Source organism: Anopheles moucheti, chromosome 2 (assembly GCF_943734755.1).
Source record: "Anopheles moucheti chromosome 2, idAnoMoucSN_F20_07, whole genome shotgun sequence".
NCBI classification, from domain to species: Eukaryota; Metazoa; Arthropoda; class Insecta; order Diptera; family Culicidae; genus Anopheles; species Anopheles moucheti.
In genome coordinates, this window is record NC_069140.1 from 44389775 (window position 1) to 44460909 (window position 71135).

General features: G+C 45.6%; 4 protein-coding genes and 3 non-coding genes across 7 annotated transcripts; 5 read left to right on the forward strand and 2 right to left on the reverse strand.

Annotated features, from left to right (window-relative positions):
* Positions 1–21728: 21728 nt before the first annotated feature.
* On the forward strand, positions 21729–36640 carry LOC128299021 (uncharacterized). Its single transcript, XM_053034855.1, has 14 exons — positions 21729–21911; positions 22005–22164; positions 25216–25249; positions 28692–28839; positions 29259–29729; positions 29784–30343; positions 30419–30519; positions 30585–30834; positions 30906–31032; positions 31109–31355; positions 31429–31888; positions 32154–32367; positions 32404–32546; positions 32694–36640. Exons 1-14 carry the CDS (start codon positions 21729–21731, stop codon positions 34891–34893), a joined length of 5298 nt encoding a protein of 1765 aa, XP_052890815.1. The 3' UTR covers positions 34894–36640.
* Positions 36641–36894: 254 nt separating this feature from the next.
* On the forward strand, positions 36895–38845 carry LOC128299022 (male-specific lethal 3 homolog). Its single transcript, XM_053034856.1, has 4 exons — positions 36895–37113; positions 37210–37388; positions 37477–37646; positions 37712–38845. The coding sequence occupies exons 1-4, from the start codon at positions 37006–37008 to the stop codon at positions 38764–38766; spliced, it is 1512 nt and encodes a 503-aa protein (XP_052890816.1). The 5' UTR covers positions 36895–37005; the 3' UTR covers positions 38767–38845.
* A 144-nt stretch (positions 38846–38989) lies between these two features.
* Positions 38990–43398, forward strand: LOC128299023 (microfibrillar-associated protein 1). The gene is made up of 5 exons (XM_053034857.1): positions 38990–39123; positions 39214–39367; positions 39441–40199; positions 40268–40672; positions 42999–43398. Exons 1-5 carry the CDS (start codon positions 39054–39056, stop codon positions 43102–43104), a joined length of 1494 nt encoding a protein of 497 aa, XP_052890817.1. The 5' UTR covers positions 38990–39053; the 3' UTR covers positions 43105–43398.
* Positions 43399–44491: 1093 nt separating this feature from the next.
* On the reverse strand, positions 44492–44563 carry Trnad-guc (transfer RNA aspartic acid (anticodon GUC)). Its single transcript has one exon. It is a non-coding gene; the product is annotated as a tRNA-Asp (tRNA).
* Positions 44564–45164: 601 nt separating this feature from the next.
* Trnad-guc (transfer RNA aspartic acid (anticodon GUC)) lies at positions 45165–45236 on the reverse strand. The gene has a single exon. It is a non-coding gene; the product is annotated as a tRNA-Asp (tRNA).
* Positions 45237–45377: 141 nt separating this feature from the next.
* Trnad-guc (transfer RNA aspartic acid (anticodon GUC)) lies at positions 45378–45449 on the forward strand. Its single transcript has one exon. It is a non-coding gene; the product is annotated as a tRNA-Asp (tRNA).
* Positions 45450–48286: 2837 nt separating this feature from the next.
* Positions 48287–51348, forward strand: LOC128310166 (putative sodium-coupled neutral amino acid transporter 10). Its single transcript, XM_053046739.1, has 4 exons — positions 48287–48422; positions 48495–48612; positions 48692–49094; positions 49158–51348. Exons 1-4 carry the CDS (start codon positions 48336–48338, stop codon positions 51016–51018), a joined length of 2469 nt encoding a protein of 822 aa, XP_052902699.1. The 5' UTR covers positions 48287–48335; the 3' UTR covers positions 51019–51348.
* The last annotated feature ends 19787 nt before the right edge of the window (positions 51349–71135 follow it).

Consider the following 71135-nt stretch of genomic DNA (forward strand, 5'->3'; position numbering starts at 1 on the left):
TTGGGCACAATGTGTGGGTAAAGGAATCGCACAAAACGCAAGAAATTGATTCCGTTGCACTGTGCCCGTGCGCGGGCTTCACAGCAACGCAGCCCTTTTCACACCCAATAAAACCCATTCATCATTTCGGGGCGTCCTTCGAGGCGCTGACCTTTCCGCTGGGTCGCTGCCTGCTGCAGAGAGAGAGAGAGAGAGCCCCATATGTGTAGCAAATTGGTCACACCTTATGGGTGGTGTGTCCACCCATCACAAAACCCGCCCGATGCTGTAGGTTCCCCGAGCGCACACGGGTGCATGATAAAGGTTACACTGCCGCAGAGAATTGGAGGAATGTGTCGCACGAATTGGCCCATCCTGCTGGCGCCTTAAAGGTAAGGTTGTCACGCTCGCAAAACGCACCGCGCAACATGAGCGCATAAATTACACGCGTAGCGAATAAATTAAGCTATTTCCATGTGCCTGCGTACCGATTGGTTCCGTTTCGCGGTGGAGTAAGGGTTTTCGCGCACAAAGCATCATGCTGCAGTTTTGGGGTGGCTAGCGAGAAAACCAGAGTGCAACCGAAAGCAATGGCACCCATACGCGTGGTAAAAGACAAGGGACGGGCACCACCATCGCCGAAGGGTTGCTGATGCATTTTATTTCCTTGGCATGTCGCACAACAATGCAGTGCACTGGGGCTAATCTGCACGCGATCGTACTACCGAAACAATGGTACGCTGGTCGAGGGATTGGCTGTAATGGACATTCCTGCATCATCCGCCCGTTCGGTTGCGTTGGTGACCGATGCATTACAGTGAGATACGGCGCTGGCAGTAGGTGCAACGCTGATTGAAAAATAAATCACCAGAAACACGCGAACATCGGCGTTAACGGTGTGCACTGATGGGTAAAACATGAGTAGGAAATTAAAATGAATTATTCTGCTCAAAAAAATGGTTGAAAAAGACGGATATTTTTTTATGAAAAAGGTGCCAATATTATAAAAAGAATATTTTGATCAACGTACATTTATACATTTTTTAGAGTATTCGACAAGCTTTAAACTGTTTGCAACATTCTAAACCTTTCCCTTATCGTCTAAAGAATCATTCCGTATGGTTGTAACCCTTGAAACTGCAGCGTTGCAATTGCCAGGCGCCACCCAAACGCCTCCGTCATTGCAACAGGTGCGGGAGCGACGTTTTCTAGCACCGCATAATCGCGATGCACATCGTGGCTGGTTGTGCGGGACACAATTGAATGGTCCATAATTGTTGCTCCATGCCGAATCACTCCCGTTTTTACTCCCGGGATGCCGCGCCCCGGCAATAGCTTGGCGGGCGATGGCTGCTTCGCTCGATCACGGTTTTGTTCTCACCGTGCGGGCAAGGAGTCACAGGCGGCCGTGGAGTCCCTCGCATGGGGAAGCAACACGTAAAGATCGGTCGCAAGATTGAAGGTTTTCTGCTTTTTCTGTCCCGCGTCCCAAAACGGCGGGCTGGCTCCATTACTGTATCATTAACCCGATCGGAACCAATTTGAAGTCGTTACGATCGATAGGTTAAGCTTAATGTAAAATTGCGTGTTTGGGTAAAATATTCGCCGGGACGATGCGCGATTTACAACATCACGCTGACGGTTTGCCGGGGCTCCGGCCAAGGGGTAGATAAATTGTGCTCGATCAAGATTAAAACATTAATATCAAAAAAATTAAATGAGCAATAATACTTAACACGGTTGCCTGACGTGACGCAGTGTTGTTTCTTGCAAGAAGTTTCGCACAGGAACATTATCGTTATTGTTAAATTGCAATTGTTTCACGGTGCAGTGGGTGTTTTTCTTTTAAAATCAAAAACCATTTAAGCGCAAAGTATGTTCTTACACGCATATTCATACATGTACATAAATTTAAATAATAATAATTTTGTTTTTAATACATGTAATAAATTTAATTTAATTAATTCATACATGTATGTAAGAATTTAAGCATTTACAAACATAGCAATTAATTCGTTGCTTAATATCGATTATACTATATATTTATATACGCTGTTTTGCTTTAAGTTGTTGGATCGAAACTGTGGCTTCATGCCACATCGGTTGGTCGAATACACTGACAATCGTGGATCAAATCCCATCTGAATCGATCTCCTATAGAAGGGGGATACTTTCGACAGTGACTGTCCGATTATATGGAAACCCAAAATGCAAAAGACAGCCGGACGGACTAACATTGTCAATTTACGCTACAGAGTTCAAGAGTGCACGTGTTTTTAAGGCATTTGTACTGCATTATGGTCAGCAATTTTATCTTATATGACTTTAAAAAGATTTTAACTAATTTTACAATTACGTTTTATTAACATTCAGACGATTTTTCAACATTTTGCAAGTTTTAGCCCACCTTCGGGGGCATTGCTATTGTTGATGTTGGTACCTTGGGCAGCATATTGGTTGTCACACCTTCACCAAGAAGAAGAAGAAGAAGCTCACGTAAACAACATGAGAGAAGCCGCTGCAGAAACGAACGAGTTTTATCTGCATTTATATGAAATGCAGTTGTTTACATGTTGAAAATAACAGTGAGGAGTCTTCTGCATCTTCTGCCATTGCGAATAAAGCCTTATTTGCTTCTTTATCACCGTCATGTTCGTGCAACCGGTACCACCGTCATGATCATGCTGCCGGCAGAACCAAAGGAATGAAAGAAATGAATGTGCTTTTTTACCATGATACAGGTCCATCTTGTACTAGAAGAGGGTCCTTAACCTTTAGATGATCCTTTTACATCGCACAACAGCTCCAGTGCCATCTCGCAGTGGTTAAAATAGGTTACAATTTTCATCACCGCATCCGACCTATGAATGTGCATGTGATATTCTTCGTCGTGAAAGTTAAATTATTATCGCACGTTTGGTTGCAAGCAGAGCTCTTGTTACATTATATTTGCCCCTCTGATGTATTCACAATAGTTTACGCTACGATCACACGAAAACAAGACGAGACAAACTCATGACGGTTTGATGACGGTAATGATGATGCTGTTCCACTGGAATCAGTATCCGAAAATGCATGTAAAATAGAGACTATTTATACCTCCACTCAATTCAGGAAACACTTTTCGCTGAGGCCGAGGCTTCAACGAAACCAAAATACATACCGACCTTTAACTGCACCATCAATTTGGTGCATCTAGCGCAAATTCATGACGAAGACATACACAGCAGTGCATATTTCGCTTGACTCCATCATGGGTGCTTTTATAGCCCTATATTAGCCCCCAATTCAACACAGACGTAAAAGACAAATACATAACATACTGAAGATTGAGACACACGCAATACGAGTTCGATTCTAAATATAGACGGTAAAATGATTGAGGGATGCATAGAAGAAAAAAAGAACCAAGAGGGAAGGGTGAGAGGGGAAGGGGGGATGAAGCTGAAAATTTTGTTTTTGGCAGCGTTGCCAATTTTTTGGCTGCGGCAAATGCCAAATCGGTCTAAACCCTCGTTAAAAAGACGTCTTTCGGCGGTCTAACGGCGGGCGGTAAGACCGCCAAAAGACGTCTTTTCAGTGACATTTGCGATCTGGGAAGTATCAGTTTAGTAAGCTTTTGCCCTTAGCAGTTCTACTAGGTTTAAGGAAGTTAAGTGTAGAAAACAAAGAAATGCTTCTAAACCTTATAAATTCTTAAAACCACATAAAGAGATATTATTAAACCCAACGCAAGATTTTGAATGTTTCGCAATGAATCATCAACCATATACATTTGTTTTGGGTATTGTAATGCTATAGACCGTAGTAATTTGTCGTATTCATATTTGCATAATAGTTGTTTCCACAACTTTACTTCCCCTTGCAGCGCAATCAATTTTATCCGAAACGAACAAAATTCACATAATTATCAAAGGACATCTCCTGAATGGTATCCGTGTTTGTTCCAAAAATGGACCGTGAAGGAAGTGTTTTTGGTTTATGAGAGATGCATGCCACCATTACCTTCACCCTGCCCATCAATTCACCCCCTCCCCGAATCGAAGAGGCATGCTCACACGGTGGTGAAGCATACCTTCCGCAATTCCACGGTGACCACAATACGGTCCACCATGCCTTGACCGCAAAACTCAGCCCCCCCATGCCACCATGTTCGGCGGGCAATATGTGAACACGCTTTTACAGCACACTGGGGTATGGGTATGCTCTCCTTTTTTTACCCTATCGACTCGGTGAGAGGAATGACACGAGCGGCGGACAGTGCTGTTAAGCCCCGTTTTGGGGGTTCCACTGACCCAGGGCCGTAGTACACGCGCGCTCAGCCGTTTCGTCGGGCTAATCATCGGTTCGCGATCGCGATCTCCAACACCCAGGCTCATATTCATATCTTTTCTTCTTCGTCCTTCCCGTATGGCGCCGGCAATAAATCCGCATAAACGCGTGTGCGACAAATAAACAAAACCGACCCGTTGCCGCGGCCGGCTAACCTTCAACCGTCGGAGTCGGCGAAGAAGGTGGCGAACGAGCGGCGATGCTAAAAGGGGCATGAGGAAAATCCGATCTTCCGGCGTTAATCGTGCGTCTAGCGCACTGGAGACTGTACAACCTGCGCCACCAAGTCCAAGTTCGCAAACACAAACTACGATGGAGCGTTGCGGGCCGCGCGAGCGCACACGGGTTTGTGGGGAAAAAATCATTCCTTTTAGGGAAAATTCAAGATTTTTAGTGGTTATGCGCAGCCTGACGCGGTTCACAAGCCCATTGGTGGGAGGGGTGCTGGTAAGGGTGGGGACGCAGCAGGGAGGGAATCCTTGTACCACAATCGTTCTCCCGCGATGAAGGTGATGAGCGGCAGCATGGCCCCGAACTCCACGTACACGTACGTACGTACCAATAGGTTGCCTTTTGGGTTGGTATGTTTTTGTTGTCGGTGTTTCCTGTTTTTCCACTCATGCAAACATTTCGCGGTCACTGGACCAACTGAGCACGGTTTGGCGATTGAGTGTCGCCAGGGGATGGAGATAACAGGCACAACGTACAACAACAAAATGTGTACAAAATAATGTTTTTGGTTTCATTTTTTGGACTGCAGGGGCACAACGATGATGATGTGGAGAGCATGATTGCATGATCCGATGAATAATGCGGGAGAGTTTATTTTTTAAAGCATATTTTGCAAAAAAACAAATCCATATTAAGAAACAATGTTGTTAACTATCTTGATAAATGATACAATTTTTCTTTGTTTGCTTGCTCCACCAGCTGTGCGCGCAATAATCCATTTCAATTCTTCCCTTTAGTGCAGGAAAGAAGTGTTTGCTAAATCGTTTAACGTACGCATGTGGCCAAGAACCTGAACTGCAAGCTCATGTGTCAATTTACGAACTGTAGAAATGTTCGCAAAGATCCTTCCCCGAGAAATACTTCCATACTGGCGCTGAGGGGCAAACAAGAAAAAAACATCCCGCATTCAAACGCGGCTCATCTTACTTTTGAATCATCTGACAGGAAAGCAACCACCGTTTCCTTGCTGGTGGTACTTCATTACCAATCGCCTCGGTACAAAATTACCATCGAACCATCTTCATCTTGGGCCAACCAGCGAGAACGTTGGAGGGAAAATGGGAAGCATCCATTCTGTCCGTCGTTGGTGTCAGGCTTACGAAATATGATACAGGGAAGGGCAAACGGAAGGTTGCTCATAAATTATGCAGTGTGAAGATGTTGCCGTGTCCTCCCCTCCCTTCTCCTCCGTCATCATCAGCTCACCTTCAGCGGGGGCTGTGAGATGTTGATAATATAATTCCGCTGCATTTCATCCACTTGGTAGCCTTTTTTTTATTGTTGTTTTGTTTTACATCCATACCCCCAGTTCATACGTGCTGAAGATGAATGTTCATCTGCTTGAAATGCACGGGGTTAGGTTTCTTGGATGGTACCCGCTGCCGGTACTACAACATTTCAATTTTGGACCACCCGAATAAGCGGGTGAATTATTAATTTTGTTGGCAATGAACGAATGGGCTGTAATATATTCGTACCCAATTAGCGACCGTACGTTCCGTTTGGGGAGATGGGTTGTAAAAATTTTAATTATTTTCGACTTCCCAATACGATGTCTGTGAAATGTGGATAATAATTTATTTTCCATTCCGCTGACAGTAATCCTTCGAAAGGATACTTATCGGCAGTTATGAAACTGCAAGGATTTGTGCGAAATTGATAGTGGGGAATTAGGTATGAGTTTCCGCTCATTTATTCCCAGACATAATCGTAAAAGATTAATTAGATATTCGTAAACGTCCTTTGCCATTTACGTTGTGAATGAGTTGACTGCAAAGGAGATTCTCTCGAAGGTTTGGAATTTTAATTGCTACTCATTATCCGATAGCGTCTGTAATAACTTTATCCATATTCATTAATACACACGCTCTTTCCAATCAATGATAAAGATATTTTTAATAGGCCCGTTTTACTCACAACCATTCCCTTTGAATGGGACTTACCTCACCATCGAAACTATTTGCCACCTAGCGACAACTCACCCGCTGCAGGCCATTTCTAATGAACAGAAAAAGAAGTCATTAGACGATGCCTCACTGACAGCTGTTAAGTGTTTTTTTTGCCGTGCACCACCGCACCGCTGGAAGGAATGCATCTGATCGCACCCATCTAACCGCGACTCATAACGTGTCCCGGAGCGCAACGCAGATGCGTTTAGCAAGTGTGAGTTCGGTGCGAATTTTTTCTCTCTCTCGCTGTTGCTTCCGATTGATCACACCGATTGTGAAGGCAGAAGCCCTGTGCTGTCTGTCGATTTCCGTCACCGGCGCGCGGCGTTGCTGGTCATTTATCTGTCAACCGATCATTGGATGAACAAATTGCGGCAAGGACACGTTGAATGCTGGGGGCTATTGGCAGGCTGTTGTTGCGGAAAGGGTTGGGTTTTAGGGCGGCCCTATTTGTGTGATCGCGTTGAAGTTGAATTGCAAATCGAAACGGTTTGCGCGCTTGGTAACACATCGAGCGGTGTGCGCAACAACAACAAAACAACCGTCAAAGTATCTCGTCAATCTGCCCAGGAAGGCAGGAGGAATGAGTGAGTGGTTGAAAAGATATGCCACATTTGCCAATGCCATGGCTATCTGTCGCCGGAGATCGTTTCATTGCTACGACCGGCGATCGTTTCAGTTTCATCGCGTTTTTTTTTTCTGCGTAATAATAATCATGCCTTCCTTTATGAAAACACAACTACATTGGATCGAATCTAGTTCCTTCGCGTCGAATGTGCCCGTCGAACAGCTGAGAATCGGCGCGATCGTCTGGGCAGGGTTCACTCTCACCTGATGCACCTGTTCTAATGAAACCCAATTTCGCAGCCTTCCGATGACCCTTGCTGTCCGTGCTTGATCTCAACTTCAAGTGCCGGATGTAAATCGCGTTTTGAGAACACCCACCAAAAGCTGCGGCAGGAGAAAGTAAAGGAAAAGTCGTCCCATAACCAATGTGACGCTAGAACAACGCCTGTGCAAACACGTTTTGCACGGCACAGCCGATCGGCTGTGTACCGTGTGTGAGTGTATGCGTTTTTAGCGTTCGCGATGCTGCGTAAAGCAGTTTTTAGAATGTAGCAACACGAAAGAAAGAGATGGAGCAGGCAAAGAGAAAAAAAGAGAGATGGAGGAACATTACGATCGATTATTGCGTGAGAAGAAGGCTTGTTGATCGTGTGCGCGTATGCACGAACGCGGATCACACGACGCAGTGCCGTATCAGCGCCATGTCAAAACAGCATGTACAGCGCGGGAGACCTCCAGTCCGCAAAGCAAAGGTCAAAAGCAGACAGGATCAATCGCTGTGAGAAATATGGTTCCAAGTTCGTACATAATAACCGAACCGAAAGGGCTCCATCATCGCCGTCTAATCCTTCCCGGGCGGTGAAGGTCTTCCCGTGCGAACCTTAAAAGGGATCTACTTATGGATCGCGATCGCGAGTAAAGGGAGCCTAATTGTTGTGGCACAAATGGTACCCATCTTTCGCTGGTACGCTTAGAAAAAAAAACGCTAAATTATGCCCCATTAAGTCCGTAAAGCGTTTATTAATAGGTGCAATGAATTCTGCCAACGTGGATAAGATATCGCGCTTCGGGCTTCGCGGGTCTGCCTTCAACATCCCTCACACTTTAAACGGTACGGATTTTGGTTGTGTCGTATGAAGCGTGCAACTGTGTCACGATCGCACCAAACCCGTGAGAGCGTCACGGAAAGGATCAGGAAGTAGAGCATGCGAGTAATTCTAGCAGATATACGTTTGTTTTTGGCCGATAGAACATTGCTTAGTGGTGGCCCACTTTCGCAGCATCGTGAAACATCCCGCAACTGTTGTATGTTTGCTATTTTTTCCTCTTTCGATAGTAGACCGTGTAGGTCAAGGTCTTGGGTACGGTCAAGATCATGAGCGCCGATCGTAGGCTACGACCACCGTACCATCATTTTGGCCAGATTTGGTAGAGCACGCGGAAACGGCATGCCGTCAGTGTCCTACCGTTCCATTGCTCACCGCCAATTGACTGACTCTTGCCAATCCGGTTCCCCTCCCCGCTTAATGTGGTGTGCGGTGTCAGCCCCGGCCACGAACTAACGAACATAAGCCGCGCGCATGGCATTTTCACAAATATGGCGATATGGCGCCGATGACTCGACGAGCCTCGGTCGGTAGCCATCGTAAAGGGGAAAATAATGAGCTACCGGGCTATCTACAGCTTTGGGTGACCTTCCCGTACAAAAAATTGTAGGAGGAGGATCATCCATCCAGTGGAGTGGTTTGAATTTCTCCCTTGGAGTTTTTTGCTGTTGCTGTTGGTTGGCGCGTAGGATATGTATGCACACACCCGAACACCTCTCAAGCGGTGCTAATGAACGGCCTTGTCTGATGTCACGTAGATTCGGTAACCCGGGCACGGTAATGGCGGCAGGTCGCCAACTTCAACTTGACATTGACGGACAACGATTTGGTGTGTTGAGTACTTTTGGGTGATTTTTTTTCTTTCTACCGTTCGTATGCAAATTTCGCAAATCGCGTTGGAGGATGGTGGCCTTCTTTTTGCGGTTCGAATATTTTCGTTTAAAAACGGCATTGATAAGTGACGTTGCACTAGCAAAGTAAACGACCTGAACGTTCGCCGAACGACGAACTGGATGGCGTCGACGTCATCAAACGCAGTCAGTGAATCAGGTTCTAGCGCCGGATATGCTCGATTTGGACATCAATCAATTGCTATTGCTGTTGGGAGAATTCCCCATTAGTGTGATGCATGCTATAGCCGCACATTAAGCAGGTATTCGTGACAGGATGTTTAACGTTTCGTGTGACGTCATCTAGGTCGGAATGATCGAACTGGTTTCAAGTGCTTTGCCTTTATCTTCCTTTCGCGTAAAGTATCGTCGCTAATGGGTACGAGTACGTGTCATCGCTTTAATATTGCGGCTAATGACATAGTGGACTAACAACACTTTAGACTCGTCTTAAAATATGCAACATGTTAGTATTTCATTATTTAAAATGAGATTTAAATTTGTTTCAGTATTGGGTGAATCTTATTCAGAGTCATGAAATTGAATCAATCTTTGAATTGAATGAATGAATCTGAATCTCTAATGGAAAGCTTCATGAATCATCATCAAGATTTTTTGATCTCCACCTGACGTCAGCAGATAAAATCTACTGCTCCAAGAATTCATGAATCTTTTGAGAGTTGATTCCTGATAGGAACGACTCCTCACTGAAGATTCATAAGAATGACTCTTCTCAGAAGATTTATTAAGCACAACACCGGAGTCTTTTGTACATTTCTAGTTGTTGTAGTTTGATGTAAATTCCTAGTTGTCACCATTTTCTTTTCAATGCCATGTCGTTGCCCAAAGACAAACACCACACATCAATTGAGAACGATATTGGACGCCCCCGGTACGGGGTGAAAACTGAAAGTTTATTTTATTTTATTGTCCACAAAATTGCCCTCATTTCTAAGGTGGATTACTCTTTTTTTTCTATTATCCGTTGCTCCGCGCGAGACCATCTTGGAAGCGAACGAACAGCACTAATGATGGGCTTTTGCGACAAACAGGACTTCCCCAACACCAGAGCTGACGACTGGTGCGTTGTGGTGGATATGGGTTTCCCATTTGCTTATCAGCGTAACGATCATCCCTCCGAAATATGCATCCCATTACACAGAGCTGGTCTATCGAAATTTTTACGAACACGGAACACGATAAATGGAAGGGCACGAACGTTCCGACACAGGGTCCCTGGAGTCCCAGGCCATATGACACACACGGACCGTATTGCTTCCCACATATATGGGTTTGCTCTAGTATCGCATAAATCAAGCACACGCTGCCAACACATCCACACAGTGGCGAAGGACGTCGATGTTTTAGCGTGTGTTTTTTTGTTTGTGGTTTATTGTGCAACCCTTGTATGTGCTCGTTCGAAAGCGATAGCAATTGGAATGTGGATCTAGCAGTGTGAATCTATGGGTGGCTTTGTTTGGGCTTTTGTTTCTGGCGGTCCAATTGTTGAAAGATAGAAATAAACACGCCACAAGCCACAAAGTTGTCCCACACGGCCACTCGAACGGAACTTTCTCTCCTCCGTCCCTCGCTACGGTCACCATTACCTACTCGCATTGCGCGACCTTACGCGTGCCAGGAAGGTGGGACCCAACCCGTCATTTCCGTGCGGGAAGAAAGTGATCTATCTTCACATCGTATCTCCATTCCGACCACAAGCTCACCAAAGACAGAGCTCAAGGTGCGATAGTGGGCAGTGTTTTTGTACCAAACCGTTTGCATAATGATGCACCAGCACAATGCCTTGCTGAAGCCATTCGCGTATCGCTAAATGCCAAACATACGGTGGAATCGGTCGGTCGTGCGCTATGCGAACCGAAACCCGGCTCACAATTTGCACGTGGCTCCGCACAAATTTGACAGGTGAAATCTTGCCCCGTAGTGTGGGTCCGTATCGTACGGCCCACATCGGTTTGTGTGCGCGGCTCGTGACAATTCGGAGACACTGTGGAGCCTTGGGAGCTTTGCAGGACCTTATTATGGTGGTCGGTCGTTGCTCGACCACTCGACTCGTGAGACCATCGCTAGCTGAAGAAGTCGATCGGTTCAAACACACCAATTCCCTTGTTTCCGCCTGGGAGGCATGCGTTTTCTCGCACCAAATTTAGCCACCGGTGTGCAAAAATTAGTCGATGCCTCACCGTTGTTCTTGGTGCCAAAGCCAAGAGCTGTCAAACAAAGGAAACGTAAGCGCTCCTAATATGTACGGGTATTGGGTGTGTGTGTGTAGCTGTTAATTATACAGTACTACCCTCTACCAGGCAGAGTTGACGGGTGATAGACAAAATATTGATTTTCTATAATTTGACAGGTGTGTGCTGGGGTGAGTTTGTTGGGTCATCGAACATCACGTGGCTGGATTTTTAGCGGCTCACGGGATGATTAATCGCATAGCCATAGGCGCATTCTCGCTCAAGAGTTCCTGATCACAATGTCCAACCGATCGTGGGAGTTTTGACTGGAACGGAGCGGAGTGTTTAAACATTTACTGATGATATCTTTCAAGACAAACGGAAAAATCCCAACAGAAATCATGATTTCAATTAATGTTCGGTAAGTATAACTGTCCACTGACACTGAGTATTAATGTTGGAGGTTTTAGGTTGGTGACAATGCGTCTATTCCTGTGGAGTGTAATTGAATGTTTTATCACATCACAGTTGCGTGGAACCCATGCGGCATCTTAGTGGGCGTCATTTAAGTCCACCGTCGAACGAAGAATTGTCCCCGTTGATCAGGGTTCCACCATCACGATTGCACAAGTAACGTGTGGAGACAATCCGGAGTGAATTCTCTGTCAGTTCCTCAACACAGGGTGTGCCATCAAATGGCGTACAAATGCCTACGATGTCATGTTCCGATCGCAGCTTAACGCTATCCTCCTTATCTTAATCACTAATCTATTCCACATATCTCCCCGACTGGGTGGTTACTCACTATGCGAGCGAACGAAAGCAAAAGCGCCTTACCCCTTAGCTTGTCTCATGCACGACGTTTCACACCTCGGGGCAATCAATTCCTCGCAGGCTTTCGGTCCAGATGGAGCTATTGGGTGAATTATAAAGATGAGCCCGAAGGTGACAGTTTGGGATGGTCGTTGCGGTTATGCTGTGCGGGGCGATTTTGTCTTTTTATTTTGTAGGTTAATGCGCGCTGATGACCATTTGAACGATGTCGTAGCTTGGGGGGGGGGAAGGGATTATTCATGCGATGGTCGTAGCGCCCCGGATTCGTAACGGCGCCGCTGGAGGTCGTACGAACGATGCAAGCAAAAACAAAACCAACGCACAAACCGCCGCCGCAACAAACCAACGAACAGGGTTCAGATTACAACATTACTGCCGTTTAATGTAGCTGCGGCTGAGTAGATGTAGCCGAAGGTCATCAGAAGCCATTCGTGGCGATTGATATTGTGCGGGAGGCGAAGATGCCTGTATCTGCAAGATGGCTTATGGCGGCTAAACATCGGTGCATGATGATGCATCGATATTGTTTGGCGCAGGCGTACTAAAAGAGGCGAGAGAGTAAGTTATTAAGGGCGAATGATGATCTTCTGCTAGTCATCTTCTGATCGACGCGAACGAGGCGATCAACGGGTTAATCTAAAGTGAAAATTTTTGGTTATGAAGTTGCTCTGGAATACCTCCACACCGTTGGACAATCATGGATACGTACCGCAAATGTTTAAATTGTTTCGAAATTCTACATCTGAACGTGCATTATAACTCTACCAGGCACTAGTGCCCCTTTCTATCGGTTGTCTAAAAGCGTACGACACTTGACAGCTTGCTCTCAAGGCACACAGTCCACGACTTTCCGACTAACCTGCCTTACCGGCACAGCCAATCCCTTACCGATGCGAAATGCATTGCGATTCAATTCGTTAACGGTTTACGTAGCCGCATGTACTGGGTGCAACGCATTATGTCACGTTCGGACGGTGGACTTTCGGAGAACGTTAAGTACCCTGACAATGGTACGCGTACTCTCCTCTTCTACCCATTGCAACGCAAACCCTCGTGCCGGTTGATTAGCTCGCGCGAAGGCAGTCAAAAGTTTCCGAGGTGCGCAAATAATCAGCAGTTGTCAAAATGGAGCGATCTGCTAGGTTGCGTCGGATTTGGGTAGTACTCGTCCGTTCACCCAAGTACGCAACCGACGAGTGGCCCGCGAGTCTCGACTCGAGAGACGGTGCGATACTCGCAGTTGTTGTTGGTGTTTTTGTGTGTGCTCCATTGTTGGCATCTCGCCGCATGCCAGCAGGCCACCGAACCCCGGAGACTGGACCGATGTGTGTCTGTTGACTCAACTGCAGTAGGCTGCTGGAATGTGCACACACATGGCCAAACGCGTGACCACGGTGAAAGTGATCGATTTACATGCTCGATGCTCTACCCAGCAGTGCCCCGGAGCAGTTTGTTTGCTTGATCCCGATTTCTGCTGCGGTCGGGTCGGGCATACCTGCCGGAAGTCATAGCGCACGACAACAAACAATGCAAGACCCCGAACTGTGGAGGAGATGCGAAAGACAATCGCGCCGCATCGGTGTGGAACGGGCCGGGCTGGAACGCATCTTTCGTAATGGCAGTAGCGTGCGAAGGTGGATGATGGTATGGCTTGGAATTCGATTTGCATAGGTACATGGTGCAAATGTCAGTTTGACCCGCTGGCAGTTAGTGACCTGGTTCCAGATCGTTACGGGTTGAAGTAAGGCGCAAGTGGAAATAGAGAAGCTAAATAGCGGCGAGTCTGTAATCCAATACACAGAGCAGTGTTTATTAGTAAACCGCTAAAATTTTGAACTTAATTTCGATCTTATTAGAAACAAAAAATATGGCTTCCCCTATACAAATGTCATTTAAAAAGGTCACACGTGATCTTGCATCGTACAACGCATTCGCACGAAGCTTTGAAAAAATTCCCACTGGTTTAGCCCTACTAAGATACCAAGCCGACATTTGTTTGACTAATATCTCTCTGTGATTAGCGTCGATCGAGTGCAGCAAACAACTTGTCTGTCCTTAGTGTTGGGAACCACGAGCAACTTCTCGCGAACGCTAAAAAATTCCATCATTCTGAACCATTCCTTCACACCAGCAATCGGAAAGTTCCTACTTGCTCGTAATTGAACTGTAATCATAAACACGAAAACGAAGCACACTAGAACCTTACTAAGGTTACCCCCGCTGCCAGTGTGAGAATGGTGCGTATACTATATAGCTCGTATCAACACGATCACTAAATTCTAACGTCCAGCCAAAAGTGCTCCCAGCGAAAAATTCCAACGCCAAGTTTGGTCGAAGACTTTTCCAGTCAGGCCCCCAGTGGTCCCCCGTTCGGCCGGGATTTAATCTTGTCCAGGTGAGCAAAACTTGACACCGGTGTGGTGACCAACGGACACGAGAAAATCGGTTCGTGTACAAATTGCGCAGTAATTGCATCGCGATCGCGGCCACCCCGTGTCAGCTGGTTGACGAGGTGAGCTTGTCAGTTATTTGCATGCCACCGTTGGTGCAGCGAGACAAATGTGTGTTATACTCAACGTTAAACGGGATAACGATATGGTCGAAATCGATGATTCTGGGTAGATTAAAATTTGGACCCGCTTTGGAATGTAATCAAACATTGGTGCGGTTGTATTTTTGAGCAGCAAAGGAGATATCTACTGGGGGGTTTGAAGAAATTAATCATTCCATTTGTCACGATTGCACGAGGTACAGGTTAGCTATGTGCGAAACATTTCAAGTATGCCACAGCCGAGAAGAGGTCGTCTTGTTGGTCGACTAGGGCATGGCTTCGACACAGCAGCCATTCGCACCCGAGCAGTTTCGACACCCCAACTGGTGAAGGTTTCAAGTGGCGCTGTGGCCTAAATGCTGCGATCACATACTCAACGACACCGATTCGCGTCGAATCCGATGTCCCGCCGAGAGTAGCTTTTGCGTAAGTTTGTTTGAACAGTTGCAGCTCCATTGCAACGGCTACTCGTCTTCTCGTGGAGCTGCTTACCGGGGGCTAAACAGACAGTAAGTCTTTGTAGGAATAAGTAAGGAAAAAATGAGAAAAAAAACCCGCAACCGTTGCTAGTTTGTTGTTGTTTGCCCTGCTCGGCTAATTGAAATCCAAACAGTTGATTAAAACGTTTCGCGCGTTGTAATCGCGCATGTCGCGCATACCTCGCGAAACTCTCAAAGCCTGGACTGCTGCTACTAGCTACTGGCCACGGAGAATGGCGGCTTTTCAGTATGGGAGCACAAAAAAAAGCACAGTGAACGACGGTGTTCACTTCCGTACGGGGCCCTTGTTACACGCTAATAGAACCACTTATCCTACATTTAGGTTGCACCGGTATTACGCACTTGATTTTAATCACCACGCTTAGAGAGCTGAGGATCTTGAGAAGTACCGCAGGGGGATTTCAACCTAGCCCGCGCTGATGGCTTGTGACGAAAAGGGGTGGTATAGGGAAATTATGCACCCTGACCGTAGCGGGGCAGTTTTATGGCGGCACGCATCAAACAAATTGGCAAATAAAATTAAAAAAAAAATGCCCCAAACCTCCACCCTAGTTACACCCGTTTGCCGCGGCGAGGACAAGTTGAACCATAATTTCATCTCGTTGAGGAGTTTTTATTGCCACCCGAAGGTCTTTACTAATATCGGTCTTGTTTGCGATAAATAACCGTTGGGTGGTCGATTTGTTGATATGTGCGCTATTAATCAGGTAACATCCTTGCGACATAACATTGCAGATCGATGGTGGTGTAATATTGTTATGTGTAATTATCTCAAGGATGAAGCATTTTTGGGAATAGCAATTACAGGCAGTCCCCGAAATACGCTATTCTAGCGGACTGCTATAACTCGGGAAAAATCCGCTTAAATCGAATTTCCGCGTAAGTCGAATCCTGGTGCAATTCTGTTTATGCTTCAAAGTCACAGAGTCGACTTCTTTCTCTGCACATAACTTATTTAGCGAATAAAGCGATTTTTAGAAAGAATGCATTAAAGTAAGTTAAAAAATAATGTTTTATATCACAAAGAAAGATATTTTGGACCAATTTTGCACCTTCTTGCATAGGTTTTGTGCTATAAACCAGCTCATCAGTCAAATTTCCAAAATCCGCGTATCTCAGGTACTGCCTGTAGTCACAAGAAGAAAACTTCAAACTATACTTCAACAGATGTATACAGCATTAAATTATGTGATAAGTACTAAGCTACTCCATACTGTAAGGAATTCTCGTAAATGAATCACCAACGACGATGATGCTGTGCAAAACGATCGCCCAGTCATAACGGACAGCCATCTTCAGCTCAACGTCTGTAGGCATCAATCTTCTATTAATCTTTAATTTTATCGACCAATTCATTTGATCTGCCTTTCTCAACTGGTCTGCTGCTGGATGATGGCGATGAGGAGTGGTCCCACGTCTGGAATCGTTACGCTCCTCCAGCTACAATTTTTACCGAGAACGCCGTCCATCACGTGCGGGAAGAACTTGCCCAGCATGTCATCTTGTCACCCGCAATCGTAAATACTGCACACATCGCTGAGACATCGCCGAGGTCAGACAGACTGCACAGCCGGTCCCACCACTTTCGCTCCACGCAGTGCGCGTTAATGGAGAGAAATTGAAGTAGAACGTATCGAGTTACAGCACCGAACGTCCGGTTGCTTACTTTACGGCAGCCTCTTCGCCTCGTTGCTGTGTCTTTACCGTTTCGATCTTACGCAGTGTTACACTCAGTTATTATTGATTTCATCCCTCCCCGGTACAAGGCATAGAACAATAATTTATTCTTGTACCATTCATTTTTAAAAGTATGAGCGATAATTCTTAAAGCAAAGGTATACAGCAAAAGTAGTATAGAATGAAGTAGTACTGCGAGATGCCCCGAGATGCGTAGAATTGATCCATCTTCCCTGTTGGAGTCGCGATCCGCCCTTTTAACCATTTATGGTGGAGGAATTATGGCGCATTATCGAGATTACTTCACCTTCCACGGTGTGACAAACGGCACCGATTAAGTGATCAACGTGAAACAGGAAATACAAACAATGGACATTGTGCAAAAAAGCACCACATTTTAAACGTCCCACCATCCCCCCGGCGATCATCGATCGTCGAGGGATGGTGGCTCAGCCAGTTGCGGTCATCCAGCATCTGGGGGAACCCAGGTACGGCTGCTCTGCAGGTGGTAGCCAGATATTGAATTACCGTCGATCAAACAATCGATCGACCACAAAACGTCCGACCGGACGGATTGGATTTATCCGGCATGTTTGGTGCTGCGAATGGTTCCGTCAAGCATCACTACCTGCCAACCAACCTACCAGCAAAACGAGTTCCAACGTTTCATTAATGAAATGATCACGAATTTATTACCGTAATCGAAGTGACATGATTTTTTTCTTCTTCTTCCTCCTCCTTTTGCTCTCGACCACCCAAACCCTCCACACGCGGCACGCACTTCTGGCCCGGTCCTGGAACAACCCCTTGACCTTGACTCTCTCAGTCCGTTGTATTACGCGCCTTCAGAGCGCAAACAGCTCTAAGGCAGCAAAACATCACAAACAGCTAAAATAACGTGCACAAACGTTTCTATAACCCAACAAACAAGCTGGGGAGGAGTGTTTGGGAGTTTCGTGCCCTGTGGTAGGGAACGGAGACGCACCCACGCACCTGTGCGATGTGTCTAAGCGATGCTAAACGATGGTAACGATGGGGCCTCCAACTTGCTTAAACGGTGCGCGTGATGAGGAGAAGACTCTTCGCTTCAACCTACGAACAAACAAGCAGAAGGTTGTATGCAGCGGGCGGAATGTGGGCCCAGGACATTCCCTAGCCGTAACCCAACAATTAACGCGCACCCTATTAGCCGCCGGTGCCTGTTCTATTAGCTCTATGAGTCAGGGCATTGGGAGGTGGGATGTGGAAGCCCCAATTATTATCCACTTGTGCGCCAGCTGAGCCATCGAGCTCGTCGTTTCACAATTACACCTTTCACCTTTTGGCTGCACAACAATAGCGGCACCTTCCAAGAGATCAGTTCCGATGACCTTCAAACGTACCAAGGTTAAGGATGAGATTCAGAAGCATCGTGAATGGGGTTAGAAGCATGCTAAAGCGGACAGAAAAAAGGCTGAAAAATGTACAAACTGTCTGCAGCTCCATGATAACATGATACATCAATTAAGCTTAACACCACAAACGCCTTGCGAAATATCAGCAAACATATCAGCAAAAAACACGGCAGGTCTATCGTCTTCCGTGTCCAAAAATACATCTCCGGTACAGGTGACATTATGTGCAGTGTCTTTAAATATCATCCCATAAACAAAACGCCTCTCCGTGACCGCAACGGCTTTCGACGAGTTGCAAAACAAGTTGCGGTCGGTGTCGCCAAATTCGTCTCCGTCGATGGATAAGAAATGGTGGTGCCGGGCGGTGAAAATCTGTCCACACAAATGTCCAGCCGGCACCATCAGACAATTGCCTTTTTCGAACACCCACGGCAGCGGTTAGAGGCTTAGAAATTTTCTCGTCCTTCAATGCTCTTCACCACCAATGTTTCGTTGCAATCGATGAGATCGCATCGCTCAATCGATCGTACACCGTCCGTTTTACGATGAGGCCGCTTCCTACGGGCGGTTCGTTCCTCCGGGGAATGACCAACAAAGGCAACGACAGCCTTGACGGCTGTTTGCCATTTTCTTGCTGCGGTTCGCTTATATCAGCCGTTACACGTCCAGGGAGCGCACTCTCCACCTCGCCCGGTAGCAAGGTCAGTATTATAATAATGCCAAGCGTCGATGGTTTTCGCATAGGGAATTTGTCGATTAATGAATAAATTTGAATCTCGTTGCTATGTTTCGCCCGAACTCCCTCTGGTGCCAAACCCCGTAGCCATTGTACCCTGGCCCCCAGCAAGAGGGGCCAGCAAGCAATCCAATCGAGGGCAGAACGAGGAGAGGGTTTCTCGATCGCAAGATGTTACGAAATTTAACCATGAAACCGCGTAATAATCGTGTGCACTTGTCCCTTTTTCTCTCGCACACTATTGTACTTGTGTTGATGCACATCTTTGCTCTGCATTTGTGCGCTTCCGAAACACCCCCGCGGATCAGTGGCGATTGCGATTGAGCAATTGCAGCCGGCGGTGGCAATTTCCCCGTAGAGACCCGTTGTCGGATCGCACGAGAGCACTGGGTTCGTAGCGACACTCCGTTAGCGTACATGCCGCACCGGTGGGTTCATCCGGTGGTTCTGGTCCCAACCGCTGCTGCTGCTGCGAGTGAGTGAGTGAGTAATGTGTTTATTTTGTTAAACGATTCGCTTTAACACCTACGCGGACCTTCAGCGCGATCGTTTGCTGACGAGGATGACGATGCTCGGCCAAAGTCTGCAATACGCCCTCACACGCATTGGATAGAAGGAAGCGGGACCTGATGCCAAGCGAAATGGAACACGTTCACGAGGCGCCTGCCTTAATGCATCCACAGCATTGCCACTACTGGGTGCGTACATTGTACGGCAGAGGTATGGGTCCCGTGGGTGGTATTTTGAAGATCAACTTCGAACCGAACCAGTCCACCCAATCGGAGGGCGGGTGAATTCGGTTCTTGATACAACAAAGAGGGAAAATGAATCTTTCCCAGATCAAAGAACACTCACTCGTTCGAGATGTTTCAGATGACAGTATAGTTGCTTCCTGCCCTGTGACCGATATCAGTCACTCGATACTGTTTGTTCTAGGACCTCTTGGAGCAAATCAAACTGTTTTGCGGCACCCTCACTGAATTAGTCGATATTGCTTAAATGGTTGACCCACTGACACTTTGACCAAGCACGGAGGTCCCTCGGCGCAATTTCTCTGCGGGGGCCCTTATTCTAATTCACCGACCGAGTAAATGCTTTGATTGAAAAGTGCACAACCCAAACACCCCTGTTGTGCTGTTTCCACATCGAAATTGTTTGTACCCACACGGTTCCATCGAGCACATCACGAATCCCGGCAACCGTGACCCACGATCAAGTGACACTTTGTAGCTGTGTGGCAGGAGCGCTGCCCGCTGCTGGTGATGACGATCTGCCATCTGGTTCTACTTAAGCGCTTCTCGGTGCGTCTTGACTTCCTGGTGTCAATTTAATTACGGGCCAATATGCACTCGCGTGAACGGTACGGCACGTCTAGACCGAGATGCAGGGCTACTTGTTAACGTCCGAAGGCAAGCGAAGACATCCGGTTATCTTGCTGAGACCGCATGTCGTCAAACGAAAGATCAAACATTCTTCTCAAAGACATATCGTATCACAAGGATCTTTCAACGGAACATTCATTAGCTTTGGAGCCGCAGCTGTCGGAATGCGTTCATGATTATTGATTTGCCTTTTATTTTTCCCTCTGTCGCACGTTGGCTATTTTTAGATATAGTATCGGTTCTTTTCTCCAGTTAAAATCCACAGCCCATGACGTCTAGTTGTCTGCGGGTATTCAGACAAATTGTCCTTTGCTCGTATGATTTGAAAGTATGTTATCGCATTTTTATAAGCAGTGTTAGCAAAATGTCGCATCAGATATAATTTGCCATATAAAGTTGAGTCATCATTTTTTTGATGAAAGGTCAAAATATTTATCTTCAACGCTACTAATCTTAAGCCGAGAAAATCCTTTGATTATATATGAAAGCACATTAGGAATGTACTCATTTTGTTTGCCGCAATGTGTACATTGTTTTGTTTTGCTAATTTTAAACAAAAAAATAAACTTCTTTAGACGTAAAATTTGCTCAATTTGACGTCTAGTAATGCACATTAATACACAAAATAATTGTGCACATGGTGAGCTGAAGCATAACGTAAACGTTCCCACACCTTTAAGGCACTGTCAATCGATGCTAGAATCAATGTCAAGTGTCTCGATTGTTTTGTGAATGTTGTGAAAATAATCACAAACAAATTCCGCTTGGCCTCACACTGGATAGGGCCTCGAGAGTAGAGTTGCAAAAACCATCCCCATCCAATCGTAATGCGACCTAACTAAGAGTCCGTTTTTTTTTTGCGTGACGCCGCGAAGTGCAAACGCCTCACCCTTTGCGTGCGCAATAAACGGCAGGGCAGAGGACGATAAACGTGCGTGGGGAATGTTTTACGATGATTTATCTATTGCCCCATTGACATGCGACTCGGCGCTGTGTTGTTGTTGTCCACTGATGGCGGCACACACTTGCTGTCATTTATGTTGTGTGCAGGCTACTGGTTCTATGTGTTCGATCTATTCCTGCTTTTATAGGCGAAACTGAATGTTTCTGGTGGTGTAGGGCCCGTATCACGCAACGTCCGATAGAACAAACACGCCATCAGGGATGAGATGTGGTTTGGGTGTTATTTTCGACCCTAACTGGGGGTCCTAATTTATTGGACCACCTACAGTTTGCTAGAGTTGCGTGCTACCCCTTGAGCACATATGCTTCTTCTATAGATCTAATAAACTTGAAACTTATTGTACCATTAGTCACAACCCTCATGTCTCTTTTTGCTCTCTTTCGTGCAGAACTTTCTAACATCGATCGAATCGAACGGAACGGACTCCCCACCATCGGCACAGAGATGGATGCCCGCATCGGATTGGAGTACATCATCGAGAACAACGACTACGTGAACAAGCTGGGACTCGCGCTGGACACCAACAATGTCACGGTTAAGAAGCAAATCTTCGAGCTACTGTCGACGCTTTGTGCGTTCAGTGCTAACGGCTACAAGCGTGCCATCGAAACGCTGGAACACTACAAGGTAAGAACGGTTAGAAATCCTCCGAGATGCAAGTGATCTGTGCGATATATTGCGAGAATGTCTTCTGATCGGTACCACTTGTCCGTTTCGCAGAGCATTAAGGGTGAACGGTATCGGCTGAATCTGGTCGTGTCTGAGCTAGACAAGGCGACTGCGGTCGAGTACCAGATAGCGCTGCTGGCGTTCGTCAACTGCGTGATCATATCGGCCGGATCGCTCAAGGATCGGATACGCATGCGCAACGAGTTTATCGGTAAGTACTTCAGCTCAAGGTGGAAACCACCATCGGGGACCATCATATATAAGCCAATTCAGATTCTGGCGTACACTGAAAGAAGCTGGGACTATGTAGAACTTACTTAGTTACAGTAGTTACATACGCCTCGGAGGCATGGACTTTGCCTAAAACTGACAAAACCTTCTTGGCCGCGTTCGAAAGGAGGATACTCATAAGGATTTTAGGCTCCGAGCGCTATGAGCTGTACGATGAACTCACTATCTTACAGCGGATTAGAGTTGCTAGGCTCCGTTGGGCTCAGTCCGTAAAGCACTTTAAAATAGTTCACATGGACAGAAGAGTCGTGGAGACCCAAAGTGTGATGGAGGTGAGGACAGGTTGGTAATCTGCGCACGTACCAAAAGTGTGAGTGGTACCAGCATTAGCAAGTGTACGGCCGTATTACTCGAAATTAGAATACCCCACCAAGAAGGTTAGCTATTATGAATATTATGGGACTTCTTTCCTGGCGTAACGACCAACCAGGTCATGCCTGTCATTTCTAGCTTACTAGACTTATTTTATCGCCTAGCCAGATAATTAGTTCATTGCTACGGGTGATTGGTCCGGATGGGATTTTGGCCCGGTCCGTTCGTGTGAAGACCGGTGCCGAATCCACCGACTGTCCCAAACAGTAGAATACTTAGGCTATATAGACGTATAATAGAGTAGTAGAATTACCTATGGTCCAGTTCGACCAGCGCAATGTCAATTTCTCATTTAAAACTCAAACAATGTTGTGCAAAACTGGGGTTAATGTATCCTGTGTCGACATATACTTTGTCGTATCAAAACATACACGTTGGTCGCTGTTCAAACTCCACTGGAAGCTGGCTTCGAGCTCTGTAATGTGGTGATCTTGTAAATTCCTTTAGAGTAGCACCATAAAGTGAAGTTAAATATGAGTAATATCTTGCACCTGAACACGTTTCGGTATGCTTAATGTCTTACATTCTTTCCCAACGGCCTTATACCGTCCCATACACATCTCGGTTTGCATGTCTGGTACGAATATACCGCAGCCGACAACCGGGCTGAAGGATTGTGATAAATTGATCTTAATCCTCTGGACACGTTATGCCCGGTGGGCTATGCGATATCTGTCCGCTGTATCGATGGCAGGTGAACACAGCAAGTGATAGCGGCCCCGTAACCGGCTTTTCGAAACGACAGTTGCTGCTGCTGCTGCTGTCCGAACCTGCCGCAGGAACGACCGTAATGTTTGGTATGGATCGTTCGCAACTTAGAATGTGGTCCGGTCCTCCCGAAACTTGGGTGGATTGCTACCGGTTGCCTGGTGGTTTCGTGAAACCGCTTGCATTGCAACAAATAGAAAAGCAAAACAACAAAACCAAAACCTACGGTCAGAATGATCGAAGTTGATTGCCATGGTTTGAAATTGATACATGTTCCCTCCGCATCAATGTCGCTGTCCACGGGCAGCCCCATTCTTAGGGCGAAAAAGCATTCGTTTTTATCCACCCTGGGCGAAGGTAGCTTTGGATAGCAAATAATGGAGTACGATAAATTTGTGCTTGTCACTTGCGGATTACACTGCCACCATTCGCGGTGGTACCGATGTAATTTCTTGCAGGATTAAAAGCGCTTAGGTTTTGTCAGTCTTCATCAACTTGACACACATGTGTTTCTTGCCTCACCGCAGCAATTCACGATGTAATTAACGTGTTGCACTAAACGCCAGCTCCCAATTCTAGTTTTGGTCCGTTGTTTATGTGTTTCTTGCACCATTGGAATGAAATCAAACCCATTCGATACAGGAATGCAAAAATTACATTACATAATTTTTTGTTGCTCTTCACGATCAATCGGCATTATAACTGTACTGTATAAATATGTTGTAATAATCGTCACATTTAATCAATTCTTTCCTTCGATGCTTTCCGTAAACAAAACATTGCTTATCTGTGTGAACCCTACACCAGTCTGCCCAACCCGGTTGTGTAGCCCGCTGGGTCTAATTGCAATGTGTGCGACCTTGTCGAGGACGCGCGCAGTATCGCGTCACTCAGCACAGATAGAGATTGTTATCGTGTTACTTTACAGCGATAGAGTAGACACCAGTGTTGCAGTGAAACAGCAAGAGACAACCCTGTTGCCGCTTAGATACGCATCCGATAAGATAGGTGATTCGGTGAAATCGATGATGAGCTAACGATTAAGGGCTTTAAAAAAGAGCGAAAAAAGGAAAACCCACATTACTAATTGAAATGAGAAATGGGTTGTAAAATTCTGAACAACAAAAAGCATATGTCCACCCACTATGTTGGGTGCGGAGGAGGGAAACGATAAGTGAAGTTTAAGAGGAGAAGCGCATTAGGCGTAAGTTCTCTTTTTACCGAGCAACCGACTGCAGATGACACGGTTCGCGTTTCAATCTTTTACACCATCCTTCATCCATTTTTATGCCAAAACGGCGCATAAACGGCGGTCAACTTGTACGCGTTATCGGTGTCGTTTAATCAACGGCCCGATAGATAAGATTTGCTTTGCTCGAGCATTGGTTGCGGTTGAATCTTCCCCGAATGCATGGCCCTGCGGCCAGTTCGTTTGCGCACGGTGTCGCGATTTGACGTTACGGCGTGCGCCGCGTTATGTTGCCGTACGGTCGGTGAACTATGGCCATCATGTTGCAACAGCAGTTAGGGTTTGGCCCACTGGTGGACAATTGCGTCAGCCCCCGGATCATGGTGAACGACGCGTTTTTTGATGATACACCGGAATTATCGTCCCTGGTGCAGGAGGTGGAAGCTGTCGATAAGTGTGTGGAAGGTAGGTGGCGTTGATGGGAACGACCCATTCGGGCACACAACGTACGCGAGTGCACCCAATACGTTTGAACGACAGCAAAAAAAAAAAAACAGTTCCTATTCTGATGGTGCAGTATCGTTTGCGTTATCTTAATCACGGATTGATTGAGGGCCCTATTCTATTCAGTTGCACTGCACTAACGCAATCCATAATGGTCTATTAATATTGATTCCTTTGTTTTCTCTTCTATTTTTACAGGATTAAACCTCATACCAGTATTAAATAATTTAAGGTAAGTGCATCCGTCCTTGAGGACACGATGGCTTAAACGGACGAATGACCCCAATCCAGCCTTCGCATATAAGACAGGTGAACAGGTTAAAGTGGCAACTGGCATGCGATCGGAATAGACTACGCAATTTTCAAGCACGATGTACAACGCGCAGTGGACAGTAGATAACAGTTGCTTTTTCGGCACGGGTGTCACATAGCGGAGCGTGAAGAGATCAGTGCCAGATAATCGGATTATATTGAACGGTTCATAAAACCAGCAACGATAGGCACGGGATCGTATCGATCAAAAACAGGATGCAATTCGTGTGCTTTGTCGCTTTTATAGTGGACCTCCGGAACCGTTTACTACACGCCGCTAGCAAGATTAGGACGCGATAATCATTGGCGGAAAAACATTAACCGGTTAATGGGATTCAATTACTTTATCCGTTTTTACTATCTGATTGTGTGGGAATCGTGACGTGACGTGCGGTTTTTTGCGTGGGACAGGTATTGGGAAGTTGGAGAGTTCGGTTAACCTCGTCCCTGATAAGGAAAGTGCGTGAGTGATTGCTATTCTAGCGAAAAATGAGTGAAGTGTGACGATGGACCTGCCGTTAGTAAACTTCCGACAAGAGGATAGTGGTGACTAGTGCTGTTGAAACATGGGGATAAGATGTGAGCTCGTGAGTCAGCGGGGCGTCACCGGTCTCATACGACAGGATCCCACCCGGACCGTTCCCCGTAGAAATAAGTTTAATAAGCCAGCAATGGCAAACATATCCTTGTTGAAGCTCATTAAGCCAAGAAGAGCTTTCAATAGTAAATGAAGATTTTAACATGATGAAACTCTTGGGCACCGTGTCAGGGTAGCAGCAGCACCATTACGCACCCACCATTATCAATCATCCGGCTCCAAGTGTCGTGTGCCCTGTTAAGATCGACCTGTGTTTGACGTAACAATTGTGGTGCTGTGATTCTCGACGGATGTCCTCGCTCTATGATGGCGCCAATGGCTCAACATATCTGCGCCTGTGGCTGGAGCAATGTAGACACACATATGTAGCGAGTTTCGTGATAAGCCCAACACACAAAAAAAGGTGAAAAAATGGAACTACAGCTCAACGACACCTTCAACATCACAGCGTTCATCACGTCGTCAGTAAAACGTGTGCAACGTGTGTTGTGTTTTCTACCCACTCTTGATAACGATTGTGCAGCATTGTAATATATCAGTTTGTTATGTTGTTGTGGGTGTTTTTTTTCTTGTGTTTATCGAAACACTTTCCAACAGAGGTGAACAGAAACGAATGGAAAGAATAGAACGTACCGCCTCCCTTGATTTCCATCGCGGAAGAGGCCACGATCTTGACACACTGCGGCAGACGACGAATGGGTCAGGGTTGAGGGTCGTGCGAAAGGGTGTAAACAAGAAAGTAGATAAATTAACAATCGTTCACGTTGAAGTAGAAACATTAAGGAGATGCAAAAAAAAGAAACACTTAAACATGTGTTCCATCTATGGAGTATCATCTTTCCTATTGCTCGGACGCAGACCCGTCCGGTATAGTGGCGTATTGACAACACGTGGCGGCTAGTGAGATATGACGATGTCTAGCAAGAGATACGCACAGCAGGGCATTTTTTTTGTTGTAGCACACCGGCAAGTGAATCACCTGTTCAACGAGAGAAAACCTGCCCATCTTCATCCTCTCATCCGACATCCACCTTGAGGCTCGCAAGCCGGTGTGAAGGTTCGTTCCGCTGCTGCTGTTAACGTTGTTGCTGTTTTTGTTGTGGCAACGTTTTTTTTTGTAAATACGTTGTGTGAGAAAAGCGCGAGATTTAGTGAAGGCAAGATCTTTGCGTGGAGAAAAGCACGCGAGAGAAATGGCACGCGAGTGCGCATGAGTCAGCAACACGTGCTCGGGCAAACTTCAAAGCACGCGGTTACGGCCAATGTGTTACGGCAGGGCTCTTAACCGCCATCGATGCTGTCCGATGCGGACGTTGGCTCTACTCTCTTTCGCTCTCTTGCGCTCGCTCACGTTCTCTCTATCTGCTCCGATCATTCCCCGTCGGCAATCAGATGTTTTTCGCGTGTTTCGAAGCTTCAGGACGGGAATGCTTGGTCGCAAATCGGCAGACCAAAATACACACCCGAGATGTGGTTGGAGGTCGCATGGATCGCATAATCGCACCTTCTAGAATCTGTATTATCCTTAGGTGATGGTACACATCGATGAGAAGGGATCGCTTCCGGTAGGATATATTACCGGCAAGAGCTGGTTAGAAAGCATCCCCCTTTGCGACTTGCCCACGACTTCAACCATGCGTAGTCCGGTAGCGCGAAAGAGACCGACACTACTGGTTCGGACATTAGTTTGTTTCACACGTTGCGGCTTTTCCAGTCTCGCACGCTCCAACGTTTTGCGATGGTCGGAGGGCTAGAAGGACCTCCCCCAGCAGGGCAAGCTCCAGCAGCAGGCTCGAAAATAGTCGCGTGCTAGTGCAACCCGAGTAGTTCACCTCGCTGAACAATAAAAAAAAAACGACTGCGGCACATACTGTGAGGCGTTACAGCGGTCGGCTTTCACCAATCTGCCGCGCTCCAATCGCTCATATCCTTTTCGGTCGGTCGGCTTCCCGTTCGGAGCTTCCATCGTTCCGCCGTTTTGGCGTTGCGTTGGTGCGCTATTTTTGGGCTTTCGTTCGTTCTAAAAACAGGAACACAACCAGAACGAACGAACGAACGATTGCAACAAACTTCACTGCCTTCGAACGGAGCGGAATTATGACAGTTCGGTAACGCAGCAGAGGTGTGGTGTGGTTTTGTGGGCTTCGATTCTGCCCCTTCATTCGGTGATGATAGTTTGCTTTTCTCGTATTTATTTGTTGGTACATTACTGTTACCAGTGCCGTGACAGTAGTGCCAGTACGCACGCACCCGTCCGTAGTGTTACAGGAAAAGGAAAACCCGCGTTCCCCTCGCTGTCTGCACTTTTGGCCACTTCTTCGGCCACGGTTCGCTTCTATCGTCACTGCTGCACCCTTGTCTGTATGGTGTGCAAACGGTTCGGGGTGAACATTCTGTGCTGAAAACCATATCTTAGCACACCATCAACGTCCTGTGTGCGCGCGTGAGTGTGTTTGTGTAACGTGGATCCGCACGCTCTCCAGCACACGGTTCCAAACATAACGCAAGGGAACGGAACCGAACCGAATGAATATCGTCCAGGAGCTGAGTGAACTGTGCCGTCGGAAGTTGACCACTCTCGGCATACGGCTCGCCAACAGTTGAGATCTAAAATTGCGTGATTTGTGGTAAATCCCATCGCTCCAGTTGCCTTTGACCTTTCCTCCACCTGTTTGTTGCCAGTGCGCGGCGCGCGGGTACTATGTTTCGGTATTGCTGCTAATGTATCTACCCTATCACCCCTTCTCTTCCCGTCCTTCCACAGGCGCACGGCCAGCAGCGTTCCGGACGTTGCCTCCCAGTTGGAGGTGTACGACGAGCAGCAAGAATGCGACCTATCCCAGAGCCTCCATGTGCCGGACGGGATCGATCTGAACTCGCATCTTGATGTCTTCAATGCCATTCTAGCACAGGTAAGCCAACGGTAACGGACGTATAATAGTGAACAAATCCTGCAGATCCAGATAAGTGCAGCCTCCCAGCGAATGCACAGCTCGTTCTGTTGCGGTTCTTACCGGGGGAAGGATTTGCAACCGGAGCAAATGGAGATGAATTTTACACTAGGCTTCGTGCGCGCTTGCATGCAGGCTGCATCGTACGTACCGCTGCAATGGGGATAAAAGGATTCACTTTCATTAGTGTGTTGCTGCGGTATCATGGATATTAAAGTGTCATTAGTGTGCAGGTTTTAGCTTACCGTGCCGAATAAACAAGGTCATCCATTGATAGTCATTTCCTTAATTGAGACTGCTGCTAGGAGAAACGGCGACATTGATGCGATGCGGCAACCGACGGATGGCACTTTTGTTTACTCTTTTCGTTTCCATTCCAGATCGCCGGCACACCGCAAGCTACGCCATTTCTAAGCATACTCCAGCACTTGCTGCAGATTGACCCGAAGGAGCAGATCAGTGACATCGTCTGGGATACGGCCGAAACGCTCGTGCACCGGGCCACACTGCTGGAGGATAAGGAAGCATCTGCCCGGCTGCTCAGGGCACCCAGCGTCCAGAAGTTCTTCACCTGCCCGCACTGCCGGGGCGATCTGAGCGGTGGCCCAGCACGGCGACCTTCCATCGGCAGTTCGCTGCAACCCTCGCCAAGCACAACCTTCAATCCGCCCCCGCCTCAGTGTGCCGCGGCACCTCCACCCCCACCACCACCCGGCAGTGGGTCTGCTCCACCTCCGCCTCCTCCACCACCCCTTGCCGGTGGGCGAGCACCACCGCCGCCGCCTCCGCCGATGGCTGGTGGACCACCGCCACCGGCACCACCGGCACCGCCGGCACCCAACTTACTCTCCGTCCAGGCCAATTCGAGTGGTCCGCTCGCACGCTCGAAGACACCGGACGAGCAGATCGTAATCGTGAAACCGCTACCGCAACAGGAAACGCCAGTGCCCCGCGCCAAGATGAAGACGATCAACTGGAACAAGATACCGCCCCAAAGGGTGCTCGGCAAGCAAAACATATGGTCGATTGTGGCCGATTCGCACCAGGATAGCCCGATGGCCGATCTGAACTGGGACGAGATGGAAGGGCTGTTCTGTTTGCAGACCCAAACGCAAGGCTCGCCGAAGCTTGGCCAGCGATCGGGTGCTTCCGGTGGCGATGGTAGCAACGGTACGGACACACCAGATGCACGCAAATCACGGAAGGAGAACGAAATCACGCTGCTGGACGGGAAGCGGAGCTTGAACGTTAACATCTTCCTGAAGCAGTTCCGTACCACGAACGAGGACATTATACAGCTCATACGGAACGGCGAGCACGAGGACATTGGGGCGGAGAAACTCCGCGGACTGCTCAAGCTGCTACCGGAGGTGGACGAGCTCGAGATGCTACGAGCCTTCGATGGTGACAACAACAGGCTGGGCAATGCGGAGAAATTTCTGCTTCAGCTGGTACAAGTGCCTAAGTAGGTGTCTAAGTAGTGTACGACGGAGTGATCTTCCTGCACTGTGTCTAATCTGTTCTGCTCTACTCATTCCAGTTACAAATTACGAATCGAAAGCATGTTGCTGAAGGAAGAATTTAAGGCGAACCTGATGTACTTGGAGCCAAATATACACGCTATGCTATTTGCTGGTGAAGGTAAGTGACCGCTACGAAGTACTTGGGGTGAGCATAACCGATCTTCAAACTGCGTATACCTACAGATCTGATGAACAACAAACCACTGCAGGAGGTACTGTACATGGTTGTGGTGGCCGGTAACTTTCTCAACTCGGGTGGATACGCGGGCAATGCGGCTGGCGTGAAGTTGTCATCGCTGCAGAAACTCACCGACATCCGTGCGAATAAGCCGGGCATGAACCTGATACACTTTGTGGCGCTGCAGGCGGAAAAGAAGAATGCCTCACTGCTGGAATTCCCCGGTCAGCTAACGATGCTGGAGAATGCGACAAAGTAAGCAACTGAGATTGGATGAAGATGGGCAAACCCCCTGACATATTGTTGTTTCCACTATTTACCAACAGAACCACTGTCGAGCAGATAAGCAACGAAATGAACGCGATCGACACTCGCATCAAAAAGATCAAGAAACAGATCGAGCTGCCGAAGACGGAGGAAGATATCAAGTTCCAGATGGAAGAATTTCTTAGCGTAAGCATCAGCAAAACCACCCTCCCTTCCACGTGCGTGCATCACAGTCGACTCTTTTTGGGGTTTTTTGTTGTAGGCAGCAGAACAGGACGTAATAATGCTGCAGCGCGCACTGAAGCAGTTGGAAGCGATGCGCCTTCAGTTGGCCGAGTTCTTCTGCGAGGATGCGGGCACGTTTAAGATGGAGGAATGTTTCAAGATTTTCCACACCTTCAGCGAAAAGTTCCAGCACGCCGTGAAGGACAATGAAAAGCGACGAGTGCAGGAAGAGCAGGCCATGCTACGTAGGAAGCAGCGGGAAGAAACGCTTAGGAGAAGGCAATGTAAGCGCTTTCGTTTTGGTGCTGATCAACTGATCAACCTTTATCTTACGTGTGACTTTCGATCCTCTTCTAGCTAATCAACCCGGAACACCGGTGTCGGATTCGGAGGGTAGCCTGCTGTTGGATGCATCGCAGTACGATCTGCGCTACAGCCCAGCCATGTCCCGTCGTCGCTTGGGCTCGTTCAACAGTAACGGGGATGCACTGCTAATGCGGGATGAGTGTGCCTCCCCGGATATTACGCCCAACGGTAGTCTAAGGCGACGCCGCAGTCGCGTACTTTCGGAGGAAGATGAAGGTAATCTCATGGACTTTTTGCGCTCGTCCGGTCACGAGAGCAGCAATCGGGAGCGCAAATCCGCTGCCTACGGTAGTTTGGATAGATCGTGGGCCCGCCGGGCCCGTTCGGGCAGTGGCAGTAAAAAGCGTCCCGATCTGCTGAACGTTCAGTTCGGTGCGGACCGTGAACGACCCAGCTCACCCTCGCCATTGGCCGAATCAAAGCCGCTCGCGGTGGAAGAACACAAACCGAGGTATGTACCGAGGATCCCTAACCTCACCCACCCTTCTCATGGTGTGTCCAGTGGTGTTTGCTGCTTTTGTTTTGCTATCCTTCTAACTTTCATTCTCTCTGTGCTAACCATCGAACGTGTTTACAAACGTTTTGCGCCCACTATGTGCACGTTTGTCGTATATATTGTCATGTCCATCATTTGCTTACGTACGCAATGACCCGCTTTGCACCCGGACCCCGGTGGTTTTTTGTCGCCGTACGGTCGCGGTCTCTTACCGATCCAGAATTTCCAGGGAATGGCGGCAGAAGATCGAATCCTGGCTGCAGGCGAACGAGCAGGACGAGCGACACAATGACGATTACAAGAAGAAGCTCAAACGGGTCACCGCAAACCGGCGCTCGTACGAAACGGACAACGAAAGCGATCGTGGCAGCAAGCTGGATCCGCTACCGGAGGAGAAACCACCGACCGTGACCTCACCGGAACCACCCAGCAGCGTGCCCAGAATAGTGGCTCCGGCCGGGCAGGGCCAGGCGTCGGCCGCATCACCATCACCGTCGGAACAGCAACTGTTCGGTGGACCGATGACGTACAAACGGGTCTATCCAAATTGGCGTTCGGCGACGTCACTCGAGCAGACGGATGTCGTTGGTACGATAGAGGCCTTGACAGGTTTGTGTGTTATGCGTTTACTGCTTCCGTTTTATTCCTCTCACACTATCGAGGGTCTTTATACGCGTGTCCGCTTTGTTTCAGGTGCGGCCTCACCGGATGCGGATAAGTCACCTTGGCGCAAATCGGTCCTCAACACGGCGACCAACAGTACGGACAGCGACGATCTGTCTAATCAGCGCTACCGTCGACAGCGTTCCCGCGAGGGAGCTAATCCGAGCTCCAATCTGCAGTCAATCCTCGAGGAAGACAAGCGCAAAAACATTATTCAATCGTTGGGTGAGCGACCACCATCGGATCGGCTGCAGATCTATATCCGTCGTGGATCGGATAATCCCCCGGTAGTGTCTTCGGAAAATTCGCCCACATCCGCCAGCGGTGTTAAGAGTAGCGGCGCAAGAGACACCAACGGAGACGAGCACAAGCAGTCCATTTACATCCGGCAGCAAGTTGGCAGCGACAAGCAACCCAACGCTGCCGGGACACCTTCAACGATATCGTCCAGTACGACCAGTACAATATCCGGCTCGGAACTGGTCGGCGTAGCTGGAGGAGATACGACGACCTCACCGTCCTCCGGTGTCGTGGCTCCACCTCCACGACGTACTCGACGGGCCCATCACGTGTACGACGAGTCAACGAACAATAAGATTGAGATAGATTCGGATAATATCGAAACACCTCCTTCGATCCGCCGCAACGTTGGAGGAGCTGGTGCTACGGGTGTTTCCTCTACTGGTGGAGGTTCCTGCCGACGGTTACACCACCAAAGCCAGAGCGATTCCAAGGATTCACATTCGCTGCTAGCAAAAGATTCGGGTAAGGGTTCATCGGCTGCCGACAGTACCGGTGCGGAGGTGCTTGGCGACGGACAGTTCGATCGGTTCTCGTCGGCAAGACGTACGCGTCGTTTCAAGCGTCCGATCGATCTGGGCACATCAGGGGCGGGCAGCGGCAATGAGACTACCACTACCACGGCCACCACAGCCTCGCCATCGCCAGACTCCTTGCCAGACAGTGCGGCACAGAGTCCATTACTGAAGACCACCAGCATTACTTCCGTCGGCAACAAGGACAACGTGAAGCACGAACAGGAACAGCGATTGAAGCGCTGGCAGGATAAGCTAAAGTCATCGACAGATACCACAAAGACGGGTGGTACGGGCACGGCGGCGAACGGTCGAGAATCACCCCGTTCGCATGCTGAAGCCGTCCTGAACAGGGCCAGCAAAGTCGGACGCACCATTAGTCGCATCAGTCAGGAGGATGTGCGTGAGGCTATCCGTAGTCTAAAATCTCCAACACCCGAACGCACTTGGAGCCCTACTAAGGATATCCATCAGCAACACGCCAAGGGTGCGGCTGTGACTCACGAGCTCAACGACGAGGGTTTCGAGGAAACTCAGAGTCTCGTCTCAGACACACCTTCGCAGGGCAAGGACAGTGTGTCATCCTGCAATGATTATGGCTCGGACACGAAAAGTAAACGTGTCGTGACGGCCTCACCAGCGCCCGCTACGAAGCTCTCGTCTCACAGCTCTACCGGCAATCTTAAGACAAACCGCAACAGTAGCCCAAGCATGGCCAGTCTCCTGTTGGTGAAGAATGGAAGCTCCGGCCTCGAGCGAAGCCGGTCGTTGCGTGGTCCTCCGACTGCTGTTAGTTCCCCCGTTAGCAAGAATCTCCTACCACGCAGGACGGCCTCCATGCGACGTGGTATCACGACGTCATCAACCAGCGTGGACGGTTCCCCAAGCTTACTTCGGCCGATCGCACGTCAAACGCAAGACGTCGAGCGGAGTAATTCCCGCACTAGCTTGCGTTCGTCTCGCTCCTCGCTGAGCAGTGCCGTATCGACGAATACCGTCCGTAAGGTACCACCACCGCTGCGCTCCGGACCGAACAGCGGCAGCAATAGCACCTACTCCAAGACTTTCTCTCCGCTCTCTACGATGGCGACATCCACGCTATCGGCAAACAGTTCTCCCTCCAAACGGCCCTTGGCCACTGCTACCTCGAGCAATATCGGGCATCGGGGTGCTCCGGCCAGCCGCAGCAGTTCCAGCGGTTCTAGCATCGGCCCGACGGCAACCATCGTTCGCAAACCGCCCGCCAAATCGGCAACGAAGGAGAATCAACTGCATTCTTCGTCTGGCGGTCGGTTACCACCGGGCAGCAAGTCGACTAGTAGCGGCAGCCTGGCCGGTTCTGGCACTGGTGGTGGTGTTAGCCCAACGCCGGCCTCGGGACGTCAGTCGGTCGCCGCACAGCAAGCTGCGGTAACCACCCGACGTACCAGTGGGTTCATGCGTCCAACTACCTCGAGTGCCACCAAAGTGAAGGGCAAATAGGTAAAGTTCCGAGTCCGAATGTGCTAAGGTCTCGCGATGGTACCATTAGTCAAGTCATCTCCTCTATTTGTAGATGCTCCTATTTATAACAAAGGTCTTTTTTTTCATCCATCCATCCACCACACCTCCGTACACGACCTACAATGCCGTCCACTTGATTGCATTTCCGCATATGCGCCGAACTAGAAAGCCGAACGGACCAGCCAATTTGCTAGAATTTTGTTATACGAATAGCTATTTTCATTTTGGACAACACTTTGCAATTGCACTCCAACATTTTGGACGCACAATTTCGTACATTATACGCTTATTGAGTAATTGGGGTGATAAGAAGGCACACCGAATCAAAGCACCTGCTCTTATGCTGATGCCAGTTCCCTCGAACGCCGGGGAGATGAAGCGCTAAGCTGAAAACGCCATGCCGCGGGAGTCAGATATTTAATGTGCTGAGGGCAATAACGATAAAGATGATAATAATAATAGTGAAATCGATCGGTGGCGTGGTAAAACGCATGCCACCGTATGTGTGGAACGAACGTGTTACGTTTTGTGGCGCCATTAGCTGCTTGAGATAAAAGTGTATATGTCCCAGCGCATGTGTTTTCGAGATGATGTGTTATTTATTTACATACATATATAGATATATGCAGTATGTTACAAACGATCGACTAGTAAGAGCAATACTAATTCCCCTTCTTGACAGATATCGAACCCCGATCGAATGATGAAGGTGTGTCGTTGTTACAGAAATCACTGGTAAACTGATAGATTCGTGTTAGGATAAACTAGTATACATTAGGTTAGCTAGCTAGTGTGAAGTTTTCCAGGCGAGGACATACGATTCTGACCGCGGAACTCGCTATCGAAACCGAAAAGAAAAACCACTCCAATTGGTCACTTATCGAACAATATACCCCTCGGATAATTAACGCCATTAGTTGTGTAGATAATCGATTTTGTAAACTAGACAAAGAACAAACCAACCATGTCCTATAAACGAAAGCATGTATCCTTCCCCACATCTCCCACATTATTCCCACGCAAACATGACGATATATCATGTACGAAGAGACAACCAAGCTAAGCAAATACTAAAAACGACATAATAATGATTAGAAGTGCGTACTTTTCATCCTTTGCCTATTTATCTTTCGGAATACGGTTACATTTATAAATTTAATGCTACTTTTTATTACCATTTTCGTAATGTATTCTTGGTGCGGAAATTCAAAATTTATGATCAAAATTTTTAAAATTGTTACGTAGGCGTTAAAGGAATGGAAATTATATTTAAAAAAAACATAAACAAAAATCAAATAGGTACGTGCGATTCAAGCTACTTCCCAGTGCATATTTGCCATAAACGAACAGCGCTGAAACGTTCATTGCTGAAAGCATTTTTAATAGCGAAAGCGAAGTATATTACGATTATAAACACGGCTCGATCAGCGGGCAAGATTTACTAATCCATTTACTAATTCAATTCTACTCTATAACGCTAGAATTGCATAGGACACTGCAACATATTTGCGAACTGTATCCAATTGTATGTAAGAGGATCCCGAGTGAGATTGTTGAGTTTCCTCCTTTGTCCTATTCCATTGCTCCCAAGCCGTTCCAGTACATTTCGTATGCATTCGTTACATTTTCTATTTGAACTTGATTGCGCATACCAGGCTCGATGTTATTGCTCGAATAGTTGGCGACAGAGTGGAAAAAGTGTTGAAAGAAATAAAAACAAGAATGAAACGTATATTTCGTACAATACAACAGAACGATTATTTCCATTCTTCTGCAATCGAAAGAAAGACCGTTGCTTGGCCAAGTATTGTTGCTCTAAAAACATCGCATTGTTGCAACGGATTTTTCAAATTCGCCCCAACTGTCAAACGATTGCGCAGCGTTTTGACAGCTGGCATGCGCACGCAGGCACGCACGCACGTTCAAGGCCATCCATTTGTTTACCGACAAATGTGACAATCGTCGGCAATTGAAGACGAAGCAGCTGCACAGTTTCCACGACTATCCGGCAGTTTGTTTACGGTTTTACGCGTACAGCGATTTCAATTCCGCGTCCAAAACCCGTACGGCTTCAAAATTGAGTCTCCTAGCATGGTTTCAACCCGTGGTCATAACACGAAATACAAATTTAGCGATGGTGAAAAGGTGCTCTGCTACGAGCCGGATCCGACCAAAGCGAAGGTCCTGTACGATTCAAAGGTAAAGCACGGAAGAAAAGAACCAAGAGGTGTTTTGTGATTCAACATATGTTTCCTGCACGTTTCTTCACTGTCTTGATTTTGTGGTTTTTTAAAGGTACTGGAAGTATCTGAGGGTAAAGACAAACGGGGCCGGCGTATCGTAGAGTATTTGATACACTTCCAGGGTTGGAACTCATCCTGGGATCGGAAAGTGAGTGAGGATTTCATCCTGAAGGATACGGAGGAGAATCGACAGCTGCAAAAGGATTTGGCGGAAAAGTCGCAGCTTTACCAGTGAGTAAAAAGGAAACATTCTGCTGCCTTCATTCATAGTTGATATGTACTTGAATTGTTTTACACGGTTTTTTGTTCTACTCGGCAGAGGTGGTTATTTGTATCGAAAGGAACGCAAAAAACAACGTGCCAAAAGTTTAACCGATCGTATTGAAAGCTTAACGAGTGCTAAGGCGCAACCGATTAATCCGTCGTCCGAAGATGGTAGCTCGTGCAGCAACGGTTTTAGCAGGGACGACAATGAATACAATATGGATGGTAAGAAGATTCATAGATTCGTCGGGATTAGAATACCGTTATATATCGTTTAACGTTTGTTCTAGACATGGATGAATATTATAGCAGCTCGGTTGAGAGCTCGCATGAGGAAGAAAAAGTTTACCTTCAAGCCGGTAGTAAGTTCCGAAAGCATCTCGACCTAGATCAGCACCTAATAGTGTCCGATGGTATGCTGGTAGAGCTACCAGCAAAGCTTCCAGTGGTGACGGTATTAGAAGATTTCGTACGCTACTACACTATTCGTCAGCTATTCGAGTGTGGCCATCAGGAGCAAACAAAATCTAGGCGGCGCAACAGCTCTGCCCTTCGCAGCGAGCACAAAATACGAGACTACGAGCAGATACGTACGAACGTGGAACTGTGCAAAGAGGTGGCAGACGGGTTGCGCGTATACTTTGACTTTACGCTTCAGGATTATCTGCTGTATCCGCAGGAAAAAGGACAAGCCCAGCTCGTTCTGGCCGAAGAGAACCTTCGTAACTTCACCTACATTGCATCGCAAAATCTATCCCTAGATATGCTTACGGTACGCCTCGAGTCACCTACGGTAGATATGCATCAGCCGTTGAGCGAACATTCCGACCACCAGTCAACATCGGCTGCTTCTGCTGAGGAACGTCGTCGAAGACGATTGCGCTCGCACAAGAACGAAGAGAACGAGTTTGTGCTAGATTTCGGTGCCCTGCAGCAGAGTACGGTCGTCGCATCCGGCCAGCAAGGACATCACATTCAACCGAGCGCTGCGGTGGAATGTACCGGTAATCTTTCACCATTTGGTTCGAGCCTGAACATTCTGCGTTCCGTAATTCCTCAGAATGTAACCATTTCGCGGGAAGCCAAAGAGATACTAGACGACGTGTTCCGGTGGCGCATTCTACCATCGAATGCGCCGGCCGAACCGTCCATGATCTACGGAGCGATTCATCTGGCACGGCTCATTGTAAAATTGCCAGAATTTTTGTCCGTCACGGCAATGGCAGACGAGAAGTTGAAGCTGCTGCTCAAGTTCTTGGACGTATTTGCCGAGTTCATCGAGGAGCACGAGGAATGGTTCGGGAAACAATTTTACTTCAGCTTAAGGGACAATGAAGGTGTATAAATAACCGGTTATGGTTTTTGTTTTTTGCGTAATACCTGGAAGCAATTTGTAGGAACAGATCCAATCGAATAAATGTGAGAAGTAATTCAAAACGAAGTTGAATATTGCATTCTGGCATACCCTAGGTGTATAGATCTCGTGCGAAAAGATAGCTGATTCTGGCAACTTTGGTCCAAACGTCAAACGTGTGTTTGTTTACAATTCCATGAAAATATTTCGTGAGAAGCAACGATCCGTGCGCTTTAATTAACAATTGTTCAATTGAAAAAATTGTGAAAGCACTCAACATGAGTCCTCCAACTACACAATACGGTATTCAAAGTACCGCTGGAGCAGTTCCAGTCAAAAACACAAAAGGTACGTGTCAGGCATGTTAACCAGATTGAGCACTTCCGCCGTAAGGAGCAACCATCGGGTACTAGATGTTTTTCGTTCCATGTCTTTTAGGTGAAATATCGATGCAAAAGGTAAAAGTGCATCGCTATGTATCCGGAAAGCGGCCAGAATACGCACAGTATGCCAGCAGCGACGAAGAGTCAGAGGATGATGATTTCATGGAACACCGTCGTGCAAACGAGGAGCAGCAGCAGCGAGAAGATTCGTGAGTAGTTTTTTCTAAATGTTTTGTTATGAGGGGATTAAATCGATTAATCTAACTATTTTTCTGGAATTAGTGAGGATAACGATCTGCCGGAGGATGTCGATGATCCACGTATCCGACGTTTACAAGCGGTTCGAGCGGAAACCCAGGATGAACTTGAACGGGAACGCAAAGAACGGCATCGGGTAATACACGAACCGGAGCTGGTGGAATCTGACGATGACAATGAGCGTAGTGATGGTGAAGATGAAAATGACCGCAGACGCTACAGTGATGATGAACCGGAGCAAACAAATGCCTCGTCCCGGCGGAGACGTATTTCCTTAGGGTCTGAGTCCGAATCGGAAGCGGAACTCAGTGATTCAGAGATCGAACGCAGGCGCAACTTGCTGAAGGCCAAAATGCTTCAGCAGAAACAACGCGAAGAAGAGGAATTGCTGCAAAAGCAAGAGGAAGAAGGTATGTCGGATTCGGAGGAATCCGAGAGCTCGGAGTACGAGGAGGAAACGGAAAGTGACGAGGAAAACGAACCCCGGCTGAAGCCACTGTTTGTGCGCAAAAAGGATCGCACGACGATCATTGAGAAGGAGCGGGAAGCAAATCGTCAGAAGCAGCTCGAGTACGAGTCGAAAAAGATGGCCAAAGAACGACGAAAACAGACATTACGCTTGGTGGAGGACAGTATCAAGAAGGAGCTGGAAAAAACGAAGGTTGAGAACGAACCATCATTGAACGATGTTAACACGGACGACGAAAACGACGAGGTGGAGTACGAAGCGTGGAAGCTGCGCGAATTGAAACGCATCAAGCGGGACCGCGAGGAAAAGGAACAGTAAGTGTACCCGTAGGGTGATTCTATCCCTGGGCAGCGTAATTAATTTTGAAACCCTTTTGTTTCAGGATCGAGAAAGAAAAGCAAGAAATCGAACGGCTGCGCAACATGACGGAAGAGGAACGCCGGCAGGAGCTACGCAACAACCCGAAACAGGTCACGAACAAAAACGTGAAGGGCAAGTACAAGTTCCTGCAGAAGTACTACCATCGCGGTGCGTTCTACCTCGACCAGGAGGACGACGTTTACAAACAGGACTTCTCGGCACCGACGCTCGAGGATCACTTCGACAAGACGATCCTGCCGAAGGTGATGCAGGTGAAAAATTTTGGCCGATGCGGCCGGACCAAGTACACGCATCTGGTCGACCAAGACACGACCAAGTTCGATTCACCGTGGGTAGCGGATACGGCCAACAGTACAATCTTCCACTCGGAGAAAGCCGGTGGCATGAAGCAGGTGTTCGACAAACCGTCGCTTTATCGCAAAAAGCGCGACACATAGATATTTATTTGCTTCGTATTGTGGTTTTAGTTTCGTAAAGTAAATAATTATAAGATTATATAACAAAAGGAGTTTGATTACATAGAAAAAAGTTTAACATAAAAGAAGTTTGAAATAAACGCATAACCGTGCACCGATCTATTATTATCAGTAGACGTAAATATGTAGCTATGCTGTACTCACTGTGCATTGTTATTCTTTATCCAGAATGAGGAACTGCATGGCCGGGAAATGTTTTTCTAGCACGTAGACCAAGCTGACTATTCCACAGTCGAATAATTGCTGCAAGTAGAAGGAGATAGGCAACATTTTGCTAGTGGTTGAATTATATGAGCTCCAATACAACTGCCCTTACCTCAAACGCTTTGTCCAGCAGGAGTAGTTTACAACCGTCGCAGTAGATGAAACTGATGAATAGGACGAGAAAGGCGAGCTGTCGCTGTTGTTTGCTTATCGATTCTTGCTGTAATTTTGCTCCAGAATTGTGAACGTGTATGGACTTTATTCTATGCAAACTGAATGGATTCTGGGGATAAGAGTTTCACGATATTAATATTTTCCCACAGTTAGACTGATCAATAAAAAAAAATATATATGTCAGATACTATGTTTTAATGCAAAGAATGAAATTTAAAATTTAAGTTTAAAAAAATCAAAAATACATATTCGAAAGTAGTTTCGCCGCAAAACAACTGTGACATCCGAAACAACATGAATCTTGGTTTCTTCTTATCGGCATTGCTTGCGTTTATACTTGAACTCGAAGGTTTAAGGGTTGGCCAATCGCTAGCGACCAAATCATACCCATTGCAGCCGGTGCAATTGTGTGTGTATAAAAGTCCTAAACAGCGGCTTTTCAAAGTTCGCCTTTTGTTTATGGTGGGTGCAATAATAATCGACATACGGACCAGTGCACAACATAAGCCCGGTGGCATAGAGTCAGCCTTGCGTCAGCCCGGTACAACGGAGATAGCAGCAACCTAATTGCAATTCCACTGGTATTAGCTACGTGGCCAACCAAAAACACACCCCATCGTTTCGAGGATGATTCCGCGAGTAATTGCGGGCTTCTTGGTGCTTTTCGTCGCAGTTCTGGACAGCACCCAAGCTCTGTACTCATCGTCCGACGATGTCGTGGCACTGACGACGGCCAACTTTGATCGTAACGTGGTGAAAAGCGACGAGGTATGGGTCGTTGAGTTTTACGCACCGTTCTGTGGCCATTGCCGTAACCTGGTGCCGGAATACAAAAAGGCGGCCACTGCATTGAAGGGTGTAATCAAGGTCGGTGGTGTGAACTGCGAGGAAGAGCAGGGTCTGTGCGGACAGTACGGTGTACGGGGCTATCCGACCATCAAGATCTTCGGTGCGAACAAACGATCCGCGGTTGATTACAATGGGCAGCGCACGGCCAAGGATATCGCCGAGGCAGCACTGGCAGAGGCAAAGAAAAAGATCAAGAATGTTCTCGGTGGTGGTGCTGGTGGTGGCAGTAGCGGCGGAAGCGAAGGTGGCAGCGGCTCCAAGGACGACGTCATCGAGCTAACTGATGCGAACTTCGACAAGTTGGTGCTGCAAGGCGAGGAGGCATGGCTGGTGGAGTTCTTCGCACCGTGGTGTGGTCACTGCAAAAATTTGGCACCCCACTGGGCCAGGGCCGCGACGGAGCTGAAGGGCAAGGTGAAGCTTGGCGCTCTCGATGCCACAGTACACCAGCAAAAGATGTCCGAGTACGGTGTGCAGGGCTTCCCGACGATCAAATACTTCCCGGCCGGTACGAAGAATCGCAACTCGGCCGAAGACTACAACGGTGGCCGCACGTCGTCCGACATCGTAGCCTGGGCGCTGGATAAATACACCGAAGACATCCCAAGCCCGGAAGTCGTACAGCTCACCTCGGAGAAGGTTGCACGGGACACGTGCGAAAAGAAACCGTTGTGTGTGGTGTCCGTGTTGCCGCACATTCTCGACTGTAACGCAGAATGCCGCAACCGTTACCTGCAGATCCTGCAGACGATGGGCGACAAGTACAAGAAGAAGGATTGGGGCTGGCTTTGGACGGAGGGTGGCGCACAGCTCGACCTAGAAGCCACGCTCGATATCGGTGGTTTCGGCTATCCGGCCATGGCGGTGGTTAATCTGAAGAAGATGAAGTACTCGCTATTGCGTGGATCATTCTCAAATGATGGCATTAACGAATTTTTGCGAGATCTTTCATTCGGCCGAGGTCACACGGCACCGGTGAAGGGTGCGGAACTGCCAAAGATCCACACCGTCGAACCGTGGGATGGTAAGGACGGGCAGCTACCGGAGGAGGAAGATATCGATCTGTCCGACGTGGATCTGGACGAGAAGGATGAGCTTTAAGATAAATCAAAGGACTGCCAGCGGCGAAAGCTAGCCGGGGGGAACTCTGCCTTTGGGTTGCGGGTTTCCCCCCCCCCAACCCATTCGCGATATCTTCCCATGGAAGCGCTACGTGTGCTTTAGTTCGTAAGAATAGGAGAAGCACCACGGCAAGGATGAATGTCAATACACACAACAAAGTAACAGTCTGTTGCATTTACCACTTACACAAAAAATAACACCACTCCCAAACGTTGGATTCTGTCGGTTAAGTGCCGCATGGGATAAGTGTATAATTTCCATTGTGGAGCGTCAAAGATAAAGGTGTAAAAATAATAAAAGAACTGATAGGAAAATATGCTACAGAGTTTCTAAGGTCGTTCTGTTCTAGAGCTTCGTCACCATAGTACGGATACTAAACCTGATTCAAACCTACCTGCAAGTTGAAGCCGGGTTCTTCGTATTCCGGATCGTGTTTCTCATACTCAAAGAAAACTTGTGCCGATGCGCCTAGCTCGGGCAAATCCTCCGAAACCGATGTGAACAGCTGACACCCCTGACGCAGCTTTTGCACGTGCAGCTTGTCGATGATCGGGAGGATGAGATTATTTAAGCACAACTCCCTAGCTTCCGTACGGGTTCGTTCGAGAAAACGAAGCCGGTTTAGCTTGTTTTTCATGTTGGCAATTGCTCTAATGCTGCATCCTGGCGGTAATTGTTGCAGTTCCTTTTGAGTAGAGGTAATTTTGTTCAACAGACCATCGGGTTTCTGCAATCCTCGCTGTGGTAGGGAACAGTTGCTTAGTGTGTTCTCGGGCGTGAGCTTGTTCTCGCGCTGATAGTCTTCGAGCACGGCTTCTGTGCTGGTTATACGGGACACGAGAGATTTTTCACGCAAATCAAGCGATTGAATCCGTTCATTTAGCTCCTTGATTTCGGCAGGTGGCACCTCATCGGCGTACACGAACTGGTTCGCCGCATATTCAATGGTCGGAATAGTGCGCATTATGAATTCACTGCATGTGGTCCAGCAGCCAATAAGCTTTTCGTAGGCGGCAGATGATAAACCTTCGGACATTGGGCAAAATTCTTCCTCATTACGCTGCAGTGTAAATTGCATTGTATCACATTTTTTTGTAAGTTGATGTAAAAGGTTGTAATACGATTTCTTGTTGTGGTCCTCCTCCTGAAGAATTGCTTTCAGTTGTTCGTTTAAGCGTGAATCTTCTAGCTTCAGTTCATCCGCGTTTGGTAGAGGGTCGGAACCTTCAATCTGACGAACAAATTTCTCCAGTGCATCGTAACGTGCGCGGAGTCGTATTTGTTGATTTTTTGCCATTATGCAGCGAGTCTCAAGGCTGGGAAGCTCTTGCAGTTTAGTTCTGTAAGCAAGGCAGGAAAAAACAACATTAATGGAAGAAGAAAATTGGAAAAAAAACTTTCTCCCCGACGGGGAATCGAACCCCGGTCTCCCGCGTGACAGGCGGGGATACTGACCACTATACTATCGAGGACTTGCTCTTCCGCCTCGTTAGAGCATTATTAGAGCTACAACACTGCTACCAAACTGGTTTGTTAATAAACGCATGACTTTTGTATCGATGGAATTTAATGTTTTTTGAAGTATGTGGAATAAAGAATAGTACAAACAATTTAGACAAATCTATAACAGTACGGCCTGGTCATTCTTCATGAATCACAAATTAATGAGGCTCTTTTAAATTGATTTCTTTATACGATAGTTATAATACTCATCTGCATTAATAAGCAATGTTTACGGCAAATACAGCAATAAACGAATTATAAATTACAGCAATGCAATTACAATACCTACTTTTTTGAATGGCAATGTAATATGGATAACTGAGTTTAAAATTCATTTTATCTTTTTTTAAGTATTTGTGAATGTTTTACACGCATCTGAATATCAAAATTAAAGTAATTAAAAAAATATTTCCAATTCAAATACGGTATTTATAGGCTTTAATAATGAAGCCTAAAACTGAAAAGCCATTGGATTGGTATGCCGGACGAAACCGTAGATACCATAAAATATTGCATACAACAACGAAAACAAACTATGTTAATAAATAACTAAATAAAAAAAGAAATCTCCTCCCCGACGGGGAATCGAACCCCGGTCTCCCGCGTGACAGGCGGGGATACTGACCACTATACTATCGAGGATATGCAATTCCAGCGATTTTACGCACTTTTTGAAACTTCCCCCCTCTACCACGTAAATTTACCATTCTAGTTAAACAAACAAAAGGAAGGTGGGAAACAGCACTCTATTTTTATTGCGTGAAATCGAGGCAAAACAACAAGTCCTCGATAGTATAGTGGTCAGTATCCCCGCCTGTCACGCGGGAGACCGGGGTTCGATTCCCCGTCGGGGAGAGAAAATTTCTTTTTTGTTGTTAATTATGCTTGCAAATAACAAATGCATATGTTTTCTTAAGTTTCGAACAGCATACTAATTCGGAAAAATACTCTAACTCGCGAGAATTTTCATATAACATCACGCAAACTATTGTGTGCTTACTTCTTTTCCAAATAAATAGAAAAAAAATCAACAGAGCTGTTTTGCATACCAAGCTATGAGACTAAAACCTATCTAATTAACATTGTTATCAAGTTTCGATTATTAATAAAACCATATTACCATAACCATAACCATATAAACCATAACCAAAAGTAAAGATACATATTATTGAATTTGATTGCACAAATGGAGGTACACTTACCTAGGCCACGGAATGCAGCTGCCGGTATATAAACCGTCTATTTTCGCCAGTAGTTGTTCCTTGGTTGCAGTCAAATGTTCTAAACATTCACCTGCTGCATTCAACTCTCGTTTTGCACGTAACTGCTCCATCATATGTTGAACGACCGTGTTCACATTTGCCACAGTCAATTCGTAACCGGGGCCAGTGTCTCCTTCAGGCACAGTATTGGACAGGAAATTATTTAAATTTGTACGGACACGCGTTTCCAGCACAATGTACAGGAATGGTTTCATGGACCGGTTCTTTTCCATTAGTTGCTTAACACGGGTAACACCATTCATCGTCCGAAACATTGCTGAACAGGAAATACCTTCGCACCATTTTGTCCTTATGCCAGCCTCTAGCGCACGTTCGTATACAAAACCGAGGAAATCTTCGTTGAGGTTTTCGTCCAGCATTTCTATTGCTAACTTCACCGAAGCAATGGAAACCAGCTCCGCAAAAGGTACATTGATGCACATTTCTAGATAGTTTTGCCAGATTTTCTGCTGGAAGTTTTCAATCTTCATCTCGTACGTGGTAAATGTATCTGTTGTTTCGACAATCTTAACAATGGTTTGCTGAAGCTGGTCAATTAGCTCAGCCTGATGGGTATCATCATTGGTTGTTGAGGTGTTGAATAGATCTTTTAGTGTTTGCAGTTGATCGATAAACACACATTTCTGCCTTTCCAGTCGCTTTACATTTTCTTGAGCAGATGCCATCTCAAGCTTCAAAGATTGTTTGTGCAATTGAAGATTGCTGAAACGACATTGGTGATTCAATCACTGTGCACAACTTTGGAAAAGAAAAGCCAACTTACCTTATGTATATCCTTTTCTCGCTGTTGTAATTCGTATTTGACAACATCAAAACGGATTGATTGTTGTCGATGGAGCACCGTACACTCTCTAGCTCTGACTCCAAAAACCGTATGCTATTGAGTTGATCTACAATGTTCTCCATCTCGTTGAACTGAATCTTTAGTGTCTCAAGGGAGGTTTCGAACGCTTTTCGTAATTCCAAATTCGCTTTTGCCTCACGTAGTTCTTGTTCACAGAAAATCAGCAAGTTTTCAAGCTCATTTTTCCTTATTAGTATACTTGCAGCGGCAATTTCTCCAGTAATTGCCGCGGTTGTGTCGTGATCGTGAACCGCTTGAACAGCTAGTAGCTGTTCCTTTTCGTATACCGCCTCTCTTAGCATTAGTTTGAGCTGTTTAATATCATCCTGGTAGTGTTGCACTTGGTGCGAGTGTAGGGTAACGAACATCTGTTGTAGAGAGTCCTTCAACTCGGAATATTTGTCCGACATTTCGATACGTTCCTCCAGTTCGGCTATCTCGGGACGAAAGTCTTTCAGCTGCGTGCTTAAGTATTTGCGCCGCATTTCCTGCTTAAAATCAGCTTCGGTTTGTTGCAGATCCTTAAACTGGCCGCAGAGCAGACAATCATACATAATCGCCCAAAGTTTCGATGCATTGACGACATGTTGCCGGAAGCGTCGTTGTGAAAGCAAAATGTTGAGGTTAGGATACTCTACTGTACCGTAGAAAAAACCAGGACACAGATGATTAAAGTCTTCAATGGGCATTCTGAGCCATTCATCGATGCACACGAAACCTCCATGCCGTTCACTGCGCCGCAGGTTAAATCCCTTGCCATCGAATGGTGGACTTTTACGAAGGCGTAAATGCCGGAACGGATCAGTCTTCGTTTGCAGACGTATCACGACGCAACTTTCGGGCAGCACGCCGAACAACGGTATGGCTTGGGTAAAGAACCATGGCAGGATCTTACGCACCACACCATTCTGCAGACTAATCGACGATCGAACCAGTACTGTTTGAAGCGCACCGTCTCCCGTGTGGCAGGTTACCTGTAGTACATAGACACAATTAAGTATTAACACTACTAACTGCATAGAGAAACATGTTTTCCATCTTACACCGATAATGCGCATTGTATTGGGGGTAAATTAGCTTCACAAGAACAACTTTTAACCACTAGAAATACACTACCACGTTTCAACTTCACTAGCAAAGCACGAGTGACGCGTGTGTAGATTTTCATTCATGGCGAACCCAGAACATTTTTGGAGAACCGTTGAAACAGCCATTTTGGAGAGATAATTTGAACCTGCTGATATTTCTCACCAAAAAGTACTATCTTTATAAAGTTAATGCCAGTGTGGTTATCAATTCATAAGTGTAAAATTGTCGTAGTTACCATTGTAAACATGAGAAATTAACAAACACAATATTATTAAGTGTTTTTTGCATCTGCACAGGGTGGCTGAAAAAAAATTCTGTGTAGAGATTGTACACCCTAGCTATGCGCATCTTGTGCGGTGTGGTTTGACGTATCTAGATGGTGTTTTCAAAACAAACACGTACTTTATGCGAAACGCCGCGTACGCAATCATATTCTGCGGAGAAACATTTGTGCAAAGAATTGTGTTGAAAAGCAATCTAGTGTCCCATAAGAAGCATGATCCGGAAAGGTGATAACCGTACGTGATGGAAACGAATACCGTGCAAACGGTCACGCTAACTAACAGCATCATCGGCGTGGGCATACTTTCTATGCCCTTTTGCTTTCAACGGGTAAGTACGATGATCGGTATGGGGGTTTAACAATCTTTTGGACTACATGCTCAAATCTCCTTTTCGTTATAGTGCGGAATTGTGCTGTCAATAGTGCTTCTACTGCTCAGCAGTTATGTTACCCGGTTGGTGTGCAGCTACATGGTAAAATCGGCCATAATTTCAAGACGGAAAAACTTTGAACAAATTGGTAAAAGAATTCACAAAACTATGCACTCAGTGCTGTCTTTGTATTTCACGGCTAACAGACTGATGTTTAACGTTTGCAGCATTCTACGCATTTGGTTCTGGGGGGAAATTGCTCGTTGAGCTATGCGTCGTCGGCTACCTGTTGGGCACGTGCATTGCCTACTTCGTAGTTGTCGGTGACCTTGGTCCTCAAATCACGGCCAAAATTCTGTCCATGCACGAAAGCGATAGTCTTCGAACATGGGTTATGATCGTGGTCACTATCGTTTGCATCATTCCGTTAGGAATGTTACGGAATGTGGACAGCCTAGCGTCGGTTTGTACGGCCTCGCTAGGGTTCTACCTGTGTCTGGTGCTTAAGGTTGTTTCGGAATCGAGCGAAAAGTTTCAACACACCGGTTGGTTCGAGCGGCTGGATTTGTGGAACTGGAGCGGGATATTGCAGTGCATGCCCATTTTTACCATGGCTCTATCCTGTCAGATGTAAGTATGATATGTATTGCAGCGGGTTTGATTTAATTGACCATACGATTTATTATGTTGCAGGCAAATATTTGAGGTGTATGCGACGATGCCCACCACATCTTTGGATAAGATGAGCCGTGTCATCCGACAGTCGACAAACATCTGTACGATGATATACGTTGCGATCGGGTTCTTCGGGTATGTGGCTTTTAATGGACACCGATTTTCCGGCAACATTCTCGTCGATTTTACTCCCTCGTTTGCAAGTGATATTATCAAGATGGGATTTGTGCTTTCGGTTGCATTTAGTTTCCCGCTAGCAATCTTTCCCTGCCGGGTGAGCCTTTACTCGTTGCTGTACAAGCGTGCCTCGGATGGACACATGTACATTCCCGAATCAAAATTTCGACCACTCACGATAGCGATCGTGGTTGTAGCGCTTATATTTGGTTTGATGATACCATCGATTGAGGTGGTTATAGGACTGGTCGGTTCTACGATTGGAGTAGCGATATGTTTGATCATACCGGCAGCATGCTACATGACGATCTGCAAAACAAACATAAGCGAAAAGCAACTTGCCCAGGTAATGATAGCGTTTGGGTTTATCATCATGGTGCTCGGAACATTCGCAAACCTGCAGGCGATCGATCGTGCACCGGAACGAAAGTACGATACCACTGTTCCACCGGCTGTGCTAGAAAAACTCGTCGTTAAGCCGATAGTACCAGATAGAAAGGTAGACGATCCCAAACCACCCGCTTTGCCGGTAGAATCCGTAACGGAGAAGATCAAACCAAAGATAGAACCTTCATACGAGGCGGTCCCGGAACCAGAAAAGTTAGCAATTGTCGAAGGAAAATTGAAAAAGGATATGCCAGATGGGATAGGATCGAAAAACGTCCCACCAAACGGCGCTGAGATAGCTGAGACAGCACCCAAAGACCCGCGAGCAGTGATCAATAACGAGGCTATATTAAAGGAAGAGCGCGAAATAGCAGTGGAAGAGAAGGATAAGATAGTGAAAGAAATCAGTGAGCTGAAAAATGCGAAAAAAGTGCTTGAAGCCGAGGTGGAAAACATCAAAGAGGAGTTGGTGAAGAAGAACAAAGAAACGGAACAGTTGGTGCTGAAGAAGCTGGATGAGATAGTGGAGAAAATAGCCGAGCAGAAGGTTGGCATTGGATCGCGTGAGAAGGATCAACCGGCAAATAGGAACGCTGCACCGGAGCACATTCTCCCGGAGGCAATACCTAACGGCAAGCAAAATCTCGGACAGATGCCAAGCGATCCGATCGTGAAGCTGCTGAAAGCGGGTGGTAACAATAAATCGGTCCCTCAGGAAGATATGCATCTTCAGGGAAGAAGTGTGGGAAATGACACAGAGATTCATAACAAACCACAACCCAATATGGATCGTGTAGAACCAGCAGAAGGTGCAGGTGCAGGTGCATTACCCGTTGAACGGACACCAGAAATAGAAGCAAAACGCTTGGAGAAGGAAGGGGAGAAATATGAAAAGGACGGTAGCAAGCGTGTTATAAAGCCACCGGCCGAACTAGTGCCGGAAAGCGGCAATAAACAACCGTCACAAAGTCGACCTGTTCCCCCGAAGTATGAAGTTTCGCCGAATGCAGATTCTACCAACAACGTAAAGGATGGCGAAGCTGGAGCGCAACTTCAGCTACCTGGGGACGGTGATAAGCTCAAAGAGAAGAATATTCCATTGCCACCCTTACCGGTGGAGGTGCCGGCGGAAGCACCGGCCAAAGTTGTTCCCACCGCTAATGTAGAGCAGAAGCAGGAAAACATTGACGATGAAGCGATGGCAGGGAAGCGGGATTTGTTGGCAATGCGCTTGAAGCGTGAAGCGATTAACCCGCACGAGCTGGAAAATTGTCCAAAACGAAGCGCATCCGCCGAAGTGGATGGTGCGAAATAGAATAGTCCATTCGAAAGCGACGAGCGAACCGGCCTAGCTGGGGAAGGATGGATTTCGTTAAAATGCTGTAGACTGAAAGATGTACCGTGCAGGTGTTTGAAGAAAGGGGGCAATAGGGCGGTCGGGGCAGGAGTTTTGGAAATCTTTTATAGAGAAATAGTTTATTCTTGGAAGTGACCTATCTAAGTATTCATGGCGTGGAGTCGAGGTGGATCGTTGTTAAATCATATTCTTAGAAAAGATGTGAAATAAACTATAATTGGTTTCAATGAAATCCAGAACTTGAATTTAAGCTGGAATGTTTTCATTTCCACTCTAGGCATCATTCACTGCGAAATAGGCGTGTTATTGCGTGTGAATTTGTAATAAGACTCAAGTCTACAAAATATATAAATTGTTTTAATAGATACCCACATCTATACTAGTTTTGACCGTATCGTATCAGCATAGCGATTCAATGATGCTGATAAGCAATAGCGTTATTGTTTTCCTTTCCATTCACGCGTATTATAGCGAAAAAGGAGTTTTTGTGTTTAATTTCCCTTACCACCAATTGGCGTTCCAATCAACAGACTATGTTCTACATACGAAAACAATTGATTGTAGGGTGCCTTCTCACGGGCTTGGGGGAGATCGATCGATCCAATCGAACCCCAAAAACATTCAGCGGCCATTTGCGTATTATCCTGCCAGCTGCAAGGCAAAAGCCAAGCGCTGGAGGAAAGGTTAGGTTTCGATTTCATGCTTTTAGCGCGGTTTGGGGTGAGGAAATGTTTTGTTTCATAAAGAATTTTCCAATCAGTGGTGGATTGTCGTGGTGAAAGCTTTTTTTTCTCCTGGAGGAAAGAGACTGTGAGAGAGAGAGGCGTGGAGCTGATGCGCTTGGAGTGGAACGGTATGATAATATGAATAATTGATAGGTAAATTGAAATCTGAGCATGGAATGTGGTACGAAATGTTGATACAAAGAATTTCTACTGCACGGGGGAGACAACGACAAAAAAAAAACCCCACGAAACGGTTGAGCATAACACGCTGTTTACCATGCCAAGGACGACATATGGTATTGTGAGCAGTATGGGAAAAACACGGGATAAAATCGGTTTTTCTTTTCTTGTCTCCTCTGTTTGTTTGTTTCATTAATGTTATGAGTTGTTTTACTAGCACTGCGGCGAATTGAAATAAAATGCACATGTTGTGCATTTGTGTGTTGTGGATTATCGGATGTTCGCTGTTTCGAATGAAGGTGCGCCATCCACTGCCATGCATGAATCGTTAAGCTTTCGTCGAACAAAACCCCTTTATTAATGCTGCTGGCTTATTTGTTCGGGAGTTTTTACATTTGAAATCATAAAACCACTGCACCGAGGTAGCGGAGAAAGTTCATAATAAGCAACTGAAAGGAAAGTGTTCTGGTACGAAACGGTGTGGTTGTTTTCCCTGCTGAAAGGGATTATGAATCAGTGTTCTTCTTGCACGCTCGTTACTGAAATAACCGTGCAGTGGCAGCTACATGTAAATGCAAAATTGATCAAAGATCACGATGTCATCATCGTCGTGCTGTGATGCACACCATGTGCGCTGCATTAGAGCCACATTGGTGTTTTTAATCTTAAAAGCAGAGCTTTTTATATTTAAAGCTTAAATAAGCTCACGAACAATATTATGCATGGCTTTTCTTTGCCTGTTTCGGCGTTTGATGGTTAAAGGACTTGTTGGGTTTGCTTGGATTATATGTGTATAATTTTAAAATCACATAAAGCTCACCCATTTTTATAGAATCAGTCTAGTGTGCCATTTAAAGCTTACGCACTTTTGAGCAGCGATTGGTCGAGAGACAGCAACACACACACGCCAATATTATAAAAGCAAACAATTTCATACCGATCTGATTATGATGCTTTACCGTTTTCATCTCTTCCATATGGAACATTCCAGCTGGGGAATCGTTGTTTTTGTTCAATTCCATCTAGCTGTTCGACTTTTGAACGATTTTGCAATGGCAAAAATACAAATGGACTATGCATATTTTACATCCCACCCGGGGTTGATCGAAACATGGTCGAATAATGCAAATGAAATTTGGCCTATCTTCTTTGTTTGTGACGGCGCGGCTGGTGGAGCCGAGCCGCGTTTTGTTTGTCCTGTTTTGCACTTGTGCTGACTTTCTTTTGCCATTTTGATTTCAATCCCCATCACCTCTCCCACGGATTGGCCCAACCTCGCCATTAGCTTCGGCTGGAGGCAATTTATCGAAAAGGGTTAAGGTTTGTTTTTGCCATTTTGTTAGGCTTTTTATGGTTTACGAGGCTTCAAGCCATAATCGAAAACCAAATTTAGTGAGTTTGCTTTACCTTACTTTTAAAATTATTTTTTTAACTTTAAAAAAAAATTAAAACAAAATTTTTAAAAACTAAATAAAGGTTTGTGGTCTCGTGTTTTTTTAAGACCTACGTTTATGAGCAAAGGTCGATGTAAAATCCGTTTTACATACGGCCGACGTAAGGAGCCTTTGTTTAAGGTTTGCTTTAAGCAGTTATGTTGTTTGTATCGGAGGTGCAATTAGCTTGTTGGCCGGACCATCTCCTTTAAAGATTTTTTTTGTATGATGTATCGATACTAATTATTATTTTATACTAATTCTATTATCTACTGTCACTTACTCACTTTCATACTTATTCGGCGATACAACCGTTTTGCGGTTGCAACAGGCCATGTTGCAGCCGTTTTCTAACGCGCTCACGGTCTAGCACCTTCGTCTGCCAATCCATTACCTCGGACGAAGGAAGACAATATTTATCCCTCTCCGCGAAGTTTCAATGAAGAGAATATTTGCCTTTCAGCAATTTGTCAGCACACTCTAGAAGGACCTTCTTTTTGTTAAAACGGACACGAAAGAACACGAATGGTTTTAAGTTCACAAACGTTTATTTCAACTGTTGTCCAAATACTACTGCAAGTTCAAATAGCGCAGCGCATTATATAGTTATATACAGTGTTGCCAAACCTAACTCGTACCACACAGAGGTGTGTCAAACTATAAGTGGTGTCAAACCAAACAATGTGAAACGTTGCTTATTATTAACACTCCTCCTCAACGTTTACACATTCATCATTAGATTGAGTTCCTTGCAAAACTTATAATGTTTCACCGCTCCTAAAGGTTTTGTAAATATGTCAGCTGTCATATCTTCAGTGGGACAATACCGCAGGGTCACAACTTTCTTATCTATCATATCTCTTACATAGCACTGTTTCGTTTCAATATGTTTCGATCTTCTAGTTGCCTTTCCTGATCCTGCAAAGCTAATACATGATTGATTATCTTCGAATATTATTATTGGTCCACTCGTATTTTCTCGCATATCCTTTAGGAGCCGCCTTTGCCATGCTATTTCTTGACAGGCTTCAGTGAGAGCACAGTATTCAGCCTCCATGGATGATAAGCTAATGCAATTCTGCCGTCTACTGACCCAGGATATAACTCCTCCTGCGTAACGAATCATGAACCCTGTGGTGGATTTCCGATTACTAACATCTCCTGCCCAATCTGCATCGCAAAACGCTTCAAGACCTTGATGTGTCTTTCCTCCGAGATGTATCATCCAATTTTTCGTTCCCTTTAAATACCTTACCACACGTTTTGCCGCTACATAGTCTTTTTCAGTTGGTTTACAAAATTTTCTACCTAGTATCCCAACACATGCAGCAATATCAGGTCTAGCACAATTCGCAATGTACAGTAGACTTCCTACAATACTTCTATATTGTGTACCATCCTCCAAGATCGCACTTGGTTTTTCATCGCGTAAGAAACCCTGATCCATTGGAGTCTTTGCCTCTTTTGCATTTTGTAATCCGAGTTTCACAATTAATCCGTTAATATGATTCTGAGCGCTAAGACAGAAGACACCTTCCTTATTTCTTGAGACCTGCAGTCCTAGAAAATTTTTAACTTCACCTAACATATTTATATCAAAATGATTCTTCAATTGTTTATAAACATTTGTTATTTCATTCTCGTCTTTACAAACAACTAACAAATCATCTACATACACTACCAAATATGTTAACATATTCTTAAATACGCGTGTGAATAAACAAGGGTCTGCATCGCTCGCAACAAAACCTAACTTCTCGATTACATTGCATAAAGTCTTATTCCAGCATCTTGCTGACTGTTTCAATCCATATATGCTCCTCCTCAAACGGCAAACTTTTCCTTCTTGGCCGACTGTTTCATAACCCGGAGGTTGACGCATATATATTTCTTCTTCAACATTACCATGAAGATATGCTGTAGCTACATCTAGATGTTTTGAAAACAATCTGTCTCTTCCTGCAATTGCTAACAGCGTACGTACCGTATTGTACCGTGTCACAGGAGCAAACGTTTCATCATAATCGGTACCATAAACTTGGCTAAAACCCTGTGCTACAATGCGCGCTTTGAAACGAATTACTTCCCCTTTTTCGTTTCTTTTCTTTTTAAAAACCCAGCGGCTTCCGATGACTTTCTTACCTATTGGCAGTTCCTCCAAATCCCACGTACCATTCTTTTGATGTGATTTGAGCTCGTCATCCATTGCAGCTTTCCACGAACTGGCCTCTGTCGAGTCCAGCGCCACGCGCCACGATGTTGGTTCGTCCTCGATTATTTTCGCCATACCAACGAAGTAGTCGTTCAAATATCCAGGCTGTTTACCCCGATTGCGACGTACTGGTAACAATGCTTCGCCTTCACTGCCGTCGTCTTCCTTTTGTCCCGAAAAAAACGGTATTCGACTCAAGGGACAATAGATCTTCAGAACGTATTGAAAGATCTTCATTGTTGGACACGGCATACTCGTCTGCATTTTCCTTCTCAGTAACTCGCTCGTCAACAACTACAGTATTGGGCGTTTGACACTCACTGTCACAAACTGGTCGGTTGTTTTGTATGTCCTTTTCCAAAAACTTCACATCACGGCTTATTGTGATTCGCTCGTTTGCTAAGTCCACAAAACGGTACCCCTTTTGTTGATCGGAATATCCGACGAATGTCAACTTTTGGGCTTTGCTAGCAAACTTGTCTCTTTTTGTTTTTGGAACGTGCACCCAGGCACCACAACCAAACACACGAAGATGATCAACCTTCGGTTTTCTACCGAACCACTTTTCATAGGGTGTGCTTTTCACCGCACTCGAAAACAATCTATTCTGCAAATAGTTAGCACAAAGAACTGCTTCACCCCAGTATTTTGTGTCCAATTTCGCACCCAATAACATTGCCGTTACCATTTCTTCCAAGTACCGATTTTTCCTTTCCGCGACACCGTTTTGTTGCGGCGTATATGGAGTGGTTGTTTGCATTGAGATACCTTGTTTTCGATAAAAGTCTCTTAATTTACCGTTACAATACTCGCCACCTCCATCTGACCGTATTATTTTCGGGATTTTTCCAAACTGGTTACGCATAAGATTAACAAAATCGACGATCTTGTCTGGAACTTCGGCCTTCGTTTTAACCAGATAAACTATTGTATATCTGCTAAAATCATCTATCAGGGTAACAAAATATCTATTTCCGCTCGGCGTTACAACCGGCATTGGACCACAAACATCACTGTGTACTAGTTCTAACGTTTCTTTTGTTTGGCGCTCTGAAGCCTTGGGAAACTTTGTACGAGACATTTTCCCTTCCAAACACGTTTCGCACGTTAAGTTTTCTGCACACGAATGTACTTTTGCACCAATCACTAGATTATTTTCAAATAGTAACTTGATCGCGGAAAACTCCCTATGTCCAAAGCGCTCATGCCACAAGTGGCAACAGTGATCACTATGTTGTCCCGTTCGCACTACATACGCAGACTCCATGTTTTGCACGTATGTGCTGCCGTTCAAAAAGCCTTGTATCACAACCCGATCATTTTTGATAATGTTGCAAAGCCCCTTTTTGAACATTACATCGTAGCCATCAGCACACAAACGAGACACTGACAATAGATTGCTTTTCAAACTGGGAACATATAAAATGTCTTTAACCACAATTTCACCAGTTTTTCCATTGTCATCGATACCGTGGATCACTCCATTTCCAATTCCAGCAGATTTTATTACGTTTCCATCTGCCAAAGTTATAGAAACTTCATTGTTCGTCTGATGTTTCACAACACCTTGTATCAGCTTGGGATTACCGCACATATGCCTACTGGCACCACTATCAACAACCCATCCTTTTTCGCACTTAACTGACGAAAAATTGGCAACAGCCTTTTGTCCTGCTTTGCCCTTCTTTTTCGATTCAAGAAACTTCCGACAATTTCTGCGAAAATGACCCATTTGGTGACAAAAGAAACACTTCATCTTCTGCCCACCCGGTTGCTTTTCCTCTGCTTTTAAAGCTTTTTCTTCTTTGCTGTGAATTTGAAGTTGATTTTTACGCTTCAAATGTTCATCCCGCAAGCTACTTAGCACGATATCCATATTGAGGCTTTCGTATGGCCGATTTTCAAGAGAAGTAGCGAAGCTGCTGTACGAAGGTGGCAACGAACGTAACAGCATAATCATTCGAAGGATTTCGCTCAATTCAACTCCGGAATTGTCTAGTCTCTCATAAAGATCCTCCATACTTTCGATGTGTTGTTCTAGATCACCATCTTCATCGAGCATTGTCGAACACAGGAGATGTAGTAACATCGCCTGATTACTAATTGTTGCTTTTTCATGGTAGACCCGGAGATTTTCCCACATCTCTTTTGCGGTCTCAGCCTTTTTAATCAACCGTAGCTGATTATCTTCGACAAGCATGGCGATGGTATTTCTCGCCTTACGATCTTTCTTCTTCCAAGCCTCGAATTGTTCACTCCCTTGCACTGGATAATCGTCTTCGATTGCTTCCCAAGCTTCTTCTTTTTCCAGCAGCGTCATAATTCGAAATTTCCACGCTGCATAGTTTGTGGCATTCAGCTTGGTGAATACCACCTTCAAACTATCAGAAGCCATTTTTTAACGTTTCACGATCACGGAAACAACACTAATGTCAGCAGTACAACAGGAACACATCTAACGAATAAAGACACTTTATTTCAGCAGATTAACTGCTACTGTTAGATCACATGGGATACTGGGCCCATAACCTGTTAAAACGGACACGAAAGAACACGAATGGTTTTAAGTTCACAAACGTTTATTTCAACTGTTGTCCAAATACTACTGCAAGTTCAAATAGCGCAGCGCATTATATAGTTATATACAGTGTTGCCAAACCTAACTCGTACCACACAGAGGTGTGTCAAACTATAAGTGGTGTCAAACCAAACAATGTGAAACGTTGCTTATTATTAACACTTTTTACATATAATGTGAAAACGATAATGTTTAACTACCTTATGCAGCCCGTAAAGTACTAAGCCACTTCTCTGAAGCGGGTTCTTTGTACTGACGGCTTTGAATAACAGGAAGATTACAGCAGACGATGTACAGGTAGATTAATCGGTCAGTGGCGGTCAGAACTCATTTTAAAAATCGATAACAACAGTTCAATGTTTAAATCAAACGGTATGTCTGCTAATTTAGAAAGCAAAGTCTAATATTAGAAAGTTTTATGGTAACCCAGACGAGCGGATCTTGTAAGCTTATTCTTTTTGAAATTTAATTTGTTCGTATGATGATTTCACTATTGTACTTCCTTCCTAATTAATCGCATTAACATTAACATTTTCCTCTTCAGTAACTGAATAAACTTCAGGAGTTTAGTGCTTAAGGTATTAGCAAGTGGAATTTAAGTACGTTTCAGCTCGTCTAAAGGTAACAATTGTAATTATGAAATTCCTTTATGCATTCCGGCACAATCTAACAGTTCGTAAAAGTTGATGAACGTGTGCATAATTACCCGTCGAAAGGTGAAGATTTTTTTTTTTGCCCAGGCAGCAGTATACTCTCAGTCTGTCAAAAACTTCGTCCTTGATCGGTCACCACATCAGAAAAGGGGCTGCAAAATGAAAGGGATAATGAGCGCACCCAAAAAGTCGGGTTTGATAGTGGTGAATAAAATTTCTTAGCTAGAAAATTAATTTTAATTCCACACCCCAGTAACGTGCTCTTCTGTTTCCTTTTTCGGATTTCCTGACACTGTTGATGATGCGTGTCGTGTGTACGTGTTTGTTGCAAAGTTTCCAAATTCCCCCTACAGGCACGCCGCCACACGTCCAGTTTGGCGAGGTGAAAAAACAAGAAAAAACAGAGTGATTACCTTCACAAAACCTCCACAAGTCCAAGGCAAATCCTTGACAGGATCGCCACCGGGAAGCTGAGCTAAAGGAAGTAGCACCATTGTGAGGCATCAGGACCTACACTAGATACCATTTTCTACGGTGTGAAATGAGGTGGAGTGATGTAGGGTTTCATGGAAAGTTTCCCCCCCTCACGCTTGTACTATTCCCGGGGACGGGGCGAAAACTTTATCCTTATCATCGTTGTTCGATCGGAAAATTGAATTTCAGAAAGGATGAGGCAAATGCTAAACTAAACGGTGCCAGGGCGTTTCGGGAAACGGACTGATCGTTAGGACGCCCGTTGGTAGTAGTTTTCGGACTATCGGCCTATTTGTTGCTATTCACCGCCTTGCACTGTCCTCGGCTGGTTTTTACCGCATACCGACAGCTACACAAGTGGTAAGTTTAGCCGGATTTTCGGGGATGATACGCCCTTAGCTGACAATTAAAACACTTTCAAACTTCCATCACCCTCAAAATTCCGGCAACATTACTGCATGGAGGGTGGAAATCGTAACGGAAGCGCTAGGAGAGGAGATGTGTGCTTTCCTCCGGCATCCATTTTGGGGTCCCCTTCATTTGGCCAATAGTTAAAGGTGTCTGTCGAGGAGTGGTGGTTAATAGTGTGTTGCTGACAACTTAACCTTAACGGACGAGGACGTTTGCTACGCAGACGTTCGATAGCAATCGTTATTAACTGTTCTAGATAACGGTGTGCAAACATAGTACGGTTTGAAGTTGGAAAAGCATGAGAAGCATAGCTTCAATACAGACCGTCTCAGAACGTTCAGCTTCATGTGCGGAATCCATATTCCCGTGCCTCAGGACCGTTGGTTTAGTAGTTATGGCTTATAGCTAGCAATGGATTCAGATTAACCATATGCCAGCCATAGTAAAGGGCGCTTTCTTATCAGATTAATATTGGAACTAATTTTCGGTATAGTAACATAAAAACGACCGAACATTTTCCACTTACTATACGCGCATTCGGTGTGGTTCAGATGTTTTCCAACGACTACGAAGGTTTGAACGTTAGACCACGTTCGAACGCGCCGTTGAAAGGTGTTTTGGGGCAGTTGAATGATGAATGCAAATTGCAATTAATTACGTTCCGTTTCATTCATTCCGGCTCGTGGCTACGTGCAATTAAGGAGCCTCTTCGACCGTAGCGAGAAAAGTACTTCTTCCACCATAACAATTTGGGGATGGGCCCGAGGGAGGTTCACAATTGAACGGGAATGGCAGCAAGATTCGTCAGCTTTCTCATCCCACCGCAACCATCGATAGAATTCGTGATGTAAATCACTGATGATGGATGTGAAAGAACTTCGCTTCACTTGCAGGGAGCACGCCAATTTGCAAAGATTTCGCCTCGTTATGCGCTTAGTGAAATAATGGTCGTGCTATGGTTGCAGTAGCTGCAGGACACTCTGTAATGGAAGGTAATAGACATATTGAGCACTCTGCTGGAGGCGTAAAGAAGAAAAAAAAACTGTTGAAATATTATGGACTTTCCATGGAATGTTTCATTTTTAATGACAAATAAATTAACAAGCATAACAAATAAGATTAATTTTCATTTAAATATTCTTTAAGATGCAGTGAACTGTATTGGATAATATTTACTATATAGAATTAGAATTATACTTATCACAATGGTAATTAATCTATCCTCTAGCTTCGAAGAACCCCAGTGGTTAGATCTACGACCACATGTGATTAGATTTGCGTCATCCGGTGTAGTGAGTGAACTTTGAGGACTTAGACATTAAAATGCCCCTTCTCTAGTGGCAGTTCTAATACATATTTATGAAACCAAAACCCATAATCAATTATTAGTAAATAATAAAGAACAATTGTTATTACAAAGCCATCTATCAGTTTAACCGTCAGTCCCAAAAAAAGTGCTCGTATAAGAGCCCCGGTATTGATGGTTTATTTCATCTATCTTTTGTCTCAAAAAACAGTTAGCAAAGCACCATCAAAAAAGAAACTTCCACAAAGAGAGATGCCAATGTCAATTAAAAACACATTGCCATCGCCCGAACGATCCTACCGAATGGACACAAAAAAACCGAAACGTGAAAGGAACCGTTTGGCCGTCAATTAAAATTTGCCTTCCAAATCGAGGTAAGCGTGATGGGTGATATACTTAACCAGAGATTGATAGGCTTGGTCCTTTCCTTGGTTACTTTCTTCTGGGCACGGTACGACGCTGGTCACTTTGCGCGTTGAATATATGCAAGGCAGTACATTAGCTACAATCTGGTACGGCGTAGCCCCGTCGTAGCGCTATAATGTGAGATCATTTTCGCGGTCACGCATTCGGTATTTCCGGCCATTCGGGGCGGTCGAAAAAGGAAGCGAAAGCAAAGAGATGGCATACCTGTACCGTGCTGGGTCGCAGTGTTATTGCGTGCCTAACGTTCTTTTCTGCGCTGGGGAAAGATTTACTGATTTCTTACCGTTTTGGTGTCTGTTGTCTTAAACTCTCTTGCAAACACCCAACATCACGGATTCGCCATGAACAGCGCGTTGAGTACTGTTTTTGTGTATGTTCTGTTGGCGTGTGTACCGTACGGAGGACCTTCCCGAAGCCAGCTACAGCAAACGTGTTAAAAAGGAGCGAGCGGATAAAAAGGTACAATGATATGTTTTTTTTTTTGCTCAGCGCTCACCAATCCGCCATTCATATCGTTCGTTGGGATCTCCTTCAGCTCAGGACAGCTTTTATCCAACCCGGGGTCGCATAAATCATTTACTCGCACAATTTCTCACTCTCTAACACGCTCGATGTCCTGGGGCCCATTTAAAGGTGCCCGGGAGGCAACCAGAGAAAGCTACTTTCTTCCCGCAGTACGTACGACTGTAGTTGCCTCGGATACGAAAAGGAACAAAAACGAGCAGCAAGTGATGTTGGAACAAAAACTAGTGAGCCCAGAATAGGTGAAACGACATAATATCGCATGTCGGATGAACATTTACAAGTTCACAGGTCGTTTGTGGTGGTGAATTGTATGATAGCAACGAACTAGCAACAGCAGTTGCAATGGATCAAAAATGCGTTAAAACCGATTGTCTTAAGTATGCTAGAAATAGCACCAAATGATTATGATTATACAAATAAATGGAGAAGTATGCATAAAAGATCAGTTGTAGTGAAATATACTGTTTAGACGTTGATATGATGACAGCATTTCGATCACCAAAGTAGCCAATGATCCACCTTTCTTTAGGTGGTGCATACTGTTTGACAGTCCTGAGCGCCCTCTTCCGGAATTCTATAGCACTACCAAAGTTGTTTCGAATAGATTGTTACGCGCAAGGGAGTGAAACGATTTGATGTTAGTATAGGAAGAGTTATTAATTTTTTTAGTAACCTTGTGACAATTGATCAAAATCGCTAATAACTTTTGGGTCTTTATCTCTATAAGCTGGAACTGGAACTATAATTCCTTGTTAACGTCAACGTATACCAAAGCATTTTGATTGATTAATAAAACTCTTCGATTGCCTTTAGAGAGTAAAACCAGCATTTTATAGCTGCCTGGAATATCCTCTTTAAGATGGCCGTTATTGCCCGTAAGTTATTGCATCAAGACGGTGGGATAGCTGCTCTTGATGTGCCGCGTGCGGAGGAAAACATAAGACCAATAAAACTCACTCATCCATGGTACATTGGCCCACGGATTGGTAATATATACGGAACTAATATCTTCCTCCCAAACCCGCATTCCACTCCTATAGGACAAAAACTTCCCATCCACCCAAATTTAATTCCTTCCAATTGGAGGCTTTCGATAGTTTGCGACTAATAAATATGTACCATTTCGTTCTAGGTATGACCTGGTTGCAGCAAAACCAGCTTTAAGCCCAGTTAAGAGCGCTATCAGCTGCACGGAATCGTAATTATAATGATCCTTCCTAAACGCATCGGTGGGCGGTGGAAACCACCACCGGATGTAGTATTCATGTGCACGTTTAAGCCGGTCAACGGATCCCGCCGGAAGATCACTTAAATTCTCCAGTTCACAGTTAATCATTATGGCCGCTGCAAATATAGTACATCGAGCCATGGAGGAGGGGAAAAAACACTTTCGCATTAAATCCATGCAAAATAGCTGACCAAAATCCCGAATCATAGGGCACCGCGTTCGCTGGTTTCCGTTCCTTCCGGTTTTGCATTCGGTCAGTTTAGAACCCTTGCAAGGCAGGGTGTAGAGATATTTCATCCCCACTGTTAACCGACTGTATTTCGGAGGGGGGTTGCAGTAATGGGTTGCTTCTTGCGCCTCCGTAATGTGTCGGACCTATCCAAACCACCGCGTGGACACAATGTTCGCGGACATCTGGCGCAATAAATCATGGTCCCGTTTGTGAAACATTATTCCACATTTTATCCCTGTCTGGCCCCGGGCCATGATGCGTTACGGGGCTGTTAGTCTAGTCGAAACCATCACGGTTGGGCATGGTCGTGGGTTTTTACATGTTTTATTACAGATTTCTTTTTGTACTTTCGTTCGCTGCTCGTGCGGTTTTACTTGGTTTGGGGATTTTCGGTAATGGGCTGAAATGTTTAATATGTGCGGAGGTTGAAGGGTTGGTGGAAGGCGTCATGGAACATGTGGGTGCAAACTAAATTACTTGCATTTTGTGTGCAAACCCCTGTTAACTTAATAGAAATGTTATTCTCTTCATAGGAACGAAAAAAAAGTTATTCAAAAATCCAGGAATGATTCTTTTTATAGCATCAAACATATTGTTTCAGCGTTTTTGGGTGAAAATAATCTAAAGCGTTAAAAATGCTCTTATAATGTTGCAAGAAACAAAAAACAAACTTTTGCATCAACCTAAACAGTTCATGAGCATAATATTTGGACACTTTTTTTCTCTTTACAACAGAGTTCATCTACTAGTTGCTCTCTTTCCTTTACTATTCGGTAGAATCGTAATGGCGAACGTAATGCTCGTTACTTAGCCTGAGCAGAGTTGATTTAAGCCTTCGGCGGAGTAACCAACCGCTAAGCTTGCGGAAGATTGATTGCCCGTAACACCGCCCAACGCATTGGCCCATTTCTAGTGCCCCGAAACGAAATGGTTGGATTAATCTCCATTTCTGTACCATTAAAAAGGTTAAGTGTGTGCAGTTCTGCAGAACAAGCAATAAAGTTGTTCTAAATCACATCCTTCGTTTTTACATTCATCTGTGTTACGTTCAAGTGTGTGTATCTTTTTAGTAACACATGGGTAAGATATTTTCTTTGCTGCGTAAAAATATGTTGGAGGCTTTAGGATCTCTTCTGCCTCACCATATACATAATTCGAATGGCCATTTTGAAAAAAGATAAAAAAAACCCCTTACCTTTCAAGTGATCTAATCATTAAGGAACCTTCAACGTGCAGAATAGGGTAACGGCGTGCCACGTGTCCATTTGCTGGGAAATTTCATAACTGTCAACTCCGCTCATCGTAGCAACCATCGGCCGTGCGCTTGAGTTGTGCTGAAGTGTGGTGAGTAAGTTGGGCAAGAGTATCCACGTGTTTGGTGTTATGAAAGCACTGGGTACACCGTTGAGTCGACCGGTTTCGGAAGATAAACTACGGCAAAACTTTTCCCAAACAATTGTTATCGTCTCGAAAGGATAAGCGAAAGCACAGGTTCTACACCTGTGTTCCTGCGTTGCCGTTCGCCAAGGGGTAGATTCGGTGTGGATTCAGTGGAGTGGACAAAACTAAAAAGCCTGATGAAACTGGAAGTGGTACGGTGGCTGGAAGCTGCTGGGAAAACTTACACTGGCGGTTAGTGTCGTCTGCCTAAGGCAACACAATCTCAAAACGCATGCACACAGACTAGCCGGTGATCAATCGCTACACGAGCGTACGAATATTGCATGCTAAACCGGGTGAGTGGACGAGCTAATGCCAGGTGCGAATTTGTTTGGACCAGAGCGAAACCCAAAAGAAATACACCACAACCGCAACCCGTAAGTAGTTACGTATCTTTCCCAATAAACACCTCGCCCAAGGTACGCCATTTTGCATTGCCGGTCCGGCATAGCATACAGCTCTAACCCGTGAAGGAGCAAAGTTGAGGGAACAAAGTTTTAATCGTTATTTTTCCCCTCAACGCTTCGGTTTGTTTGCGCTGTGAGCAATTTTGGGCGAAGGGGCCGTAATCGGGAACGGAAAGCAAACCCCATCAAGAAGAGGGTAATTGGGCTATTTTAGTTAGAGGTTCGTGTTTGTAACGGTGGGCGGATAATCAAGTCCTACATCAATTTGCGAACGCGATTGCGTTTGAAGAAGGGGTTTTTAGTATTGTGTAAAAGAGAACGGTTGGCAACGGTTTTACAAGTTGCGGATGAATGGTTAGCTAATATAACGTAACTGTTTTTCGGTGGGGGGTTTGAAATTTCAACTTTCTGTTCTGTATGTTTCCTACAATATTTGACCGAAAAACTTTTACCTGTTGCTGAAACACGTACCTTTACACAAAACCACACCACGATGCGTCTATTACGGGCCCGAACGCACTGTCGCACTGTCAAAGTCAATGTAGAATCCATTGAGTAATGGAGTGATGTGGTCTATCCTTTCCCCCTTAAGAAGCCCATTAAGGGGAGATGTTTTTGGAGCAATAAAACTGTTGTTTGTGAAGCAAAAATCCCATCCACAAATCGTCTTTTTTGCTCAGCAAGTATTGCTCCAAGTTGTGGTGGGGTTTTGTTTTTCCTTTGCTCACCCTGATGGATCCCCCGGGGGAAGGCCTTGCTGGTGTCACAGTCAGTTCGGGGTTGTAAAGTAATACCTGGGTCAATAAAAATCGATCACCGGTACGTGAGCCAAATGCGAAATGTTCGGAAACATCGGCCTATCTTTGCGAGTGCTTGGTGTGGGAAGGGGGAAGTGTTTCTAGACCAGTTACTAGACCTCACGGCCATCCAGACGTAGACGATGCTTACTGTTGATGGGGTACACATATTTTAAACTTACTGAAATCGGGGGTTTCTGTTGCTTTTCGGCGTTTTATTCCTCTGCACTTTGCTCCTTAAGTGAGTTTATTCGACCAAGACCGGCAGTTTTCCCAGCTTTGGAAAAATCAATAGACATGCCAACGGCATAATTCGGGATCGTTTCTCACACCACCACTTCCAGAAGTACGGTCGTTGCCGGTCGGCATCGGGTAGCGGAAGAAGATACATTGGCAATGGAATCGTGCTGGGCACAGATGCAGTTATCGTACTTGCAAGCCTCGGCAAAGCAAAGCCGGTTCGTTCGTTCGTTAGTTCCGCTTCTCGGTTTAGGATAAAGTGTGCCACTTCGTGAACCATCGCTAAAGGATTCGCTATTGAATTGAGTTTAGAGCAAAGTGCAGTTTAGGCGTTACCCGTGTGCCTGGTGCCGTGGCCGAGTGCCCATCATTTCCCGGATGGGCTAATAGTTGCAGTATCGTTTCCAAGTACGAGGATGATTCTGCCGGGTACTTATCCTGTTTTCTTCCCCGTTTTGCAACGCATTTGTCGTGTGGGTGGGTTAACCTGGGTAGCAGCATGATCGTACACGGCCATAATCAGGTTATCATCGAAACCTCAAGGGAGAGAGTGCGACAGAGTGGTACGTTGTAAAATTTTACGACAATCAAATTGTGCACGGCACGAGGCGGCCATAATGTCTCATGTGGTTTTTGGCTCTTGCGGCGAATAGTATCGAGTGTTTCTTTCCTTACTTGTGTAGCCCGTACCGCTTCCGTCCGCGGGCCAGTTTCCCTCGGTTTGGTAGTCACACTTTGTGTGTGTGTGATCTGTACTTAGAGGCTTGCCTCCCCCTTGGCAAAGGGCCTCGACTCGCGTGCTGTTCGGGATGCAAATTCGATGAATGTAGATTGTGTGTCCGGAGCACACGTACGGACGATAGAGCGACGTTTGATGGGTATGGTAAATGTGGCGAATGAATAACTTATGGTTGAGATTTTGGGCAAGTTTGCTTCGAGTGCCATACGCGGGAAGAAGGGCCATCAAGGGCCGGCACACATTTTGTTTTACACGATGTACGTTTTAAAGTTTTCGTTGAATAACATTTATTCAAATTGGTATTTTTTTTCTTCTGGGCAGCATAAGCATCAGTAGATTTTTCCCTTTCTTTCCAAGATGATTGTTATTGTTTTGTTACTTTCTTCGCTTTATGCAGTAGCGCTGATGTAGTCGCCTAAAAGTATGCAATCACTATCCAAATAATCATTTTTTACACCCTCCATGGTTGTTAATGGAAGAAATGATTGAACAATTATCGAATCATATTCTATCAACATAAAATAACTATACAAAAACGTTCTTCAAATATTTTAATACTTTTTTTTGCTAATAATATTAAATGCGTTTCGTATATTATTTACTCTACTTTTATAGCTTTGTTCCGTTTGCTGTTTGCTGCGGAAGAAGCTCTTGCCGATATCGATACCAGTAAACCACACGCAGGTTATGCTCCGATGTGTAAAGAAGAGGTCCTGTAGTATGCTTCTAATAAACACCCGATAACACCATCGTGCCGACTAAATTATAACGCAATGAAAAGTTATTGGCCGCGAAATTCCTTGCCAGCGACACCGGAGTACGGTACGCAAACGAAATTAAGCGTTTCTCTTGCGATAGAAAAAGTGTCCCAAAACGTTCCAAACCTACCCGTGGCAGCCGAAAAGGATGTACAGGGACAAAGGCGGTTAGGCTTGGTCCACCACGAAAACGGACGAGGGTGATGTTCTACGTAAACTTGCTCCTTCTTAAAATGTGCTTTATGCTTCCGTTTTGGCAGATAGTACGATACCAGCACACCGAAACGTTACGGACATAACTAACAATCTTGGCAAATGGTTTTAAAGTTGATTTTCGTTATCGGAATTTATCACCCATCTCATAGCTCTAAGCCCCCTTCGGTGTACGGGTGTGTCCGGTATACCAACGGTTCGGTTTTGTTGGGTTGGGAACCGATTTTACAAACTCCAGCTTCTTCAATGGGGCCCTGGGTCTCCCGGGGGTAAGGGGCGACGATTATTATGATGATTAAAAGTGATTACTTTCAGAAATTGTCTCTCGATAAGGGTTTTGGAAAAGCTCGAAGCTCGTGAGACCCTGTGTGTGGGCTCTTCGCAAAGCGGTAGAAATAACTTTGAGAAATAACTTTCCAATTGCGTTAATGGGCAGTTTGTTCTGTGGAGGCGGAATGTGCTAAAATCACATCAAACAATGGATTTATTTGCATTGGCAAGACATACGCATGGTCGGAGCTGTGTTGTGCTGTCAACTAGGACGAGATGCTTTTGTGAGGTTGTTTTCACAGCTCATTTAAGTGATTACCGACATTGATTTTTTTTATTTTTAGCTGTATTTTTTATTATCTTTTTATTTATGTTTCGTGTTTTCGATTCAACGAAATGTTTTCATCATTACTTTCGAAGCGATTCCAAGGACAATGTTATAAAAAAATGGAGGTTTAGATGTGTTAAATTGCCGTAGACAACGATGGGAAAATAAAGGTACGGTGACTACATATTACTAGTCCACAGCTTATGTAACGTCTTTGTGGAAGAATTACTTTTAAAAAAAGCTTACATCATAGCACGAAGCTCTTGAAAGATTCGATAGAGAACAATGATGCTCATGATGATGTGTACTGGGAAATAATGGAACATACAGTGGAAAACCAGAGTTCACTGGTATTTTTTTTTTAACTTTTCCGTAAGTACATCTTATTAATACTTAACTATAAATAATTTTATGAAAGGTACGTTACCATGCTAATGCATAAATGATGGGAATTGCTTATATCCTTTTTGTGCGAAAGTGCATTTCGTTGTCGCCCAGCATACGTACTCTAATACTATCGTTCTGGAAAATTCAAAGAACGGAACACACCGGTTGATGTATTCCTCGAATTGAACTGCAAGGGAGCAACATTTGCAAGCTTCGTAGCTTTGCTTCGTGATAACCACTACGAGCCCGTACCGTATTTCCCGGAAGTATTTTATGGACGTTTCGTGTTTTCCTGCTTATTCTTACCTCATTTTCTGACCACGGTCTTCCGCCTTGCCTTGCAGCCGGGTAGAAAGTTTGAAAAAGTGATTTAATAACATGTTGCACAAATTTCCTCAAAATTAGCCCAACGGGAGAGGATACTAATTATCATGCGAACGCGCGCACCGTTTTGCCGGGATGGTTGCGCTTTTTTTTCTGTTGGTTTCCTTGCTTTTCGGGTATTTGTTTTCCACCCAAGGAGTAGTTAATTAGTCACCGTACACTGGCGAGGGCAAACGAGGGCGAAAGTGATAAGTTAATAATGGGCATCACTACCGTAAGGCATGTGATGCATTTTAAAATGGCCTCAGAACGAGGGAAGTTGCTTTTTTCTCCGCGTGGCCGTCGTTTGATTTTCTTGGCAGATGGGTAAAAAATGTTAAAATTATTTGAAGAATGTTTCTGGCGGGTTTGTGCCTTTTTATCAAATTGCCTCACGCGGCTCGTCAACCCTTTCGTCGCCAAAAGAGACTGGTGGGACCCAACCACCCGATGGATATAGGCGCGATAGCATTAGGTCGAGGGAGTTTTTCCTTCTTTTTTTCCTTTTGCTGGAAAAGTTTCCGGTCCCGGGCGGGGGTCTTCGTTCCCGGAAGGATTCCGTTCGACTCGGTACGGTTGATACCGGCGTCAACATTTACAACGCTCAACTTTTACCACACTGCAGCACTCGTGAGTGGAATATGTGCAGCCGAGGGTTTCGAGGGCCAAAGAAGGTGAACCCCTTTCGGAGAGGGTAGCGCGTTCCGATTCCGTTGGGTCTCTAGTTTGGTTGAGCGTTCTATAATTAGTTAAGGGATTTCTCAGTGGTTATTTCAGGTTTTGAGTAGGCTTTCATTTGAAGTTCCGTTTACTTTACCGTCTTGGAAGGCCGGTGAATGCGGTTGATAACTTTTGCCAGCAAACACCGATCACGTGTGGATTTCTTTTCATGTACAATGAGATGAAGAAATAAACATTGTATTGTTTTACTTTCTTTAGGGTGGTCCGGTGGTGGTGTATTGATAGCGGGGTCAGTCTTCACACAACGGGACTGATAAAAAAAAACCCGCAGATCGGGGACCGATAAAAAACAGGCCGCATGCTTTAAATATCGGGCTCGGAAGCTGTACGACAAGTCGCCAATCGTCATGCATCGTGATGGACGATGAGTCGTACGTAAATTTTGACTACAAAACTCTTCCGGGGAGTCAATATTACACCGTGCCTGAATGCCAGGACGTCGAAGAAGCCGACAAATCTATATCTCCCGCGATATAATTCGGAAAAAAGGCAATGTGATTGGCAAGCCATTTGCGAATGCGGTATGATGTCCGAGCCGTTTAGTGACAACGGAGACGATGAGGACCGATCCCGACATCCGGGAGTGTTTGAATCGACGTTTGCTGCCCATGAAACGTAAACATGCTGGTCCAGTGTTGTTTTGGCCAGGTTTGGTCTCTGTCCACTATGCCAAAGACACGATCGCATGGTATGAAGAACATGAGGTACGGTACGTGCCGAAGGAAATGAATCCCCCGCACTGCCCTGAAGCCAGACCGATTGAGTTATTTTGGACGCAAACCATGGCACAATTGAGAAAGCATTTTAAAGCTGCTGAGAACATCGACAATTTTCAAAAAGATTGGAAGAAAGTGTCGAAAATCGTTCGGGACAAGTCTATGCTGAGCCTGATGGGAGGCGTCAGATCAAAAGTACGATCATTGGCATACGATTAAGTTTTTTAATTTTTTTTTTTGGAAATAGTACAGAACACTTCACAAATTCTATTTATCAAATAAACATTAAGTTT

Coding starts and splice junctions, on each gene's coding strand:
- LOC128310166 (XM_053046739.1), top strand. CDS start 48,336: ATGGAAACGAATACCGTGCAAACGGTCACGCTAACTAACAGCATCATC. Junction 48,423..48,494: donor TGCCCTTTTGCTTTCAACGG/GTAAGTACGATG, acceptor TTTTCGTTATAG/TGCGGAATTGTGCTGTCAAT. Junction 49,095..49,157: donor ATGGCTCTATCCTGTCAGAT/GTAAGTATGATA, acceptor ATTATGTTGCAG/GCAAATATTTGAGGTGTATG.
- LOC128299022 (XM_053034856.1), top strand. CDS start 37,006: ATGGTTTCAACCCGTGGTCATAACACGAAATACAAATTTAGCGATGGT. Junction 37,114..37,209: donor AGGTCCTGTACGATTCAAAG/GTAAAGCACGGA, acceptor GGTTTTTTAAAG/GTACTGGAAGTATCTGAGGG. Junction 37,647..37,711: donor CAATGAATACAATATGGATG/GTAAGAAGATTC, acceptor CGTTTGTTCTAG/ACATGGATGAATATTATAGC.
- LOC128299021 (XM_053034855.1), top strand. CDS start 21,729: ATGGATGCCCGCATCGGATTGGAGTACATCATCGAGAACAACGACTAC. Junction 31,356..31,428: donor AACGCTTAGGAGAAGGCAAT/GTAAGCGCTTTC, acceptor ATCCTCTTCTAG/CTAATCAACCCGGAACACCG. Junction 31,889..32,153: donor GTGGAAGAACACAAACCGAG/GTATGTACCGAG, acceptor TTACCGATCCAG/AATTTCCAGGGAATGGCGGC.
- LOC128299023 (XM_053034857.1), top strand. CDS start 39,054: ATGAGTCCTCCAACTACACAATACGGTATTCAAAGTACCGCTGGAGCA. Junction 40,200..40,267: donor GACCGCGAGGAAAAGGAACA/GTAAGTGTACCC, acceptor CTTTTGTTTCAG/GATCGAGAAAGAAAAGCAAG. Junction 40,673..42,998: donor AAGCAGGTGTTCGACAAACC/GTCGCTTTATCG, acceptor TGGGATGGTAAG/GACGGGCAGCTACCGGAGGA.